General features: G+C 44.5%; 2 protein-coding genes across 3 annotated transcripts; both read left to right on the top strand.

Annotated features, from left to right (window-relative positions):
• Nucleotides 1–35723: 35723 nt before the first annotated feature.
• LOC142777205 (uncharacterized) lies at nt 35724–42057 on the top strand. Of its 2 annotated transcripts, XM_075881527.1 has the most exons (5): nt 35724–35794; nt 36003–36070; nt 37048–37129; nt 39455–39637; nt 41056–42057. In XM_075881527.1, the coding sequence occupies exons 1-5, from the start codon at nt 35777–35779 to the stop codon at nt 41074–41076; spliced, it is 372 nt and encodes a 123-aa protein (XP_075737642.1). In that variant the 5' UTR covers nt 35724–35776; the 3' UTR covers nt 41077–42057. The 2 variants fall into 2 exon arrangements, with proteins under 2 accessions (XP_075737642.1, XP_075737641.1); XM_075881526.1 differs by having other exon boundaries at nt 39455–42057.
• Nucleotides 42058–56029: 13972 nt separating this feature from the next.
• On the top strand, nt 56030–59613 carry LOC142777204 (uncharacterized). Its single transcript, XM_075881525.1, has one exon. The coding sequence runs from the start codon at nt 57276–57278 to the stop codon at nt 59073–59075; it is 1800 nt and encodes a 599-aa protein (XP_075737640.1). The 5' UTR covers nt 56030–57275; the 3' UTR covers nt 59076–59613.
• The last annotated feature ends 12476 nt before the right edge of the window (nt 59614–72089 follow it).

Genomic DNA, 72089 nt, shown 5'->3' with positions numbered 1-72089 from the left:
GCTTGTATACGGTGGAGAGCAAGCTGATCGGCCTGTCGTTCTTAAAGTCTTTGTCGTCTCCTGTCTTATGTATTAAGATGATGTTAGCATTCTTCCAAGATTCTGGCACCCTTCCCGTCAGGAGACACTTCGTAAACAGGTTGGCTAGTTTTTTAACACAATCTTTTCTCCGTCTTTTAGCATATCTGATGTTTTCTGATCCTCAACAGCAGCTTTGTCTCTATGCATTCTCTCCAAGGCTTTTTTTACTTCTTCTATTATTACTGGTGGCATGCCATGTGGGCATGCTAGTTCTTAAATTAAGGTCGCGGTATAGTCCCGGCTGCCATACAGATCTCTGTAAAACTTTTCTGCTATTTTAAATATCCTATTCATATTGGTAGTTACTTTGCGTTCTTTGTCCCGTTGTGCATACATCTGGTTTTCTCCTATCCCAAGTTTCCTCTTCATTGCTTTGACGCTTCCTCCATTCTTCAGAGCGTGTTCGATTTTCTCCATGTTATACCTTGTTACATCGGATATCTTACGCCTAATAATCAACTTCGAAAGTTCTGCCAATTCTCTTTTGTGTGTTGTAATTGAGGCTTTCATGCTTTGACGCTTTTTAATGAGATTATTCATCTCCTAGGACAGCTTGCCAGTGTCCTGTCTAAGTTCCGTACCTCCAAATTCCAGTGCACACTCCATAATGATACTCATCAGATTATAATTCATTGCGTCAACGCTAAGGCTGGTTTCCTCGATAAGAGCCGAGTACTTGTTCTGAAGCGAGAATCTGAATTCCTATACTTTCCCTCTCAGTTCTACCTCCTTTTCTGGCTTCTTGTGTATCAGTTTCAGTCGTTCCTTCTTCATGTGTACGCGAATTCGAGACCGTACCATCATTTTATGGTCACTGCATTGTACCTTGCCAAGCACTTTCACATTCAGCACGCTACCTTGGTGTGCACTCAGTATAAAGTATATTTTGTCTCGCTTTCGGCATTAGGGCTCTTACATTTACACTTACAGTTCCCTCGTTTTTGGTAGAAGGTATTCAAGATCTACAAATTGCTGCATTCTGCAAATTCTACTAATAGCTCCTCTCTGGCATTTCTAGTACCAATGCCCTAATATTCTACTGCCTGGTCTACAGCCTGCTTCTTCCATACCTTGGCATTGAAGTCGCCCATCATAAGTTAAACCCTATCAATTGATCAATAATAACTATGATTTTACTGTTCATAACATCTCAATCCAAGAATAACTTCAGTTAACTTTCATCATTAATTGAGCTGGCGCCTACGGTGTATACGTTACACACACAATCAGTTGATGCCGACTACGTTCCTGTTAAAGAACAAAGAGAATGTCTTGCGGACGGACTTGTATTTCATGGTGGATTTTCAGACAGCCAGGCCAAACAATCTTTCATTTGTTGTTGTAGCACTCAGGTACAACATTAGGCGTCTCAGCGATGAAAAAGAGTGTTCTGCTTCAGCTGTGCTCACCGGCAGATTTGCTGCAGTCTTTAGAGGATGGTGCACGTTTGGGAAGAATACATCTTGGCAATCAGCAAGCGTTTGCATCGCAGTTATTTTCAACTTTTCTCGCTTCTCTCGCTTCCATTTCGCAGCGATACTGCTAACTCCCCTTGCAATGCTGAAGTTGAGATAATGTTCGTGTATACACGCCATTACACTTTTCGGCAGTTGGAAGAGTGGCAGATTCAGGAATGTGATGTGGCAAGAGCGAAGAAAGCATCTTCAAGGTGTGCCGATGCCTTTGGAAGCGCTCGTTGAAGTGGTCTAATAAATAGTCCAGAAAAGGGGCCAGAAATACTGAAGTCCTAAAGTTATCTTCCACGCCAGCCACTGGCACGTTACTTCGGTGAAGCTGCCTGCCTGTTACAAGCGGCATCATATTTTCGGCAGTTGTGAAGTGTGCACTGGGAGCAGCGTCACTTTTCGGAAAATAATCATCCAGCGTTATAACGTACGTCGTTTCGGCGCGACCATCGAGTCTCATAGAAGGACTCTGATTGACCCACGACACGAACTGCCAAGCAATACGTGTGTACACATACGTTTCACACATTATGTACAACGTTGTGGCAGCTAGCGAGGCTTCTTGCAGTCGATGCGTTCCCAACAAAAAGTAGTTCGACGTTATTACCATAAATTATTCAGGTATTCTTCCGTTATTACGGCGATACGTAATTGAAGATGTTATGTTCTGATTATGTTCCTTACAAACAAAAACGCCGTTGAACGTCTGTTATTATGTGGCTATATAGCTTAGTTTTTCACGTGAAGTCACATACAGCCTCTTTACTGTGGGTACGTCACAATGGCAGCCACCTGGACTTTCCGTGTCAGTGCTGGTCAGCACACCAAAGGGTCCTTCGGTACCCACGTTCTTTTGTGCTCACCCCGCTTTTTTTCTGTTCACCAGTCGCGCCAAAGGGAAACACAAAAAAACGCGAGGGTGCACCGGCATTTATCATATGTCACGCGAGCGACCATGAAACGCGCAGAGTTATACGTTTTGCTGGCCGAACATCTTGCATAGCTTCCACAGCATTGCACCTGATGTATAAAATGGAGTATAGGCAGCGTATTTCAAGGGGGTGACTTCGCATTGCTAGGAAGCAACGAGCTCAGCAATGTTCAAGCAGTTGCATTTCCGATGGAGGCGGAAATGTTGTAGGCCCGTGTACTCAGATTTGGGTGCACGTTAAAGAACCCCAGGTGGTCTAAATTTCCGGAGCCCTCCACTACGGCGTCTCTCATAATCATATAGTGGTTTTGGGACGTTAAACCCCACAAATCCATCAATCAATCAATGTTCGAGCAGTGACCCAGAACGCGAGAAACGAGCACTTTAGCGACGATACATGTCGGTTTGTAAAGTTCCGCCTTAAACACTAGCACTCGTTTCTCGCCTGGCGGAAAGATTCGCGGGTATACATTTGCCACGCTTCCCATCGGGTACCGGTAAGGTCGCGCTTGCCCAGTATTTTACTCTGCACGCGAGACGTCTCACGTTTGTGATTGCGCCCGTACGGAAGGCTGGTAGTTTCTGGCGCGTTTTGATGAAATACCACAAACGTGAATGAACGCGAAGGAATTGATGACAGTAGTGAAATTCCAGCGACTTGCATCAGAATGCCCGAAACAGACAACCAACAGGAATGGACGGTGCACAGTAGATCGTGAGTAAACTCGTGTTACATGCGCTGGCAGTTCTCGGCGAAGTTCTCGCGTTCTGAGAAATGGATTATGGTGCACTAAGCTCTCCGCAACTCCAGATTTTATTCCTTCATCACTGTTGAACCGATTACTGAAGATTTTTTGTGGCGCGAAGCTGCTTCTGTTCACGCTGGTGTAAGTGCTGGAAACATGATGGACGTATCAAGCGGGGTGAAATATTCTATACAGTTTTGAATCTGTTTAGGTAAAGAGAAAAGTCGGCTGCACGCTTGCAAACAACCGTAGTATCCTTAACGCAACGCTCTCGTTTCGGGGAACCGAGTGAAGAGAGCTACGAAAAAAAAAGATCAAGAACGTACCACGTTTTTTTTTTTTTTGCGCGTATTCAAGTGTTTTAGCGCATATGCGCAGCGACCAAGTCTTATGTGACTAGGTACAGTCCGGTCGCACGTGCACTTTTGATTGAGACCAAGTGAACATTTCTCATCAATGATTACCTTGCCCTCACAGATTGCACAATAAAACCTCTACGATAGGAGTACTTCATTGCTATCAATAGTCACAGGGCAACTGAAAGTCTGCCCAAAAAATAACGTGTGCAAAATGGTGTTGCCAACATACAGCATATCTTACAAAAAATTACTTATTGCGTATCGCAAGCATGCCTAGATGCACGCAGTAAAGTAAAAAAAATGTTTCAAAGCTGCCACTGCATCAGGGCGGCTTGGCATGTATATAGATTAATATAAAGACCACTTCTAGAGGCATGCACTCACAGAAATCGACAGTAAGAAATTCAATCAGCAATTTAAGCAAAACCAAAATTTAACTGTAAATGTACAAAAACATGCTGCGTATACCTCTCATTCTTAGGTGTAAGCCGAACCCCCCTTGACCTGTCAAACGCACTTCACCACGATGAGGCCTACGCCATCTGCGCTTAACAAAGATTAACGATTAACTATGTCTTCTTCGATTGGGTGGGTAATCGCGATAATGAGTTTTCGAAGACTAGTCAATTCATTGGTGCGGCGAGAGGCCGCGTCTCCAAATGGTCACTATACCTGTCGTTTACTGTGTTAAGAGTACGTCTTACAGTACTGCCCCGCCACCGTGGTCTAGTGGCTGAGGTACTCGGCTGCTAACCCGCAAGTCTCGATATCGAATGCCGGCCGCAGTGGCTACAATTTGGATGAAGCCGAAAATCCTGTAGGCCCGCGTGCTCGGATTTGGGCGCACTATAAGAACCCCAGGTGCTTGAAATTCCCGGAGCCCTCCACAACGGTGTATCTCATAATTATATGGTGGTTTTGGGATGTTAAACCACGCATATCAATCAATTAGGTGCACGTTAAACAACCCCAGGTGGTCTAAATTTCTGGATCCTTCCACTACGGCATCTCTCATAATAGTATGGTGGATTTGGGATGTTAAACCCCACCTAGCAATCAGTCATTCTTACAGTACCTTTACTTAATCTTTTCACAACCATACGCATGGGAAAAAGGGGGAATCTCATGACTTGATATACATGTGCACCATCTGTTTATTCTACCACCAACAGTGACGTCACAGAGAAAAGCTGATGCTTGTGACCTCCCCCTCGTGTAGTCTGTGTGAATTCCCCCCCCCCCCCCGAAAAAAAATTTCTGGCTACGCGCCTGGTTCAGGTGACGTAATTTCGAGTTTGTGTACGGCTGACTAGATAGCCAGCCATACTTAAACTTTAGAGGCTTTTACACATTGTTGTACATTGTTGCATATAAGTATGAAGCAAACGAAGACCACTGCACGTGTTTGCTGCTCCGAGAAGCTAGAAGGAAGACAACGACGCTGAGAGATCGAACCTGTTTGCGTCTTGGCCTTACGGAATTTAATCGGTGATAGTCGCGATAGTCTATGCACGATGAATTTATTTATTTTATTTATTTTTTATTTACAATATTGCTGACCCCAGTTAAGGGGTCGTAGCAGGGTGGAAAGAAACGTGTGCTACATTTCACAATAAAACAGACAAAACGAACGCATAATATACATAAAAAAAACAGATTGAACTGATTGCCAATTCACAGTGGCGCGTGAATAAGATCTTGCGAAGGGCACAAAAAAGAAAAGAAGAAACCGATACACGCATTGCAACAACACACACTGCAAAAAGAAACGTAACCGGGGATGGTGCACCGGGCCTGTGCTCTACCCACAAAATATTTCCCACGCAACGACAAAAATTACCATTTCAAGAGATGCCCTCCTCGCAAAACAAAAATCAAGTCTATAGGTTTCTGGGCTCATGTATTAATTGAACAACCTTCACCTCGATGAGGTGTCGACTGGTCTCACACGTCATGTCTACCAATAGGTAATCAACTGCAAAGAAATTCAACACATGAGGTGTGTATCTAAACTGGGAGTTCGGAGTGCCAACGCACTGCTGCTACGATTCTGCACGAAGACAGAATCAGACCGCACTGAATTTCCGTACCTAACCTCAACCGCACTTAACCTCAATAATTTCGGTCAAGTAAAGCTTGAAAAGTATTGTGATAGAAACGGGAAACTAAACAAAGTGTTGAGTGAGCAAGTACACGAGAAAAACACACAACAGCGTTGGTGGTATTCTAGGGCGAGCGTATTCCGATATATGTTGTGAGACTCGATACTGATCGCGAGCGCGGGGCTTGACGCACAGACCTGTGAAAGCTCTGTCCGTATATACGTGCATGGATTCCTCCGGTACAGTTTATTCTAGTGGAAGGGAAGCCCTGATATTGCTGACTCCGAAACGAATCACCCACGCACACTCACTTAATAATGTAGATACGGTGTTTTGATTCCTTCTCAAACTCACACGATTATGCGCCAATGAATTTGTTGTATCCAAACAGAAGCGTGTTCTTGATTTTAAAACCCGTCGGAATGTGCCTGATGGCCACGAATGGAATCCATCCTCGGGGTTAGCAGTGCGACAGACCTTTCACTCCTCTGACAGTGCTACACGACCCAGTGCGTGATTGTGCAGACGCGAAAGTTAAACTTTTATTGTTTTACCCGAAACATTACCAATTCATAGCTTGAGACAAGCAAAAAGCGGTCGCAAACCGCGGAACAGCGCACGACGCGAGCGTAGGCGCGCGGCAGTGCATCGAAGAGACCATGGTGTGACGTCATCTGCCAGGCGGCGTCACTCCAACTTCTCGGGCTAATAGAGCACGCCTGCGTTTAAAGAAAAGTGTTTGACGATTTAGAGTGCATGGTACTCTACTATGGGAGAGCTGAAAGCCGCCCCGTGGACCAGTATGTTGGTTATCTGTGTTTAGAAAAAGTGATTAGCCATTAGGAGTACTTGGTAATCTATTGTGGGAGAGCATGTAGCCGTCCCGTCGGCATCTGTCGCTACAAGCAAGGCGAAGAGCAGATATGTTGCTAAAGAACGGGGCGCCAGCGAATGTACAAAAATGCGGCCATCAAACATGCGCCCACCACATGCAAAGTTGTATGCGCTTTCTTTCAATAAGTAATGTATCTCAATTAAAAATTTATTGACTGTCAGCCGGTTTTGATATGCTAACCTGATCCTTTATCCGGGTAACTGCCATTTTGTGCTGTGATTTTTCGTAGTTGCCTGTAATGACTATAGTTTATCAGCCTCGTTGAGCGGGTGTCAGCTGCGCCACTGGGTGTATCCGGCTTTCCTTTTAGATCGGGCGGCGACTCACGCCACCTAGCCATAAAGCTAAGTAACATCACTATGTGTTGAAAAATCTAGTTTTACTCGCGCCTTGATGGTAGGCACCAGCCAGATAGCCTTCTCTTGGTTATATCTACCCGTTTAATGTCTATTTCGCCTTCACCATCTGCAAAAAACAATGCAGACCATCGAGTCTTTCACTTTCTATAATTTTTGTGGATAACGTTGATTTCACCAGCCAAGTGCGGGTTCCTGCCGGTGTGCTATGAAGGTAGAGTCACACACGCGTCCGCCAGACCTCACGAAGCCCGTGGCAGCTGCCTCCAGGAAGCGCTACGGCGCCGCGAGTGACTCTGACAGCGGCGATGGCATGAACTATTATGTCAGCAGTGAAGAGTCTGGTAGAGGGTAAATGTTGAAAAACAATTATTTTAAATGGTAAATGTTGAAAAACGCAGACAAGCGAGCATGTCTGGGAAGATAAACGGACGAGAAGGCTGCAGCGATCATGTTGGGGTAAGCTTCAATTTTGTTCCCAGAGCAGTTAAAGATAATACAATGTGAGTCTATGGAAACGACCAAAAAAGTGGCCTTTTTTTGAGACGAGAACGTGTACTGCAGCAAAACTAAGCAGGTTATATTAATGGTCAGTGCACCGTATGTAGTCCTGGCTCTCTGCTTTCGATTAAGGCATTCTCAAGGTGCCGCAGTTGGCATAACAGTGTTCCGTAAGGCGTTTTTTTTTTTCAACATGGTCCTTCAAATGCTTGTGGGATATTGATAAGCACCTGCTTATCGCAGTCATGGTCGAGTGCCTTAATCGCACACTTGCGGGACGCAACATCAGCACGCCGTCATAGGTTCAATGCCGGGCTTCCAAGTATTTTTTTTTATTAGCCGGTGAAGTTCATTTCACAGCATCCCATAGTAGATGAGCCCACCGAAACTAACCACACAAGTTTTCGTTTCTGTTTTGATTTCTTGCTGTTATTATAAGGAGCCTTTTGTTTTCCTTGATTTTTATTCTTTTTTAATGCATTTTTAAATGCTACACGCCTATCACAGTCTGAAGATGTACATTTGTAATTATTACTTTATTCTTTAAACACCTTAGGGAAAACAATGCTCGATCAAGTTACGGGAACAAAGCTCTTTCGTTTTTTAGTGCGCGTACTTTATTGTAAACTTAGTGCCCGTTTTTATGACTTTGTTATGCTCTTTTCAGGTCCCGCTACGATTCACCCATGTAAAGAACACGAACGAAGAATAGAGAAGCAAGGCATAGCTTATGGCGAAATTTTACGTTCTGCCGTTACTTTATAAATGTGAAGCGTTCTTTTGCGTAGCGCCTATCTATCTATCTATCTATCTATCTATCTATCTATCTATCTATCTATCTATCTATCTATCTATCTATCTATCTATCTATCTATCTATCTATCTATCTATCTATCTATCTATCTATCTATCTATTTATCTATCTATCTATCTATTTATCTATCTATCTATCTATCTATCTATCTATCTATCTCTCTCTCTCTCTCTCTCTCATCCTCTCTCTCTCTCTAGCTAGCTAGCTAGCTCGCCGTCCACGTGCGCTAGCCGCGGTGGTGTAGCGGCCAAGGTACTCGGCTACTTACCCGCAGGTCACGGGATCGAATCCCGGCTGAGGCAGCTGCTTATCCGATGAAAGCGGAAATTTTGTATGCCCGTGAGCTCAGATTTAGGTGCACGTTGAAGAACCACAGGTGGTCGAAATTTCCGCAGCCCTCAACTACGGCGTCTCTCATAATCATACAGTGGTTTTTAGACGTTAAACCCCACATATCAATGAAGCTAGCCGCCTATGTGTGTATATATCGGCGTCCCATACTAATTTTTGTGTACTAAGTAAGGAAAGCTGAGTAAACCCTTAGTTTCGTAAAGAACTTGTTGTTAGGCTAATGGCCGGGTGTAACATTTCAAAACAAAATTCGAGCGCGAACACACACGCACACACACACACGCACACACACACACACATACACAAACACACATACACAAACACACACACACACACAAACACACACATAGGCATCGAACACGCACAGGGCTCACTTCCAATTTATTTATTCATAGCTTGAAGGCTTGAATATATACATAAGACACATGTACGCACTAACACCATAGAATGCCAACACCATACATTATCAATACATACAGTTTATCAATTTCAGCGCTTAAAACCGATAGACTGGAATTCGTTTGGTAACAATGATAGCGAAGGGGTGCTGACACAGTGAAGTTTTTTTTAATGAAAAAGGCTTGTAACACTTCGTGTGCAGTTTTACTTGCGCTTCTGCCGGTTATATTTGTCTCAGAAAATCGTTCATCCCAACCACATGACATGACAGGCTCAGCCAGGTGCGCATACTTGCCATCTCGCTTTCTTTATTTTTGGCACGTTCCCTTAACCAGTCAATAATACATCGTTCGGTTCGGCCAATGTTCACTTTTCCGAAGGATAAGGGTATGGATTACACGACCCCCGTGGAACATTTCACAAAGGCCCTCTAATGCTTCTTCTCGAAGCTGCACTTTTTTGCTTTCGCACACACGTTAGCACTGTCTTCCGATTTGTTAGGGTGCGAAAACACTATCAGTACACAGTGCCTGGCCGCGACTTTCTTGAGGTCGTGCGAGAACTTGTTAATATATGGCACAACTTGTGGCCGAATCCTCAAGGGCTGGGTAGGAGTCATCGCTTCCCTTGTTCCACGTTTGAACTTCTAAAGAAGTGATTCAGCAACGGCCGTAATCACCGATCGAGTGAGTCCAGCAGCCTCTAATGGGCTCACCTGATTAAGGAAACTAACTTTCACGCTGTGTGTTTTCGTATTTTATCTCAATCCCGTGTTATTGCGATATGAACTATATGTACACTATTGATAGGTTCTCGCAGTCGACGTCGCCATCGCCATCATGTTCCGTAAAACGTCCCCATCGAAATCATTCGCCTGTGTACCGTACCATCTAAGCGCGGGTAAAAGGGCGTGAACGGCGGGGACGAACACGGCTGATCAAACGTGTCAGCCCATCTCCATCGATCACACATCTGCAGTAAAGCATTCTTCGTCCGATCCAACAGAGGAAGGTAAAATATAGTCACCATTGTCTGCTCCCTCGTCTGTACCATTCGAGTGTTCGTGGAGAGGGTGCAAACCCAATAGCACGAAGTGCGTCGCCGCTGCTGGATACCATGAGCATGGTTCTAGCAAGCTTTCCGAAGTCTATTGCTTAACAAGATTCAACAGAACCATGGCTTGTAAAACAGCTATCGTTTTCAGAGGATATCCAAACCACCTTCATATATCAATGGAAGGTGAGAGGCTTGAAGTCCCGGATATCGAATTTCCGGCAGTTCGTGTTTATACACCGCTTCCTGATAATGATGAACTGTGAGCCGAACTCATCGACTATACGAATATCAGGATACGTGTCTTTCGTCTCAACCACGAATGGAAGGAGCAGCAAAGGACCTTGCTTATTTCGCCCATCCTATACCACTGGATCACGAGAACCAGTATGTGGCATGGGCAGTGCTCTGAAGAAAAAGAAGCTGTCTTTTACACTTATTGGCGTATATGTATATCCCCTACAAGTCAATTTGATTGTAAAAGAGTAACAGACATTAGCCAACTATTCCGGGCCCTTGCATTATAGCAGGTGATTTCAATGCACATCATCCAATATGGAGAGCTTGAGGATAAACTCGAAGTGCCGCTCACTGATGTCATTTGCGTCAGAACACAACCGGCGCCTCCTGAGTGATTGTAGCCCGACATATTTGTGAGGGACAATGTATAGCAGCTGCCTCGACCTGACACTTGCGTCGTGTTGCCTAAGTTAAGAAGTGTGGTGGTTTACTGATACCTAAACCTATGTTAGCGATCACATTCTGACTCATGCAAGCATTGATGGCCGAGAGACTTCGTCCTCGCCGGTCTATCGGTATATTGACTGGACGCTTTCTGAGGATCAAGTGGAGGACATCTTCAGAAATTATTGCTCGTGTAGGTTAGAAAAAGTAATTGCAGATGCAATGCAAAATTGTATGCGCCACTTCACACATGCATGCACTCACCGAAGCGCACGGAGCTTGAGATCGAATTAGAAAGGCTTCGGGCGTTACGTAGACGTGCTGAGAGAAGATACAGGCGTTCCAAGTTGATTTTTATCTGAGAGTAGCAAGGCGCACGCAGAAAAAGATACAGCACAGAATAGACAAGCTGCAGGATCAAAGATGGAAAAGCGTCTGCGAGTCATTAGACCCACGCAAGCAGCTGTGTCATGTATTGAGAACTCTACAGGGTCTTCGCTTTTGCGCCCTGCAATGTCATCCCTTCAAGGCTCTCGCAATTTGTCGAAACCACCATGAAATTGACGTTGCAGAGGATTTTTGCACGAACATCACCGGTGGGACAGTCCTATTCTCCCATATGCGTTTATGGAATGTCCCCGGTCTATGAGATGTAAGTATGGAAGCTCCATTTTCTACGGAAAAGCTAGAAGCTGCCATGACACTGTATAGGCATTATTTTTCACCAGGGCCCGATATAATACCCTATATGGCTTTGTGTCACCTAGGCCAAGCAGCTAGACATAAACTGCTAAATTTATTTCATCACTCATGGGATGATGGCGTCGTACCCCTAAAATGAAAACGCCGCCATCTTGTGCCACTTTTAAGAGCAGAAAAATCTCCTGTTGTGACGACATCATACCAGCATGTAGCTCTCGCCATCTGCGTTGGAAAACACATAGAGTGCATGATTCTCACGCACCTGGAATGGTTCAATAAACGGCACAACATTTACTCCGACTCCATGGTGGGACTTAGACGAGGTAGTTCATCGATTGACAACGTCATCGATTAGCTTTCAACAGGAGAGCAGCAGAAATTCAGGAAACGACTAGCACTTAGACTCTTTCTTGATGTGAAAGGTTCATATGACAACGTTTTCCATCAAGCTATATCTGACACACTACTGTTAATTGAACTTGGAGGACGAATGTTTCGATGGATACGAAGCTACCTGACACGAAGATCCCTTTTTCTATATACTGAAGATGGCCCGAACTCAGACCACTACACGTGCCAAGGCGTCTCGCAAGGTGGTGTTTTAAGCCCGGTTATTTTCAACCTTACCTTGCTTGTAGTGGCAAAAGCTCTCCCGGAAACAGTCTCTGTTTCGATATGCGCTGATGACATATGTGTCTGGGCATAAGTTATATCTAAAAACGGGACTCTTTCCACCCCTATCCTTGCTGCTGGACTGCTGTTCGTGTTGAAGGCGTCTGCGCCACTGCTTATTTAACATTTTCTCGTCTATCCACTTTTTTCCAATACCCTTTGCCGCAGGCACTGCGCCATGCTCGCTACCGCATTCTTCCTCTTCTAACCACTACCATCACCACCAGTGATATGCCTATACAGGTTCGAGCAAGAATCTTCCAGAATTTTTTTATAAAACGGTGCACAGATAAATGCTTTCAAGTGTAATACATTACTTAAACTAGCACATTTTTTACGCAAAATGCAGAATAAAGGTGTTAAGCTTGTAAAACTCTCCGCGAATGCTTTAACTTTTAAAGGGATATGATCGTGGCAATGCATTAACATCCTTCCATACGCGCGATCACTCGGTCGAGAGGGGTGATGGCACCGCAACAGTGAGCAGGCCTCAAAATATTTCAAATTCTAGGGGCACGGCATTGCCTGACCGCTACAAAAAGCTCGCTTTGCCGGGCCGCCTTTGGTGTGAATAAGGCTACTACGCAAGCGCGTGGCCTGCCTTTCTCTTTTCTGCGTTCCCTCTTTCTATCGCCTCGCAACGCCGACGCAAACAGCATCTGCTAGAGAGTTTCTTGATGGGAAACACCGGTTGCTCGTGCTGCACAACCATTTACTGACCACTTCGTATATATAAGGCACCAGATCTTGACCTCCTGGGTAGTGCCGGTGAGAGATTTTTCCTATGCGTTGTTGAACAATAACAAAAATTTGCATTGTGCGCGTTAACTAAAATGGGACTGCGGGTCTATGTGTCCAATCGGACTATTTTGTCTGCTATTGCCCATTAGCAGTGATTGGCGTGTTTCAGCCCGAAATACCGGTCAATCATTGCGTGCTTTGCGCCTCCCAAGGTTTCCCTTTCGCGCAACGCCACAATGAGCGCCAGCGTTAACACCACCGCCAGTGTAACAGTTAGCGCCCGCTGCAGCTGCTTCTTATCCAGACATAGCAGGAGATGGTTTAAACTTTACAAAGCAGCTTGGATATATGGCATGATTCGTATAACAATAATAGTTATTGGAATACGTTCCACAACCGCTTTATGATTAAATCTCAGAGACGCCGTAGTGAACAGCTCCGGAAATGGATGGCGTTCTGATACACCGTCACACGGAATCTCGTGAACTGCGTTTAGTTTCTCCATTAGCCAGTAGTGGAAAACAACCGTATTTATCTTTCTTTGCAATGTGAGTGAGCTTTTAAGAAACCGATGCAATGGTAAACAGGATATCCCGCCTCTTGAAAGCCACTGATTTGTTTCGGGAAACTACTCATTGATATGTTGGGTTTAACGTCCCAAACAGCATATGATTATGAGAGACGCGGTAGTGGAGGACTATGGAAATGTTGACAACCTGGGGTTCTTTAACGTGCCCCCAAATCTGACCGCATGGGCCTACAGCATTTTCGCCTTCATCGAAAATGCAGCTGCCGCAGCCGGGTTTTGATTCGGTGACCTGTGGGTCAGAAACCGAGTGTCTTAGCCACTAGACCACCACGGTGGGGCAGCCGGAAACACTGCTCAGCTCAAGTGCACTAGTCTTCTTTTCCTTATGCCATGCATATACTAGTGCGCTGACACGATATTAAACACCGGTTTCGGTGAAAACGGATTACGCAAGTACAAGCTGCCCGTAAACGTTCTCCATGGCAAGCAAATACCAATAAACTGCAAAATAATGAGGCACCTCACGGGTGCATTGTAGTCCCGTCCCAATCTTTAAACACGTTCACAATGTATTCATTTATGTTACGCTCAAAGCCCGGAGACAACTAGAACAGTAGCGAGCACTCACGTCCTGCCAGAAGTATATGACGGTACGAAGGCAAGTGAAAAGGGTCAGTAGAGAGGCAGCCTAGACATATGCCAGTTTTGTACTGATAGCAGTCGGGTCGAATGATTACTGGGCAGTTTAGCTGGCCGCTCTTAGCACGTGGAACTATCGCATACATGACTTTCCTCCCGCTTAAATTGTGGGAAGCTACAGTTACAGAAAATTAATATGGCGTGTAGCGATGGGGTGCTCGTCGGTTGCGTACCGGATGTCTTCGTACTGGTGGTGCTGCCTTGAAGGCTGCGGGAGCTGCCATAAGAGTCTCCGCAGTGGCATCCAAGAATTTCCAAAAGGTGCCCTTGTTCTTCTCAACCTTGGAGAAGTCGGCGTTGCCTAAGAGAAGCTGATCTGAGTGACGATGTCACCCGGCCAGGCTCCGTGGCATGTGTCCCTTGACGACACGGAACAGGTCCTTTCCGCCATACCACAATATTTGGAAGCAGTCGAGGTGGTCTGCTGTAATTCCGAATAAGAACGCATTTGCCTACAGCAAATTGTCAAGCTTTGGAAGTACATTGGATGGACTGATTAAATTGCTAGTGGCGCACTAATTATTCTAATTCTGGCTCGAGAATTTCCAGTTTGTAACGAAGACGGCGACCGAACGTAAAGATAGCCGGCGCTTCTTACATCCTAGCATGATGTGCATTCCAAAGCAAGCAAGGAGCTGTCCAGGCTGGCCTGCAGGGTTCCAGTATTTAAATGTTTTTCATGGCCGTCTTTATGCACTGAACCCAACGTTTGTCTATGCCATTATCAACTTTGGTGATAAGTCGCTGGTACGACGTGAAGCACTCCCATCTCTCGAACAAACGTCTGGAATTTGGCATACTTAAACTGTGGGTCATTGTCAGACACTATTGTTTTTGGTAAGCGAAGTGGCTGAACATTTCGCGAAAGCAACCAGTGGTTTCCATGCTAGTTGTGTGTTTTATAACGCACACCTCTAGTCATTTAGAATGCGCATCAACCACAACTAAAAACATGTGATGCCATAAAGGCCCAGCAAGATCGATTCGTTCTCGCTTTCAAGGGGATGTTGTCCACGACCATGGGTACGGAGGAGCACTATAAGGGGCACGCGCTGCTCCTGGCAAGGTTTGCATTCTTTGACATGAGACTCAAGATCCGCGTCAATTGAAGGCCACAAAACATAGCGGTGGGCCAACCCTTTGGATCGCACAATACCTGGATTACCGTCGGCAAGTTCTTGGAACACAAGAGGCAATAGCTTTGCAGGCACCAGCTACGCGAATTCCCACAAGAGGCAAACCTTCGTGTGTGGTCACCTGTGTCGCCTTGAGCTCCGTATCGTCCGTAAATTTAGGCCACCCCGTACTTGGGAGCTCGAGTACTCTGCAAAGAAGTTGGCCAGATGAGGTTTCACGTGCCATATTATTGTGCGTCACCAGCATTGATTGAAAGCGTAACTAGTAGAATGCTTTTTCTGCATCATTAGTGAACTCGTGACGAATGGGCAAGCGCGACAAGCAGTCAGCCTATACATTTTTTTTGTCGGCTGAAATTTCATGGACTACGTGTAGGCAGACAACGTCACTGCACAACGTTGAAGCCTCGCTGGTGCCAAGGTTGCTATGCCAGACTTCAGGCCCAAAATAGCCTGCAGTGGTTTATGGTTCGTTTTGCATGAACGTGAGCCCGTAAATGTAGTAGTGAAACTCCATAACACCGAAAATGATTGCTAACGCTTTCTTCTCAATCTATATATACTTCTGCTCAGCTTCAGACAGAGTTTGCGTTCAGTCTTAATGTAGTGAAAGGCCGTTAGACATTCGATGGTCCACGCCCAAGAACTTGGTCATCATGCAGAAGTTTAAATTGGGGATGTGCCAGCGTAGCCAGTTGGGGTAGAAATTTTCTGTGGTGGTTTATGGCTCCGAGCAAAGAACGAAGTTGTGGCTTGTTCTCTGGTGCTGGCGCGACTACGATGGCATCAATCTTGTTGGTCGGGGGATGCATGCCATATGTACTCATCTTGTGCCCCAAGTAGGTTCATTTATTCTATAAAAGTACATTTCTCAGCTTTTGGTTGAACTCCTGGGCTTCCCAAACGGGTTAGAACTGCTTCCATGTTCTGTAGATGGTCTGTCTAGTCCTTCCGGCCATCGTCTAAATAGCAAGCGACACCTTTAAGATCTTTGAACATGGTGTCCATTAATCGCTGCAACGTGCCATATAGGCGCTGAAGACACGCCCCAAGGTTTACTGAGAACAGTCCTTCGTCGTGTTGATGGCCAGAATACGACGCCCTGGTTCCGCTACCTGAAAGATGACTGGCCTCAATTTTATAAAATTCTTTTCCTCCTTTAAGTGCAGTAAAAAGAATAGTGATCGGTGTTTAGCATAGGGTTCACAGCAGTCTTGTGATTGCCACAGGATACAGGAAAAAACATGTGTTACAACGCTCATACAGTGTTCATAGCGAGCGTATGGTTTAAGAATAGACCGTGATCTGTCCTTCCGACGGTCCGTGAATTTGTCCCTCTATAATTCTACCCATCCGCGCATCTATCAGTTCATCTGTACACCTGTCCGTGCGTGAATCCGTCCGTCTGTCCGCCCGTCCATGCATCTTCTCATCCGAGTATATGTTCGTCTTTCCGTGCGTGCGTGCTTACGTACGTCCGTCCTTTATACTAGTCGGCTACATTAACGTGCACATTATGGACTTCAGAACCTATATCTCGCTTATCATCAACATTCTCTTCGTGGATCGGCTGCATATTTCGTGTTACTTTTTTACGCCTGTGCGGATACTTTACAGAGACCACGTCCACACGCCAACAATATATCCACGCAGTGCACTGGTGTTCTATGCAAGTACGAAAACATTCTGCAGTTATTGACTGATAGATGCAGGCAAATATCCACTAAAAACTTTCCGAAACACATCTGTCACATTGCAGCAAAGGGGAAAATGCTTGATGCCCATGTGCTCAGATTTAGTTGCACGTTAAAAATCCCCGGGTGGTGAAAATTTCCGAAGCCCTCTACGCCATCTCTGATAATCCTATGGTGGTTTCGGGACGGTAAACCCAAACAATTATTATTATTATTGCAGTGCAGCAAAAGCGTGCAACGCAAGATAAGCTATGATCAATAGTTTGCGCACATGCAATTTTGCTGAAACTGGATAAGAGTGCATTATTAAGAGCTCGGAGTTGTTTCAAACATGCGTTCATGCATAACTAAACATTTACAACAATATGTACTGAACGGAATATAGGTGGCCAGTAACTCTAAACATACATCATTTACACCTTGCTGATAATGAGCAAGAGATGGGGGAAGTTATTCCTACAATGTATTCGAATCACAATACTATTTTCATTGCTAATTTACAAAATACTATTGCATAAATCGGATAAGCATGGTGACTTTACATCAATATTACTTTTATAAACTAGTGAAATGACTTTTACATTGCTCTCACAAAACTGCGTGATTTGCTCTACTTTATGCGCACTTTATTCACTCTTCAGTCAAAAGCTAGTCAAGCTTAGCCCCAGCCTATAGCCTAGCCTAGTTCGATTCATGCTTCGGCGATGCGGCATGCCACGCGCGTAACATTGGCTGTTTCAAAAACTCCCCTACAACAAGTAAAGTGGAGCAGTGTCGTCATAATTCTTCTTTATTTGGGAATCATCTAAGAACCGAATATGCGCCCGGCAGGGAATCCACGAGCCTGGTTGTTAACTTGGTTCATGCTTTTGCTGATGATTAAAAAATGTCTGATTGCTTTGTAAAAGATGTGCCTTAGAAACACCCGCTTCTTGCACCAATCACATGTTTCGACACCTAGCAGCTTCTGCCGCATTTGATTTAGTGCTTTAGGACGACATTATAGCCTTTTTTTTTGCAGAGCAGTCTGAAGCAATGGCATAAATCTGTGATAAAACACGTGCTGGCCACTCAGAAGGAATGTAAAATTCTCACTTATATTTTCATATTCAATTTTTCCGTCATTCTCAATAATAATAATAATAATAATAATAATAATAATAATAATAATAATAATAATAATAATAATAATAATAATAATAATAATAATAATAATAATAATAATAATAATAATAATAATAATAATATATTATTATTATTATTATTATTATTATTATTATTATTATTATTATTATTATTATTATTATTATTATTATTATTATTATTATTATTATTATTATTAACCGCGGTTTCGCGCCCCACAAGCTACGATATGGTTATGAGAGACGCCATAGGACCTCGGAATTTCGACCATCTGCTCTCGTTTAGCTTGCACTGACACGGCCCTCTACTATTTCACCTCCATGGAAATTCGATCGCAACAGCCGGAATCGAAACCACGATCTACGATGGTCAGTTGCCGAGCACCTTGCCCACTTCTTCATTTTTCGTCCAAAGACAACGCTGATTTTTCGCCTCCCATCAAATGCACCGTCTACGACACAAGAATTTCTGTGAAACGAGCTCTCTCACGCTATCGCGTTAAAATGTGATTGAATTAGCCTAATTTGATTACTGTAAAAACATTACAGCCAAGTGTGTAAAGAAAACATAAACCGGAAACAGATGTGTAAATCTAAGCTTCAAGTCTGAAAATTGTTTTGCATTTCTCAGTTTTACAATGTGATGGAGCTGTGTTAACGTCTCAAGACAATGGCTCGTTATTTTATTTTTTTGCTCATTCCCACAACCAACGCCTCCTATAATCTTCTTGCCTCCCGGGTGAGCGCGAAACGCCCGTCATCTATGGCGCGCCACCTACGTAGGGTCAAGGGTTTTTGTACTTGGCCTTTGAGATCAGCAACTTTGGCGTTTGTTAATTTCAGAGGCTATGCCTTGTATTGAAGGGGTTGCCTGCTGAATGAGCACAAAACGCCTGTCATCTATGGCAGTGTCACGTACGTAGGGTTAAATATAATTATTTTTAATTGCGTTTGCTTTTTTACACATTTTACGTTATTTTGTTGCATATAAGCTCCAAAATTGTAAAAACCTATTTGAGGACAACCCTATACGTAGCTGGCACCACCACCGCAGTTCCGACAACGGCCGATTTTCAAGTGACCGCCGATATTCCGGCAGGCAAGAGAAATCTAGGAAGCTGTGCCACAAGATACGATGTTCATAATGGCTCTTGCGTCAAAAAGCCACGCTGCGCACATACATAGTCGTCTTTTTTTTTGGCTTGGCGCAGCTTCGGAGTCATCTGCTTGAGTGGTCCTGATACAGAAGCGTGGAAGAGGCTGAGTGAGAGTCGTTAACTGTTGCTTGACCTTTCAGGCAAAGAAAGTGCAGGACTTTTCTTAGAGACTCAGTGACGACTGTAGTAAGGTCGTCTCATTGTGATCCGCAAAAAGAAAAATCGACGAGAACTCAATATGTAAGTTTCGCTCAATTAAAATTTACGCATTCCTTTTTGCCCAAAATAATTTTTAAAATCTTCCTGTTGCACAAAACAAGAAATTATTCTCTTTTCTAGGATTAATTTTGTTAAGCCACCCTTTTGAAGGCCAATCCCACAGGCTGGAAGTGGGCCATAAGTTTAGGACGTACATCTGCATATAATTTTGCGCTGCTAGCACTAGAACCGCGAGGCTAGAACCAACAGCAAAACTAACGCATACCGTGCTACATAGCCCTATTCGAAAGTTCTATAGGTTCCCTCTCTGGCTGCCGCAAGTTGTTTTCGTCCGCTTGAAATCCTTTCCATTTGTATCGTATTTTCTAGACTTCAGTCACAATTTAACAGTATAAAATAATGCCCTTTATACCTTGCTTTGCTTAATCTCTAATTTCCTTTTAATCACGTTGTGTCCAACAACACAGCTTGCCGCATGACCTCAGGCACTTGAGTGTGCAAAATCTGTGGCCGTGCTATGCACCCCACGAATGAGCTTCGCGACCGACGTCTTTTATTCTACCTTCTACTCATAGTTCGCTTTGCTACGCGCTATCACGGCGTGAAAATTATGGAGAGGCTCAAGGTACGTGCACACTGGCGAGTAGCATGGCATGGTGGCATCCCGCCTGTCAGCGCCTCCACTCGGCAAGCAGCATTCGCATTGGTGGCGCCGCGAGTGTAGCGAAACAAGAGTGGTCGTGTCTATGGGTGCCCTTCACGAACTTGACCAGGGGAGCTATTCTCGCGGTGTCCCATTCGTGCACATGCTCGATTCACCGAAGCGCTTTTAATTTAGCAAAAAAAAAAGGTGTGTTGAGACGTCATGGCAGACAGAAGGTTAGGTGGGTTGATGAGACTAAGAAGTTTGTGTGTATAAATTGGCAGCAGCAAGCACCGGACCGAATTCACTGGCGGAATATGAGAGAGGCCTTTGTTCTGCAGTGGACGTAGTCAGGCTGATGATGATGATGATGATGGTGGTGGTGGTAGTGGTGGTGGTGGTAGTGGTGGGGGTGATGATGATGATGATGATGGCGCGCTTGACCTTGGGCGTGTTCCAATACTCGCCCTAGACGACTAAATAGACAGCTAAATGAACGGTAGTCACCTTAAGTCTTATTCCAATTTTATGTAGCCGGTAAAATAGACAGCTTCGCGAAGACAGAGTCGGAGACAGATACGATGCAGGCTACTTTGCCCACCAAACAAGATGGCGGCTCAGTGAACTGCTCAGATACTCGAAACACGCCGGAATGGTCGTCAGCACACATGTAGACCAAACACTAAATTTGAATAACATTAAATTTTTCCTATATTTTAAGACGAAATAAGTTGAAAACGTCTGAGTTACTTTTGTTTATTTCAACTTTCTCTTCTCGACGCGAGGTTGACTCTTGTCGCGTACAAGCCGTCCAGACGTGTTCCATTTTTTGAACAACAAGGCTGTCTACGATGCGGTCTAAGTATTCAAACGCAGCTCATGTCGGCGCACCGAACCCACCTGCACAATCCCAGCATAAAAGGTAAGTTTATGAAATGTGGAGTAACAGGACTCCTAAAATACTTGAAAGTGTGAACGTCCGTGTGAACGTGTTTGGATGTTTGAAGAAAGAAGCAGCAAATGCGTAACGGTCTTTCAGGAGCGCCATGTGGGCAGCTGCCGAGAGATAACGTGATTGGAGTCCATGCACAACCTCGGGAATGTTCGTCTAAAAGCGGATATCTGAGGGCAGCATTCGTTGTGGCGAAACGCAATCTGTCTTTTCTAATTTGTGTCGAGAGTTGTGAAAGCTGCGTAGCGTCGAATAGACGTTGCAGAAGAAAGACCTGAAACAGGCGGTGCGCTGTCGCCAATCAGGGGAAACCAAATTGGATATGCCCACTAGTGGCGTAGCCGAGAGGGGCGGAGGGTTCACCCCCCTCACCAAATTTTCCCTTCAACACCCCCCTCCCCCCTGCCACTTACCCAACTTATTTTTTTTTCTCACTTCGCGGTGACATGATTTAAAACGAAGCGTTGCTACTATCACAATATCATTCCTGGGCGCTCTAACAATGATTTATGTCTCCATCTCTTTTCGCGGTGACATGATTTAAAACGAAGCGCTGCTACTATCACACTATCACTCCTGGGTGCTCTAACAATTATTTATGTCTGCATACGGAAAAACGTGTCGCGGTATATTTCAAGGCTTTGGCACTCTGTGAGATTTTGGGCAGGAATCTCGGCCGCGAGTGTTTTAAGTTGGCTCGGCACCGGTGTTAATCCTTACCAGTGTTAATCCTTGAGCGGTGGTCATACTTTTACCCACCGAAACAGATCTCTCCGTAGTCGAGCAGTACGAAAATTTTCAACAGGCAGAGATTCTTTTTATTAGAAAAAGCCATACACAGTTTCAAGATCTGATAGGCCGCGTTATAGCATATCACAGGGTGACTCTTCGTACGTGTGCTAAGATATAAAGGCCAAAGAATTATATTTCTATTGAACCTTCGCATGTTCTGGTAACATCTAACCCCCCCTCCCCCCCACACACACACATGCGCGCGACAGAATTTTCGGTTCATGCACATAACTGGGCTTGTATGCGAGTCTACAATATATTTACATATATCTTTACTGTGCCTTAACGTTAAGCACTCCGAAGTGTTGTCTAGTGATGAAGGTGCAACGCAGGCAAACGTGCAGGCTAATCACAGTCTTAGAAAGTCCTACTAAAATACTCATCTTGTAATTTAGGCTCATAAACAAAAAGATGGTGGTCATAAACCTAAAGCAGCGTAATGAAAAATTCAGTGGGGGCAGCTGTAGTGAGCATGAGCTTTATTGTTCAGTACGCTGGCAAACAGCGCAAGAATAAGGAACATAAAGCTGAAAAATATAATGACATATTATATCTATTGATTCATTTCGTCTGTTCGTTTCTTTGCATTGACATGACTAAAAGGGCACACCGAGCAGTTGCTGAAACTAGTGAAATGACGCAGGAAAAGAAATGCACAGAATGGAGAAACGTGCGTGGGCGTGTTATCACGTAAATTTACGAGCAATATACATAGTAACCATAATCTTTCGCAAGAAATGAAACTTTGTGCAAGCAATGTATCATGAAGCGAACCAACATATTACCTAGCGGAATGCTGTTGATTGTCCCGCCACGGTGGTATAGTGGCTAAGGTACTCGGCTGCTGACCCGCAGGTCACGGGATCGAATCCCGGCTGTGGCGGCTGCATTTCCGATTGAGGCGGAAATGTTGTAGGCCCGTGTACTCCGATTTGGTTGCACGTAAGATATGCGCAGGTGGTTGAAATTTCCGGAGCCCTCCACTAAGGCGTCTCTCATAATCATATTGTGGTTTTGGGACGTTAAACCCCACAGATCAATCAATCGATGCTGTCGATCATCTTTTTTTTTTTTTGAAAGAACACGAAGATTACGTTAGGCATTACATATTATATTGTGCCTCATATGTTACCCAAAATTTTCGAAAATTGCCATATAGAAATTCGGGTCGCTGCGTTGCCGTTCACACCTTTCGTATACGCTAATGACGTCTGCAAGTGAAAGGCGCCACTGAAAAGCAAGGAGTAGGCAACAGGAGAGAACAGAATCACTCTGCCATGTTGTCAAAGTGTTTCCAGAAACATGTCTTATACAGTTGAACTTGCTTCCTTACAGCTGTACAAAAAGTAGCGCATACTGATGTTACCAAAACCGTCTTTTTTACTACCCGCCAGGGTGGTCCAATTTCTAATCTGACCCATTGGTACCGGAATGGAATCCTTGTCGTATTTTCGATGTAGGCGAAAATGATTGAGGTCCGTGCACTTCGATTTAGGTGCATGTTAAAGCACCAAAGCAGTAAAACTTCTGGATCGCCCAACTACGGCGTCTCTCGTAATCATATCGTGGTTTTGGAATGTTAAACACTATCAATTGATCATTAACAACCATGTTTTCACTCTTGTTCAGAAAATCCCAACCCAAGGATAACTTCAGTTAACTTTCTTCCTTGATTTTGTGCAGGCGCCTATGGTTGATACTACACACACATTCAGCTGAAACCGTCTGCGCTCCCGGTAAAGAACAGAAAGAATGTCTTCCGGGATACCTGTATTTCACGGTAGATGTTCAGAGAGCGATGTCATGCAACATTTTATTTGTCGTTGTAACTCTCAGGTACAACTTTAGGCGTCTCAGCGCTGAAAAAGAGCAATCTGGTTCACCTTTGCTCACTGGCAGAGTTGCAAGAATGTTTAGAAGGTGGTGCACGTTTGGGAAGAATACCTCTGGCAATTACCAACCGCTTGCATCACAGACATGCTCAGCGTTTCTCGCTTTTATCGCTTCCATTTCGCAGCCAATACTGCTAACTCCCCTGGCAATGCTGAAGTTGCGATAATGTTTGAGTACACGTCAGCAAACTTCTCGGCAGTGGGAAGAGTGGCAGATTCGGGAATATTATGTGGCAGAAGGAAGGGATGGATCTTCAAGGTGTGCCAATGCCTTTTAAAGCGCTCATTGAAATGGTCTATTAAATAGTCCGGAAAAGGCCAGCAATACTGAACGCCTAAAGTGATCTTCAATGCTAGCCACTGGCACGTTACTTCGATGAAGCTGCCTACCTTTGACAAGCGGAATCCTCATTTCGCCAGTTGTCTAGTGTGTACTGGGAGCAGCGTCACCTTTAAGGAAATGATCATCAAGCGTTATACCGTACGGGCGTTTAGGCGCGACCATCGAGTCTCATAGAAGGGCGCTGATCAACCGAGGACACGAACTACCCAGCAATACGTGTAGCCAGCCTTTTTCAAGGGGGTGCCTTCACATTGCTAGGAAGCAACGCGCTCAGCTAAGTTCGGGCAGTGACCCTGATTGCGAGAAACTAGAACTTTAGCAACAATACATGTCGGCTGGTGAAGTTCCTCCCTTAACACTAGAACTCGTTTCTCGCCTGGTGGAAAAAATTTGCTGGCATACATTTTTTCCGCTTCCCTTCAGGTGCCGGTAATGTCGCGCTCTCTCAGTATCTTACTCTGTGCGTGAGACGTGTCACGCTTGTGATTGCCCTTACGTAGAAGATTGGTAGTTTCTGTCGCGTTGTGATGAAATACCACAAACGTGATTGAACGCGAAGGAGATGATGACAGTAGTGAAATTCCAGCGACTTGCCTCAGAATGCCCGAAACAGACAACCACCAGGAATGAACGGTGCACAGTAGAGCGTAAGTAAACTCGTGTTACATTCGCTGGAAGTTTTCGTTGGCGTTCACGCGTTCTGATAAGTTGATTATTGTGTACTATGCTCTGAAGATGACTGGAGTTCATTGCTATATCACTAGGGAACCAAGAGAGAGAGAGAGATGTAGACTTTATTATTCCAGGCAGATTGCGGGGATGGGCTCCCATATAGGGGCCGACGGAGAGACCATGTCTCCCGGCAGCTTCCTTGACATCTGGATCGCCCAAAGTTGTTTGTCCAAGCTCGAACTGAGCAGTGCAGTCCACCAACGCACCCGAAGGTCTTCATTGGAGGCCGCGACCCCAGAATTTCTGGCTAATGCTGGACATTCCCATAGGATAGGGTCAAGAGTGGCTCTGGTGGTACAGTACCGGCATAGGTTAGAACTATAGACGTCGGGATATATGTGGCGCAGAACGACAGGGTTCGTGTATGTGCGTGTTTGTAGCTGCCGCCACTGAACGGACTGGGCCCGATTTAGCTTGGAGTGAGGCGGAGGGTACTCCCGGCTTTGCAGTCGATTGTGTTGAATTATGTCATTAAATTTAGTGAGCCGATCGTCCCATTCCCACACCGGCCCAGAAAGTTCCGTTTGGGTGACCGCTTCGTCTGACGTGACTCGGAACGTAAGACCTCAAGCCACGTTGTGCGCCACTTCATGCGGACTGTCCTCCGCGTTACCTAGTGGTGTGTGGGCAGGGAACCACAAGATGTGCACGTATTTGTCCGGCTCGTGAATTTTGCCTGTACTAAGAATTCGAAATGCCTCGGGGGAGATTTTGCCAATGGCGTAGTTTCGAATGGCTGTCTGCGAGTCGCTGATTACGCATGAGGCGTTAGTGTGGGCTATGGCCATCGCGATAGCCACTTCCTCTGCCGTTTCTACGTTCCGTGTGATGATTGACCCACTCCTTTTGGATTGTTGTGTGTGGTCTACGACAGCATCCACGAAGCGGTGACGTTCCTGGTTGCGTGCTGCGTCGACAAAGATTGGCTCAGGGTTGCGCCCAAACATTTTTGACATGGCTCTGGCTCTACTGACACGTCTGCCCTTGTTGTGTTCAGGGTGCATGTTTCTTGGTATGAGTGGTACTGTGAGCTTAGCACGGATAGTGCGTGGTATGTCGGGTTTGTCTCCGTGTTGAGTGTGGTAAGAAATACCGAGATTACATAGAATCTGGCGGCCTGGCTTAGTCTTGGCTAATCACGCAAATTGGGCAATTTGTTGCGCCTCAATCAGTTCCGCAAGGGTATTGTGTAAACCAAGTTGAAGGAGGAGTTCGGTGCTGGTGTTTTGAGGCAAACCTAGCGCTTGTTTGTAAATTTTCCTGATTAGCCTGTTGAACCAATGACTCGAAATTTTGTGTGGTACAAGGCTGCTCCTGTGGCCTTGAGTGCTGCAAACATGAATGCACGTATGCTGCGCTGTGAAATACTCTTCACATTTTTGAATCTGTTGGCGTAAAGGGAATGTCGGCTGAACGCTTGTAAACAACAGACGACATTTTGCCGCAACGCTATCATTTCAGGGACCCGAATGTCCAAAGCTACAAAAACAAAACAAGGAGATTCCTTGTTTTTTGCGCGTATATAAGTGTTTGAGCGCATGTATACCCAGAAAACAAGCTGGTTTAGGTGAGTAGGTATAATCTGGTCACACGGGCCCTTTCGATTGAGACCAAGTGAACATTTCACATGAGTGATCACTTAGCCCTCGCAGATTGCACGATGAAACCTCTCCGATTGGAGTACTTCATTGCTATCAAAAGTCACAGTGAAACCGAAAGCCTGGCCGAAAACTGGCGTGTGCAAAATTGTGTTGCCAACGTGCAGCATATATTGCAAAAAAACTTATTGTGCATATCGAAAGTATGCGTGGATTCGTGCAGGGAAGAAAAAATGTTGACTAGAAGCTACCACTGCATCAGGGCTACTTGACTTATAGAGATTAAATTAAAAATAACTTCAATAGGCATGCAGTCACAGACATCAACAGTAGGAAATTCATTCAGCAAAGTAAGCAAAACCGAAATTTAATTTTAAATGTACAAATACATGCTGCGTATACCTCTCATTCCTCGTTGTGAGCGGAACTGTCCTTGACCTGTGAAATGCACTTCGCCCCGACGACGACTACACAATCTACACTTAATAGAGATTAACGACTAACGATGTCTTCTCCGATCAGGTAGGTCATTGCAATAATGAGTTTTCGAAGACTATATTTATAATCCATTCAATGGTGCAATGAGAGATTGTGGTTATGAGAGGGAAAAGAAGAGAAAAGTGAGCCCCGTAACTGTCTGCATCCGCGTGCGACACCTCAACAGTAGCTCACAAGGGATGGGGGTAAGGATGGATTGAAGGGATAGTATTGACAGCATAGAAAGAGAGAAATGCACAAGGACAGCAAGCGACGACATAAGGGAGATAGGAAAGATGAAACACGGCCACAGGAGTCCGAGTATGGGGCACCACTTGCGAGAGCTCTTGTCGGTGACAGAAGATGGCGTAGGGCTAATCCAGTCGACCAGAGCTGCGCTGTCGTCGTCATAGAGGACTGGCAGCAGGAGGTGGCGTAGGACCAACTCAGTCGGCCAGAGCTGCACTGCCGTCGGAAAACGCAAGGGAACAATCGGTCGGCACGGAATTCAGTGAGCGAGTCTCGCAATGAGAGGTAATTGCTCCAAACGGTCACTGTACTTGTCGTTTACAGTATTTTACAGTACTTCTTACAATACTGCCCCGCCACGGTGGTGTAGTGGCTAAGGAACTCGGCTGCTGACCCGCAGGTCACGGGATCGAATGCCGACTGTGGCGGCAGCATTTTTGATGGAGCCGAAAATACTGTAAACCCGTGTGCTCAGATTTAGGTGCACGTTAAAGAACCCCAGTTGGTCGAAATTTCAGCAGCCCTCCATGACGGCGTCTCTCATAATCAAATGGTGGTTTCGAAACGGTAAACCCCAAATATCGATCAATCATTCTTACAGTACTTTTACTTACTCTCTTCCCAACCATATAGATGGAGAGAGGGGGAATCTCATGAATTCGATATACATGTACACCATCTGTTTTAACTACCACTCATAGTGACGTCACAGAGCAAAGCGGATGCATGTGCCCCCCTCCCCTCCGGAAAAAATTTGTGGCTACACCCCTGATGGGTCACAGTTTATGTGATAGTAATATTTCTATGAAGTGGTACCATGGCCAGATAACCACAACTAAGGCTTCTGGCATGATCGATAAACTGCAGCGCTGTAGTTGTACCCAACAACCCAACAACAGCGCAGAAATGCATTGTAGAGACTTTTTTTTTACAGTCAAGTCGCTAGAGAACGCTGCATTCACGCGCCGTTTAATGTTCCTCATGTTCCGGAGGATGCCAAGAGAATTTTGCGATGTGCTTGAAACAGGAAGATGCACCCACTCTGAAATTATTCTGATGATTGGAGTGTACGACAACAATAAGCAGAACTCCGGAAAGTTGCACTCGCCAATCTTATTACAATGCATTAGCAACCGAGCTGGACCGAATGCTTTCATACGTCGTTTCAGGCATACGTATAAACAGTTACAATCCCGCTGTCATGACCGGACAAACTAAACTTCGAGAACGTGCATGACGTACGTGCACGAGGAAACACGACGTGGCAACTGGTAGGTGTTATGTGACGTGGCGCACAAACGGCGCGAAGAGCAATGCACACTTCGCCTCTTCAGCCAGTTGCCACCAGGCGGCGACTATGATAAATCTCGCGAACAATATACTGCTTTTGCTCCAAGGCGCTGAATTTACAATGACGACGCCGTTCCAAGAAGAATCCAGGGCGCATAAGACTAGCCATGATCGTACGACTTCACAAGTGCACGTCTGAGGGAAGAAAACAATCTATACAGTGCTGTTCCGGATGAAAATTCAACAGTGCAAATGAAAACATTGGTTCCAATTCTTAATGTTACACCTCAAGCGTCGTCGAAAGACGATAGTCTTGCGTCTGGAGAAAGGGAACAAAACGTTTATTTGATGTTCAGCGCAAGAAACTTGGTGAATGGTATACATTCACCGATACAGAAAATCGGTGCATTCATACATAAAAGTATGGGTTGGCAAAGAGTCAAGCAGGGATGCATAGAGCATTTATGGTTAAGAAGGAAAGTAGCTGGGCAGATGACACTCCTTGGTTTGGTGTACTTGTGGACGGTAGCAAAGGCCAGAGAGGAAAACCAGGCAATGGTGGAGTGCATATCAAAGGACGTTGAAAAATTAGGAGGAAAGTGCGAGATAATTTTACTAGGACATATGAATGCGCACACAGAAGATATAGATGAATATACTGACTCAACAGGCAAATTGATCATGGCTATGTGTGAAAGACATGATTTGATCATTTGCAACAGTACTGTAAATTTTGAAGGGCAAATAACATGGGAGGTAAGAAGCCTACAGTCGACGATAGATTACCCACTGATGTGACATAGGATGTATGATAGGCTCAGGGGAACGCACATAGATGAATGTGGCTCCAGAAGTCTGGGTTGGGATTACAAACGTATCAAGCTAAATTTTGCAAGAGCAGTGAATGTGTGAAGGAGAAAAGATTAGCAACTACAGGAAAAATTTTATTCAGAAAAGCGAATACAAATAGCTACAAAACGAATTGAGAAAGTTATCACTGAGGATCATAAAACATTGTGGACATACACGAATCTAATTAGACTGTTTGAGCTAGAGCTTGCTAAGGCACGTGACAAGTCACCCCGGAAAAGAAGACACAAACCCAAGAGTTGGTGAGATGAGGAAGTTAAGAGAGCCATATAGGAAAACGTCCGGAAGCCTTTAGGGAACACGGACATGCTAAGCAGCGGGGGGAACCGACAGATGATGTTGAAAGAAAATGGGACATCTTTCTAAGCTGTAGAAGGGAAACATCGCTTCTGATCAATGAAAAGATTAGAAGAAAAGGGGCTCAGTGGCTAGCAGAAGTACATAAAAAGGATAAAATGGCAGGTGCGAAATTTTGGAACCATTTAAACTCCCTAAGAAATGAGGCGAGCCTAGAACAGAGGTTTATAGCTATAGCTCGAGGTGCTAGGCTAGAAGAGGGCGAACCTATTGAACATATAAGAACAAAGGTGACAGAAAATTTCAACAAAGAAGTGCCTTATACACAACAAGAGACAAGGATGGATCAAGTGGCGCAATGGCTCCTCTTTTACAACAAAAGTGGGAAAGGGCTGAGAAGAGGGTTCCGAGTAGTACATAAACAGGCCCAGATGGCATTCCAATTATGCTGATAAAGACATTGGGTCCGAAGTCTAAACAGACTTTGAGAGAGACAGTGAGCGTAACAATAATCGATGGTGAAGTCTCCGATGGATCGAAACTTAGCAGGATGAGCATGATCTATAAAGTAAAGGGGGAGAAAGCTGACATAAACAACTGCGGTCCTATAACAGTGACATCAGTGGTCTACAGGCTGGCAAAGCAGAATATAAAGAAAAGACTGTAGGTATGAATAGAGGATGAGGTGGTGCTGGGGAAATTGCAAAATGGATTTCGAAAACACAGGAGGTTGGAAGACATTCTGTTCTTACTGATGCAGTGCATCGAAATAGCAGAAAAGGAACATAGGCCCCTGTGGCTAGCCTTTTTGGATATCAAGGGCGCGTATGATATAACGTGTTTCAAGAGGACTTGTGAGGAATACTGGACACACTAGGTGTGAGAAATGGAGTCACTAATCTTTTAAACGATATCTATAAAAGTAACAAGGTAGTTATAAAGTGGGAAAAACAGGTATCCAAGCCCACGGAGGCAAAACGGGTGCTTATGCAGGGGTGTCCTCTGTCAACATTGTTATTCATGATGTACCTACAAAGATTAGAGGCCAAATAGGAGGGAAGTGGACCTGGATTCAACTTCTCTTTCGTCAAACAAGGAAAACTCATTGAACAGGCACTACCAGCATTGATGTACGCAGATGATTTAGTGCTAAAGGCCGACAACAAGGAAGATTTGCAAAGATTGATGGACATTGCGGTAATGACGGAGATAGGTTAGATTTCAGATTCAGTAAGAAAAAATCAGCAGTCGTAATTTTTAATGATAATGAAGGTAGTGAGCTTAGGATACAGGAGCTCACGCTAGAGATAACAGATAAATGCAAATATATGGGCGTATGGATGAGCAATGGGACCGAGTACCTGAGGGAACACGAAATATATGTAACGACTAAAGGTAACAGGAATGCAGCAGTGATGAAAAATCGGGCACAGTGGAATCACAATAGGTATGATTATGTGAGAGAAATATGAAAAGGGGTCATGATTTCGGGTTTGACGTTAGGCAATGCGGTCTTGTGCATAAGATCAGAAGTTCAAGGAAGATTAGAAATTAAGCAACGTGGATTAGGTAGGCTTGCTTTAGGAGCTCACGGGAATACACAAAATCAGGGAGTACAAGGTGGTATGGGATGGACATCATTTGAGGGCAGGGAAGCTAGCAGCAAGATAAAATTTGAGAAGCGATTGAGAGAAATGGAGGAGGAGCGTTGGACTAGGGAGGTTTTCAGCTACTTGTACATGAAGAATGTCGATACAAAATGGAGGAAGCCAACCAGAAAATTGACGGGTAAATACTTAAAAAACAGCAGGGGGCCAAACCAAAAAGAACTGTCAGTTCAGAATAAGGTGAAGGAAACGGAGACTGACATGTGGAGTATTGGCATAATTAAGAAGCCCGCACTAGAGATCTATCAAACTTTTAAGCAGGAAATCGCCAAGGAAAGGATCTATGATAATACTCGGGGTATTTCTCTACTGTTTGAGGCCAGGACAGAAGTTTTGCGCACCAAGACATATCGGATCAATTACGAAGAGGTAGACACGGTATTCAGTGCAAGCGGAGAGGAGGAGGAAACTGCCGAACTCTTGATAATGTTCTGTAAAGGGCTTCACCCTATAGTTCAGGATGATGGCGCAGAGTTTTTCAAAGCACTGGGGTTTAGAGACAGGGAGGGCAAAATAGACTTGGCAGCGTCTCCTGCGCCACGCAGCAGTCAGCCCCATACAGAAGTGGCTCATGCGCCGCACGGAAGTGACGTCACTTTGAAAAATGATTACCTAAAGATGGTTAAATGTGTAAATTATTCATGTGTAATGCATTAAACCTACAAAAATTTTACTAAGCAGGTTTTGAACGAGTCAATCAGCCTAGGTTTGTTAACTAAACACATATTACAAGTACTTAAAACACATGGAGCGCCATGGGCGCTACGGCTGCGAAAGGTAAACATTGCGAAATGGTAGCTGCCTGCGGTGTGTGTAGGTGGTGAAAACTGCGATTGAATCGTGGCCATAGCCTCGGCCGCCCCCAAGGAGGACCGGAGGCCCTGTGTCGTCGCTGCTTCATGTGATTGCTCGATGCCCAGTTGAACCTGGTGGTTGGAGCTAGCGCGGCCGTCCACCGCGCCGCAGCTTCATCTGAGAGCGTGCGCCATAATATTTCTCAGTATGAAGTGCGGATTATTGTTGTTGGACGTACTGCATTTTATAGATTGCAATGCCAAGCGGGGTGCTGTCAAAAGTGAAAGTGTTCTTGCTGTCGAGTTTTGCTTGTCGCGAAGGGCAAGGTCGACGATGAAATAAATGCTTTCGCACAGTTCACGTGTGACTGACCGGACGCACATGCATGAAACCCCAGTGCGTCGGCGAAGTGTTCATACTATTGATGGAAACAACCTTATTGTAGTGTTCTTACGATGTCTGTGATCTCCGGAGGCCAGAAATATTTCATTGCCGGCTGTTTTGTCAAGTGCGAACACGTACGGCCATTCTCATCCGTTGCTACGTAAATGCTCCCGTGCTATCACAGGCCGTGCATGTTATTCAGCCAGGCAGAAAAGCTGTTTTGTAGTTAGATAGGCTAACGCCGTGGGCACTTACTCTTGGGCATCGTTTATCAAGTGCTGATTGCCTAGAACATTGCGGTGGCAAGTCAGTATTTTGAAGCGACCTGCCGGTTACCTTGTCAGGTGATGGTACACTGAGCGACATAAAAAAAGTTGCCCGAGACTACGTTGCAGTGCACCTTTTTGTCACCAAAGCTTTGATAAACCGTGGAAATCAACATTCCTGACACATATGCCGAAGAAACCAATGCAGCCAGCTGCATCTGAGTTTTTCGTGTCTCTTTGCGTCACGCCGATTGAGAGCACTAATTCACAAAACACTTTATCATAATAATTATAGTCAATTCTGCGAGAGTCACCAAAGATCCAATATTAAAGGGTCTGTAGACGAGACCACCAGCATCTGCAAGTCGGGTTGATGAGGAGGCACAAATGTTAAAACAATACATGCCTGAACAAAAAAAGAAGAGAACGTAACGATGACTGCAATGGGAATTGAACAACCGACCTCACCAGCTTCTGTTGTGCTGCTTTGATCAACTACGCCACAAATGCCAATTGATTTCGAGTAGCAAACAAGCCGGTTTTGTATTGTCACGCTGGACCTAACTAACATTTTTTTGTTTACTTTTACGTTTGGAAGTAACTTTGAGGAATTTTATCGTAACGTCTAGACGTACCGCTGGACACTCCCGACCACGGAGGAAGGAAAGGTAAGGAGAGGGCATGCCCAGTCAGCGCAGGGCGTAAAAAATGTGGCAGAAATTACGTCACGCGCGGCCATATTCACTAGGCACAATGGCGGCATTTTGTTATTATTGATGTAGTGCGGTGCGGCATCATTCAGGCGGTCCAGCGGTGGTGTGCACGTTTACATGGGCCTCGAACCTAATCGTGGCGTACTGCAGGTGTTCGACAGCATCCATTCTTTGTGCCGCATTGTTAGCTACGCGATTTTCCCCCGGTGGTGGTTGTAACCAGGTGTTTGAACTAGAAACCACGGAACGAGCGCGCGTATACGTACTCCGAATTTGCAGCGTCCGTCAAAATTATGCTGAAAAGCCATCATAGAAGATAACGACTGTGCTCAAGAATTCGTTCAATGAATGCTTTGCAGGTTAGTGACAGTTATGCGGTGTTGCTTCTTATGACAACGGACGATGCATTTGCGGTCTACAGGCCCTTATTAAGACTGTAATCTAATCTTGCTTTTCATGTTCCTGTACAGTTACCGGTTGACGGTTGGCACTGAGCTCTGTTCCAGATAAGGAAGACAGAAACAAGTGCCTTCTCTTTATTTTTTTCTAATGACTAGCCACTTATCCCGGAGACATCTTCCTTCGCATTTGGCTGGCTTTCCCTGCCGTCCTTGGTGGCTGTGTCGACGCGTGAAGCTTTCCGCAGACTTTTTCTCACGCATTACTTCGGCTAACTTTCCCACCTTTCGCCCTAACGCGATCCTGGTCTCTGTTCTCCGTAGCTACTAGTGCGCGTGAATTACACTAGAGACGTGTTCACACGCACTTTCGGGAGGTCTTCGCTACTTTCGTCCTAATGAAATCATGGCCTTTGGGATATCCGTAGGAACCAGTGCGCGTAGGACAAAAGAGGGGCGAAAACAAAGAGGCCGGCGCAAACTCAACGGGCTGCCACTCACACAAGCTCCACCGACGCCGACTTTACTGGCATAATTACGAACCTTCGGGTTTATTGCAGGGAAGACATTTTTTCTTTTTTATTGTTTTGTCTAGCCCACAGCCTGACCGAAAATTTCATAAAACCTAAAGAGTAGCGCAAAAGGGGAAAAAAGTGATCTGAAAGAAGCTGTACAAATTTCGGTGCCTGGTTCGTCGCACGGCAATGTCCGAAATATAATCTTTATTTTCACAAAAAACACATCAAATAAAAAAAAGCTTAACGTGAAACTTGCCGTGTTCATTGTTAACGCCGGCAGTGCAAGAGTACAACAGCCATACGCAGAGATCTCGTGAACCGTATCACGGCAAGACAGCGTGTTGAAATCCGTTCCGTTGGTTTCGGATAGCACAGATGCACGCGGCGCGCAGGCCACCTGCTTTTTGAGACAGAGAGGTAGTCGCGCCTTCTGCTTCGCATTCACATGTAAACAAGAGAGGAGAATTTGCCTAGTAAATATGGCCGACTTCTGGCTTCATCGCGGCTTCGCTAGGAGTGACGTCAGGGCCTCTCCTTACCTCTCCTTCATCTGTGCTCCCGACAGTTCAAACGAAGCGCCTAACCAGAAATTGCACCGCGTCACTTCCGTGCAGCACAGTAGCCGTTTTTGTGGAGGGGTGGGGGTGGCTCGTGCGCCACGCGGCGCAGCAGCCTCTGCCAAAAGGTAAATCTAGTTGATGGTTCGCTAAGTGCTACGGCTAGGTGGCGTTAGCCGCCGCCCGATCTACACAGAACAGCTACATTAATTCATTCATCCACGTGCAAACAAACAAAACTAAGTTGTGAGGCGTGCCTCGCATCCAACCGCAACTCAGCTCGTCGGCATACCGTTTTTTTTTTTGTTGTTGTTGCTTGACTGAGAACACCACACGGACCATTGAAAACCTAACAGAAACGGCGGTAGGCAGAGCGTCTTTTGCCTACCAAGACAGCGTCACCGCATTTTCGTGACGTAAGTCTGGTGGAATTTGTCTATAGCGCGAGAGAATGACGACACAGAGACAAAAAGAATACGAAGCACCTTCCTGTGTATTTTTCTTGTCTCTATGTCGTCGTTCTGTTCTTGCGCTATAACTGTCGTCATGTCATACCAACTAGCCTAAGCTGCCACACATCTAGGTAAGATACCGCTGATTCAAAAAACGCCAATTATTCATGTTCACAACGGTAGTCAAAATGTTTGTTAGCTCAACGAACAAGAAACAGCAAAAGAAACAAAAACACATCCAAACTGCCCAAGAGATTTAAAACTTCGAGTTTCAGTAGCCAATCTCTAAGGTCAAGCTTTTAGACTTAGGAAACGTCACTCACAAATAAGCATACACATGTTACGTGCGCGTTTTGAACGTCGACCGGTGGTGGTGCGTCGAGCGCTACTGGGCAGCAAAAAAGCGGGAACTCGCGCAAAGCAGACGACTACTGCAACAGCAGACTATCAAGAAGGCCAGACATGAGTCCTCAGTGCAAGGTAACCGTAATTATTAGCTGCACTATTATAGCTAACGTAGAACTCGTAATATATTTTAGTTGGACAGCAGCGCGCGTTGAGGAGCATAGTCGTGACATCTCAGAATCAAGCGTAATTCCTTGGCGCGTAAACGCCGAGCAAGTAGTCTTCGGCTTTCGCGCCCGCGATTGTGTAATTGCTCTGATACAATGTTGTTGTGGTCTTACAGCGTAGAAGCGGCGCAACTACATACGGCGGCGACCAGAGCAAGCTAATAACGAAGAACTCACGAGAAAGGTAAGCTGAAAAAAAAAAGTCTGTCAACACACAGCTTGCTGCAATGTGTGTAACTGTGCCGTTGACTATAAGGTCCTAATAGCTTGTTAAGCACTATGTAACGAAATACTTCTCCGTTGATTGCCTAGGAAAGATGTTGATGAGCATCATTTTATGGAATATACTCTACGACTCGTGTCATTGACTGTTGTAAATTAATTACTTACATGCAATGAACATATTGTTTGAATACTGTACATCGAATGTAAATACGTAGAGGTGAATAAGGAATGTCAGGTATGATGTACAATATATGTCATGAAGCAGAGATTTTACGTACATAGGAGCAAAACTAGAATATTCTTGTGTTGTATGGCACCCTTTTACTAAATCCAACATTCAGAAACTTGAAGCGGTACAAAATAGGCTGTTAGGTTCGCTTATTCTGAGTTCAAACTTACGGACCCACCGACTGAACTCATAAATGCTAACAACATTGAAACACTTTCAGTACGACGAAAAAAAATGCCTTAGCTTTCTATATCTGCTAGTTAATAACAAGTTAGCCCTTTACCCGTGTGCATAAGTATCTCCTCTGTACACTAGGCATACACATCATCATCACGCCCATTCTTTAACCCCGTATTTTGCCAAAACCAAGCATTCGCATTAAAATTTTTCTTTTTTCCGCGTACTGTGTCAGAGTGGAACTGCCTAACTTATCCCAGCCAACTTTCGGTTGTTTAGAACTAAATTAGGCACTGTTAATTTTTATTATGTTGCTATTTTATGTAACATTTTGCCTTGTTAACTTTTATGCATTCTGTTAGCACGAGTTTTGATTCGATTTCTCGTGATATATTCTTATGTTATCACATGTGTTTTTGTATATTTATCTTACCTCTTGTACCTGTCTTGCTTGGACCAGTTCGTGGTCTGCAGTATTCACTAAATAAATAAATAAATTTGCATTCACATTCACCCTGGTGTCCTTGCAGATCACGTCATAGAGCCTTGATGCAGTGCCTTGATGAACTCGTGTCTGAATTGCCGATAGATAGAAGTATCTACAAGACCAAGGTAACGCATTTTTATTTATTTCTGAAACATATATATATATATATATATATATATATATATATATATATATATATATATATATATATATATATAACAGTCTTCCAGTGCACTCGGAAGCTAGTGTTCGCCTCTATTTGTTATCACTCTTTATTTCAAGTTCTTATGAATACATGAAAATACACAGCACTGGTTAGAGTCATAGCCACTGGCTAGTCGGAGCTTTATTCAAATATTGATTTCAAGAAACGGGTTGTTTAAACGAAGGAGATGTAAGAAGTACACTCCAATCATAACGAGAAAAAAAAACATGGAGCGAAACTTTAAATCAAATTATATTTATGATGGGGTAATATCAGTACCGTGCAACATGGCACATATATGCAATGAACATATCGTTTGAACACTGTAAATCTAATGTACATACGTATAGGTGCATAAGGAATGTCAGGTACGATGTACAATCAATATGTCGTGAAGCTGAGATTGTGGCGAAAGTGCTTGCTAGTTTAACTGTTCATTTTTTTGCTGAAATGATCTTTTTAATACAGAAGAAAAAACTTTTGTTTTATTTTATTTAGAGCCGCATATCATTTCAGATCTCGACACCTGCAAATTGTAGTAATCGTTTTCCATGAACATCGTTTAGAAGATTGAAATCGTGCAGTGCAGCACGTCTGGTAAAGCGGGAGGAAGATGAAAAATTGATGTATGAAAGGGCAGCTTGCAATGAATGACATTGTGGGTGATAAGTGCAGTGTCATCTTTTAGGGTTTTAAATGATCAAACGGTACTATTTCCATTTTATGCAACAATAGCGCTCTGGGTTGATCATATCTAACACTGTTTATTATTCAAAGTTCTCACTTTTGTAGAATATGTATGGGTTCGAGATATGTTTTTAAAATCTTCCCCCGTAAATCTATGCAATATGATACGTGACAATGAAAAAAAAACAAAATATAGCATTCAGTGAATATTACTTTGAAAGTAAATTCTAGCATTTTATAGCGTACTGCTTCCAAATCCTAGTTTAGCACATACAGAGGTAATATTGTTTTGCCAGATCAAATGGCCATCAAAAATTACTCACAGATATTTAAAATCTTTTGTTTGTTCATGTGTGCATTAATTCATTGCAGTGCAAAGGGAGGGGCTTACTACTTCCAGGAGTAACTACATACAGCTTGTATAAAGTATGTAAGAGTAGCTCATTTTCGGCGCCCTATCACTGTTGGTCGGATGAAAAGCTACGAGTATGTCGGTCTTTCATGGATTGCCTCATAGCAAATGCCTTTTGCAGAGCAAGTTTTGCCGCCTTTAGAGTAATAAGTGCGGCAAATGGAGTATTGCTTCGCTGATATTGTTCCCAGGTGGTTCCACTTTTAGGTAGACTGAGTTCTTAGCAACTTTTTCTATGATGGCAACCTGCTCTCTATTAGGATTACACAAAATATTGTTATATAAATTATCATTATCCTTGCATGAAATATCGCTATAGAGTATCAAATCGTCACAATCACTACCTCATTTAATTTGCAACAATGATCGACATTTCGAAGCAAGGCTATCACTGCATTACGACCTCCCATTTAACTACGTTAAAAGTTATTACTACAGTGCGCTGTGTTTCTAACAACGTAGACCATGATGAGTAGAATAAACAAATGAGAAAAATGCCAGAATTACTGAACGATCGAGTTAATATGATGAATTAACCTCTGGTCTTGCACCCCTCACCTGAGTCATGAGGAGATAGTGCTTGCTTGGGTATAAATCTATTTAAAATATATTTAAACAAATGCACTAATCTTAACCAAGGTGGTCAGCAACCCTTTAGATTGCAGACACAACAGTCTTTTTTTTCCCTCTTCAGTACAGTCATAATGTGGTGGCTATTCTGTGTCGATATAACTAACAGATACACGAAATTAGTTCAACCTGCTGGCAAGGTTCCCCGAAACTTATTTGCTATATATATATATATATATATATATATATATATATATATATATATATATATATATATATATATATATAACATACAAGACTTCTTGCTAAAATAGATAACTCGACAAATATTGTTTTCTATTGTTGCCTCAATTGTGTTTTGCACTGAAGCAAACATCCAAGAAGTCCATATACAGTCAATAAGTTTACTCGCTTGCATTTATGTTACTCGTGCGTACACCAAAGGCACCGTGTACGACAGCCCTAATTATCGGCTTTTAAACCTTTTCCACATGAACAATCGAACATCACTCTGTCCTGTAAAACTCCATGTGTTTACGATATTGAAACCATGAAATATGCCATTCTTCTCTGCAGTTATCCCAGCTCAAGAGAATCATAGCGAACTTCTATTATCTGGAGGACACCGTTCAAGCCATCTGCAAGCAGAGAGACATTCCCTTGACCCTGGACTACCAGATCTTGTCCAATCGAAGCTGCCTGTCAGAGGGGAACTGCCAGTGTCGCATAGCTCTTGCGAAAAAGGCAGCCGCTTTGAAAGTAATACCTCTCTTTCTTGACTCCTTTTTGATTTGTTTGGACTGTTTGGACAAATTCCACCGACAGTAACGCTAAGGAAGGTATAGGAGATGTTACTTGTTTGTTTTAACTCTGTTGTAGTAATTATGACATAATTGTGTGAAGTAACTAGAATGGACAAAAACCCAACTTGCCGCACGCGAGGACCAAACCTTTGCTTAACACGTAGAGCTTAATCATTTGCTTAACACGTAGAGCATTGGTGGAGCACTGGACGCTTTACAGAGGTTGTAGACTCGCTCTCTAGCGGCGGCAACTGTATTTTTCATCCACTTTTACGGCTCTCTGTGTTGTACTTACTACAGGCCGGATTTTTCGGCGCTAAAAAGGTATGTTTTAGGCGCCAAACACAGGCAGGTAAAACACCGTTTCAGGCCCTCAAAATCATAAATATAGGCAGACTAAACTTCTACAAAAACCTAAATATCCCAAAACAATGAGGTTGGTGTTTGTATCTACGGTAAGAAGCAAAAAAATATCGTTTGAGATAGCAGAAAGATGCCAACGATTGAATGTAGCATGCGTTTCCCGCGCGATTTCCAGTATGTGGTTTTTTTGTTTTATTGTCTAGCATTGTGCATAAAGATTCCACCAATCAGTTAACACTCTCCTGGGTCTCTTTTGTTTTGTCGTAGCTTGAAAGGGCAGCACAAAAGCAAATAACTAGACCACTGATACCCCAGAAGAGAGGGATGCTAGGTCTAATCGCATAGGACCAATTTCTCCCCTATCAGAGAACGCCTTAAAGAGCCCCTCATTAGGTTTGGGCATTTCAAGCTGACAAGCGTAATTGTGAACTGGGCACTCCAGATCATTGCTGTCAATATCTGAAAAATAACATGTCGCTGAAAATGCTCAATTTCTAATGAATGCCACTTGCCCTTCTCGTGGGTGTGCGCCCAAAGATTTAGGGAGTGACGTACAGCAAAGAATAGACCTGTTTTACCTCGCGCTATTACGTTGACAAGGGTGGACTGGTGTCGCATACCGAACGCTCTATATCAGAACTTCGTTAAATGCTAGCTATATCTAGAAAAACAGACGAAAAATGTCTCGTCTCCTGATTATATCCTGCATGTTAAACGGTACCTCGATAAGAGCGTTGCACGTGACGTTACTTGGCTTGTATAATTTATGTGTTCTGTTGTGTAGCATGAATGAGGAGTACTTTGGTTTGGGCTAGCTGCTTCATATCATTTCAAAAGGGAAGAGCAAAGACAAAGAGAAAAGAAAGATGGCGCTCTTTCTCTCTGTCTTTCTTTCTCTGTGTTTTTACGCCGCCCTTTTAAAGTCAGTGTAATGAATGAAAGCTGAGAAAAATAGTAAAACACGCAAACGAAATCTCACCCTGTTATTATTTTTATTTTTGTTTTAAATAGCCTCAAGATGCTATTCCCTAATCGGCCCTCGTTTTGCGTCTGCCTCGCTGGACCAGTCGCTATGGGGTGCTCCGCTGCTGACCCGAAAACCGCGGGTTCGACTGCGGCCGCCGTGGTCACATCAAGATGGAGGCGGAAAAGTAGATGCCTGTGTACTGCGCGATGTCAGCGCACGTTAAAAAACACCAGATGGTCAAAATTTGCGGAGACCTCCACTATACGGCATCCCTTATATTCATATCGTGGTTTTTTACGTAAAACCAAATATACTACCACTGTTGCTACTACTACTACTACTACTACTAGTACTACTACTACTACTACTACTACTACTACTACTACTACTACTACTACTACTACTACTACTACCATCACTACTAGTACTACCCCTTTTGCTTGCGTTCGTCTTCTTGTTGTTCCTGAATCGTGCCTTCGCCAACCCTCACAGCGCTTAGCTTGTGCTTGTTGCGCTGTCTCTGACCACAATTTCAGCGGAGCGCCGTCGTGTATCAGGGTCACGTCAATGATCAATGCCAGCCTCTTCAAAAGTATGTGCACTGACTGATCTATTCCACGCAAATGGATAATACTCAACAGAGAACACCAATAGGACACAACAACAATGGTGTATGTGCACGAGTAGGCTGGGGCACGTCATGCTCGCCTGACCTTGCTTGCGCATGTTGTTCTTTGTGCCTATGTGTCATGGGATCCTCTAGCCCTGATACCGAATAGACCAGGGAAGGAATTAGGCTCGCGATGTCTACATGTGGCGAGAAGCAAAGGATTGAAGTTGGCCTCTTCGCATCATGGTTTTGTGGCTCGTAGCAAACCAATTTGAAAAATCACCGTTGTGGAACGCTTTTCATTGGGCATGCAAGAAGTTCTAGTGTCCGACTAAAACTTTTTATGTCAGCTAAAGAGGCACGTCTACAGAGTAAATTACAAACAAAACTAAAGCCGCATGCACATCACATTTTTACCCGAAGGCACTGCATCAGATGGGTTACAATGTCAAGGAAAACACTCCTTCTGTGACGCAACACAATTTGTTCTCTTTATAAGCCATTTCATTTCGTCAGGATCTTAACCAAAACAAATTATTATAAAATTACATATGATACGATATTCAAAAATCTTAACTACCATTGGGCAAAAAGCACTTTTTAAGTACACTCATTTTCTAATCGAATTTTACCGTAAAATACTTGACATAGGAGCTTTAACTGCAGTTTAATTCGACGTGATGATAGTAATTCCCATCCTAGTTCATTTTTCATATTGTTGCAGCTGTCATTTTTGAGTATTGGCTTAGGACAGACTTTGAAGCTCTGTTCTGTATTTTTTTGTTTGTCACTTAGACATATGGCAAGGGATCTGATACCGAACAAGCGTATTTAAGCATATGGTGAATGTATGCTAAATACATTGTTGATTGTAAACAAGTTGGTGCCTGTCTCAGGCTTCACTGTGTAAAGTATATTGATTTGGTGGCCTTCACCACCACTGAATCAACTTGAGCATTCCATGAGTGGCCCTTTATGGTTTTTCATTCATTCTCCTCGTACCCGTGGCTGGACAGAAAAACCTGCTACTCCTTTCCCGCCGCAACACCCAGGATTGAAAGGTGGTTCTTCAGTTTCTTCAGGACAACGGAGAGCTGTCGGTAGAAGGCTGTCGCCGCGTCCTCGCCCATAGACATCACTTTTATTTTCTTACCCTGTCTTTAATTCTCTCTCCTCCTTCCCTTGCAGACGCTGAGACGTGCTTCCGCTTAGGGCTGCAGAAATAGTCTTTTACACTATTCATGCTCCTCCTCTCATCGCTCGCAGCATGTGAGCTTTGTGTTCTTTGAACCTTATAGTGTTTGGAAATAGCAATGTTGCCTTTTTTATATTATTAAAGGTTTCATACCATGCTCGATAACAAAATCTGGGCTTATATAGCGCTCATATAGGGGCTCATTTAGAAATTTTAAAAGCACCTATATCCATTTAGGCACAAACACCCAAAACAGGCATTTATAGGCCCTATAAAACATTACAAAAGCCCGTCTTAATCTTGAATTTATGCTCATATATCAAAATGGCATAATAGGAGCACAACAAACAAAATAGGCATTTGCCTAGTATCCGGTCTCTAGTAATCAATATGCCAAACAGTTAAAACATACATGCAATGTGACCTATGCCTTTCTTGGCATTACTGTCTGTTGGTCTCATGAGGCAAGAATTATGAAGCGTGACAGTACTGTCATACCGGCTAAAATAGAACAACACCGACTATATTGTTCAATCAATTCACTATGTTTCTCATCTTTATTTATTTATTTATTTATTTATTTATTTATTTATTTATTTATTTATTTATTACAAGTACCTACATCACCCATTGGGCATTGTTGTAGGGGAGTTACCGTAGAAAATAAAATACAAAACAGCAAAATTCAAGGCTAATAAATCGTGCCTTACAGTATACAGGAGAAATCAACACTTGTAGTACAGCATTAGAACACAAGTACAGAACACAGGATTATACAACAAAAGCAGTAATTATACTTATAAAAATCAACAACCAAGAGAAGTACAAAGCCAACGTCAAGTATGTGGGCTATTTCAGCAGCTCAAAATGCTGTTTCAATGACTGTTAGAAATTTAGAATCAGAGAATATTGGTATTTTAGCGCATTCCAGTCACTAATTGAATTTGGAAAAAAAGAGTATTTAAGGACATTCAATCGACAGGTATATTCTCTAATTTTATGTAAGTGATCTTTCCGTTCGGACATATAACTAGGCATCTTTAAATACGGCTCTTTATTTAGCCCAGTCTTACCGTGATATATAATATGGAGAAATTTAAGTCTTTGAACTTTCCGTCGTCCACAAAGGGGTTCCCTTTCCAAGGCCTGAAGAATTCCAGAAGACCTTATTCTAAAATCGTAGTTTCCTGTAACAAACCTGGCAGCCCTTTTTTGCACCCTCTCCAACTTTTCTTTTAGTACATTCGTGAAAGGGTCCCAAGAAACACAAGCATACTCTAAAATTGGGCGCACATTTGTAATATACAGGGTTTCATTGAGTGTTTGTGGCGCGTCGCTGAAATTTCTTTGAAAAAAATGAATTAAGCGCGAAGCCTTGGCTGTGATTAGATCTACGTGACTGGTCCAATCTAGTGTTGCCGTGAATGTTACGCCGAGATACTTAACTTGATCTACCTTTTGTACTGCGCAGGAATTTAAGTAAGAGGACCTGAATACAACCTTTTTTTTGTTATTAAATTGCACATGAAAACATTTAGTTAGGTTCAAACACATTTGCCACTGAGCACACCAAGACACAATCTTATCGAGGTCAGACTGAAGTACTGTGGTGTCATCAAAACACTTGACTGGGCAATACAAAACACAACCATCAGCATAAAGCCTCACTGTTGATTTCAAACCCAGTGGAAAATTATTGATAAAAATCAAAAACAGAAGCGGCCCCAGGACCGACCCCTGTGGCACCCCGGACAGTACATCAGCTGTTGATAAAGACACACCATTTATCACAACACATTGCTTGCGGCCGCTGAGATAATCCTTAATCCAGTCTATAAGGGTTTTAGGAATACCAAGAAACGACAACTTATGAAGCAAAAGACTGTGGGGGACGACATGAAGAGCTTTTTTGATGTCCAAAAAAAACAGCCTCCAATTGAATGCCCTGGTCGAATGATGAAGCGATGTCATGTACGAATTCGGTTAGCTGTGTAACACACGAGAGGCCTGCGCGAAAGCCATGTTGAGACGGAGTGAAAAAATTATTATCTTGAAGGTGTTTTATAAGGCAAGAATAGATTATGTGTTCCAGTGTCTTGCAACAATCTGTGGGGTCAGGAGCAGTGCCAGGACCTTTTTTCTATGGGAGGAGGCGGGGCACCCACAAAAAGTCCGTTTATTGCATGGGGCAGTGACACAGGGAAGCTATGCGTAGTGTTCTGTTTGTTTTTTAAAGAGGGGGGAGGCAAACATAGGAGAACTACCTCCCCCACTCCTGTTAAAGGGGATGCCGAAAGTGTGATAAAAAAGGCAATGATTCTCTCAGGCAATCACAATCCAAGCTCAGATATCAAAGTAACTAAAAAAAACCTGATACAGCACTTATTCTGCCTCAATGCAGCGAACGAGTTTTATACAACAGTACAACTTGGTTGCTTCTTGTGAAGCTTTTTATAATCTTCGATTTTTTCGCACAATTTCAATATAGGTTACGAAAGTGCTCCGTAGTAACGACATCGCATGTCACTGCATTGAGTTGCAGAAAAATGACGTAAGTTAGAACACATCTTTCTTTGGAAATTAATTGTGCAGTTAGTGCAAGTCAGCCTCTTTTTTTTTTTTGCACGTGTGTCTATCGTGCATGAAGTTGTCGAGCAATGGTGGTAATGATAGGTTACGGTGTTCTCCTATATGTGGGGCGTTGAGTTTGCCTATAAGCAATATTGGAAGAATATAAAAACTCTTTTGACAATTACGCTTTTTTTCAAATAAACATGCCTGAGAAATTCTGCAATGTCATAAGGGATTGATTACATGCATGTTGTTAATAACCTGCCACAAAACAGCCATGAAACTGGCGTATACCTGTGAAAAACGAGGCAAACAACGCGATCAATACTAAGCATAAGATATTCATATTTGACTCGCATGAAGTTCTTTGTTTCAGGAGAAAAATTGTGTGCAGACACTATATCATTGGGAAGCAAGTTCCGCTCTTGGTTGAACGAATGAAAACTGAAGAAAACTAATGAGACGTGGGCAGGAACTTATATTCTTGGAATTCTTAAGTCTAACTTAGAGTGGTAATGAGGTTGCTTTTATTGTATGTTCTTACCGGTTCCTGTGTTACTGCTGCAGATGTCATGTGAAAGCTCTAACCTGACTATTTTTCTGCACGCGTATCGTAACCTAGTCAGAACCTTTTCAGAGTTCATTGGTACGAGCTGGGTTGGTTTTGTCTGGTTTACCCAGGAACACGATTACGCTCAGCCGACTGCTGGCAAAAGCTATGACACCAAGGTCCCGTACATCAATTCCCCGCCAGACATTCTCAGCAGCCTCGAACGGGAGACGGGAGAGCGGGAACGAAAAGTGAGTGGGGGGAGGGGGATTCCTCATCAAGGGGGGAGCATTTTGGAATCCCGTTCTGTACGTGGGTTGTGACACAACGCTAGCCTTGTGCGAATACATTCTCACATCCGAATAACAAAGTTCACCCACTTTAACTTAAAAAAAAATTTTAATTAGAACAAGTCGATGCAAATGTCCTCCTTTTTAGTTTAGAGAAAGTGAAAGCTGCTTTGAATATTAGCAGGAGCTTACTTACAGTAGACTGCAAGCGATAACTTGCAACATACAATACGTTTTTAACGTTACTATACATATAGCATATAAGCTGAATTAACAAGCTTTTAAACTTAAGAAATTATTGATCGATGTGATCTTGTCCTGTTTATTTAACCTTGTAGTGGGGCTTCTCGGCAGGGCAATTTTTTTTTAATAGGTGGATTTACGGTAGAGCAACCCTCCGCTGCAGTGAAGTCATTTTTATAGGGTCTGTACATGCACAGTAATATACACCTCTTTGTTTATGTTGAAAACTTCAAAATTACCAATAATATAAACTCAGACAAGAGGGAATTCGAATACTGCAATATTTGTGCAAAATTTGAAAGTGCTCAAATATTTGCTCCAGCCTGCACAACATTTTTCAGCAACAACGCATGAATGCTACCACGGTGAAACCACTTGCACACTGGTCGCTATCAAATGCGCGGCCGCAGCTCTATGCATCGTATTCCCAGTGCGTCAGCATTATTCCTTATATTGTGGTTTGGTCCCCGCCCACTGCAAGTCAAGTTTTCGTCCACTCTTCTTGTTCACATTTACATTGCAATCACTTCTAATAATATCCCTATACTTTCCTCGTCATTATTGTCTGTTGGATATCATTGACATTGTGTCTAAAGAACAAAACGAGGCCTTAAATGTACAGGTTTTTCCAGCATTATTCATGGCCACACCTGGCAAGGAAGCACCATTGTTCCTGACAAGTGTTCGGTCGACGATGCACGCACAGTTTGTTCTGCTCAAAGCACTGGTGATAATGATAATGCACTGGTGATAACGAGCAAAGTCATATGGTTTTGTTTCATATTTCATGGGCTTTCTCTGAAGGCTAGAAAAAAAATCTTCCCGTGGCATGTATTTCACCACAAAATATTTGATTGTTCATTCTGGACTACCCTCTACAATGTAACCAACAATGCTTAGCAATAAAAATAATTGCAAAAATATTTTATGATTGATCTTAGTTAACTAATAAAGCTTTATAAATGATATCCTAATAATTGCCACATAGGAGCGAACCAAATGTCATCAGTTTCATGAATTTCAGTTGATCATTAGCAGCTGCTGTTATTTCAATACTTCACGTACGCGTGAATGTGGGTACAGTAGGCGAGAGTAGAACACGATTTTTCATAGTGGGAAATAAAAAGGTTGCCAAATTCTCGGCGCCATTCAATGCTTTTGAGATTATTTGAGATCATCAAAAACCGGAAATCAAAGAGCAGGCACTACTGGCCGTGTGATAGATTAACCGAATTACTCTCAAATGTGAGGAAGGAAGTGTACATTTTGGGGCTCAATATTTGGTTAGACGTCATACGTATCGCATACCGCTTTCTTTTTGTACGAGCGACAAGAGAGGAAAGACTGGGATGTTAGCCATTCCTTGTTTTGCGCCAGCGTGTGCATAGGCCAGGCGGGAAGCTCGAAGAAAGGGCTCCAAGAAATGTCCACATCAGTGGTATAGTCTGCCTGCTCGACTGCGGAACAAGTGTGCGGTTTCTCGCCAGTTTTTAACAGTACCCAGCAATGAAGTAAATGCGTGAGGAAACTGATGAAAGCATATCAAAGTACACAATATGTGATAAAGAAATGACTGAATTACATAAACTGCAAAGAAAACACATGGTCCTGATAATAGACCTTCCATAGCATTATCACGAAAAGACGCTGATCATATTTTTAGATAAATGTAATTTACAATGTACCATGCAGCGCGTTAAAGTTTTATGGTTTTTGCGGTGCATCGGCATGTGTTGGTTAATAATTATGTGATTGTCTCATGTGCAGTGTGTTCGTCTGTACTATGTGCATCCTGGTAACGCATGTGCGTCTTTATTTTCCTTTCGAACCGTGTTGCTTTGTTAAAAATACTGACGTCCAAGCTTGCGTGTTGAATCATGTTGTGTGCGCGCTTCCTTCAAGGCTGGGTTCGTCATTCTTTCAAATGATATACCAAACGGATATCGCTATGAATCTTGTGAAACATACGTAAGCACGGTACCAAAAAAAAAGGAATGCTGCACATTTGTGGAAGCAATATACATACATTCAACCTACGTACCGCGGTGGCACGGTGTTCTGATGGGTGTTCAATCACAGCCACGGTAATCTCTATTTGACGAATGCTAAACGGGTGCTCCAAACTTCCCTGGATAATAATGTACTGTACATGACTTGAGATAAGCACACCCTCACCCAAATTTCTTTTCTCATTTTTAGTATGCATGCCCAATAACAAAACATTTACGAAACGTTTACCAATTCTCATCTAGTAATCTCATATGTCATTTTCTGTAGTTGTTTCGGCTTGCCAAGCTTTCTAGCTTGAACTGTCAACTTACAGGGTGTGCACTGCGTTTTATGACCTTCGTTGGACGTGGTACAGTCTCGCGGCTCCCAGCCAGGCTGATTAAGGGCCATCCAACATACACTTTCTTGCTTCTGGATTATCGGCACAACCTAGTGGGAATTATATAATGAGCACGCTCAGCTTGCCTTCCAATTGTACATCAAGAAAAATGGGAGCTGACTGGGTCAGTGATACCTATATATATCACTCTGAGTACGAATGCATGCGTGCACATTGTCATTATTCTATTTTTACGTAGTCTTGCTACGCATTTGCAAGCAAAGTTTTGTGGTTGTGACATTTATACGCACTCTGTTAGGCGAGAACAATGAAGCAGATATTGAAGTGCTTCCACATTAATTAGCGCTCATCTTCCCCTTTGAACTGTAAATGTGCCTTCACTCATTTTCACAGTCGTATTGATTATTATTCCAATACCGACCTTCCCCTTATATATTGTGCAAAAGGGAGTATGCAGACTCGACCGTCTGCGAGAATTTGTTGGTATATAGTCCTTGCCAAACACCGTCGTTGGCGCTGTGTTCGCTTAACTACAATAAACAGGAAAGTAGCTTAGAATTAACGTTCATCTTGAGTCCAACACTGCCTTCCTACATTATTAGGAGTACTGAACAAGTTTTTCTGATCCAGTGATTTAACTGTAACCATGGCAGACGGATCGATTGCAACGCGTTTGCAAAAGGGCAGGTTAAAGAAAGGACCGACAATTTACTGGTGATAGAATGAACTGCCAAAAAAAGCCAGGTTTACTAAAAAAACTTTATTCGTGGATTAGTGGCGTGCCCTGAAGAAACAATGCGGCGACGGCGAGCCGATGAGTTAGCGTCAGTGGCGGCGCACCGAGGTCTGGGCGCACACCTTTACAAACAACACAGCGAAGGTAGGATTTAGTGCGAAAGCGGGAAGAGAGTCACCCAGGGTGAGCATCTCTGAATGACAGAATGCACTTTACGCGTGAGTAATGGTAATGTTGCATAGGTGTTGTGCACCAATTCAGTAGAGAAGAGTGTAGATAATAAGAGTAAATCATATTCAAGGCATTTTATCCGCCGACATTTGGCTCAGGCCGCACACATCTAAGCGCCACAACGGCGCCACTGCGTGTATTTGTTTACGTGCCGCCGACCACCTATCCACACTTTCGCAGGAGCGGTGCTGCCACCTATAGCTCTATCTCGCCCCGAATAGGCATGCGCTTAAGCAGCGATAGGGGGGGGGGGGGGCAGAGGGAGCAGTTGCCTTTCCCTATAGTCATTAGAGAGGGATGGCGGGTTCAGCAATAAACTTTCGTCCACGCTGAAGGAGAACCCTCCACACGTTTGTAAAAGAAGGACATATTTAACTTCAGCTTCGCGTTTCCACGCGAATGTTTTTTATGCTGCACTCTGTGAGACGACCAAGGCCTATTGAAAATTGGTGACTATGGTGATTCTGAAAGGGACAGCACTCGGGAAATATTTAATGGATGAATAATATATATTTACAAGCTTTGACGTGTCAAAAATGAAGCACACTCATTTGGGATTACTTTAAACCATCCAGTGTTCTTTCACATGCACCCAAATTGAAGCTCAGGCGTGATATTCTTGCATATCGCCCCCGTCGATATGCATGCGACCGCCGTGGTCGGTAATACAACCCAGGTTACCCACGTCCTCGACCTTAGCAGCCCTACGCCTTACCGACCTCAGCTGGTGTGGGGTCGCAAATCATTGCTACTATTGCAGTGATTGTATTATTTCCGCAAAGCATCGCTAAATCAATCATTTGCTTATAAATATTGAGTTTTTTTTTGCTGTATGACAGGAAGTAACTCACAGGTGAGACAGAGGCCCAAAATAATGGGCCGAATATAAATGTCACATGTCACATACGTGATAACTCAAAAACCTTCTCTTTACCGGCTGGGTTATTCCCATGCAGATTACAATTGATATTTACGATGCTTTGGCAAGATGAAGTCACTGACAAACAATTGCTAAAGCAGGCTCAACCGGATTGTAAGCAACAAAGGCATTTTTCTCACTTCTACTTAGTGACAATCTGGCTCTCTCATAAATTGAAGAAATAAAAATCAAACACTAAGCCTTTCCCTCTTATCGGCTGTTCTAAATTTGAGACGCATGCTCAGCTATTTGAAAAAAAACAGCTTTACTATAAGAGACGCCCCATGTGAAAGTATGCCATAGGCAGGTACAACCCTGAACATCAGGAGATTATTCTGAGATGGGTTGAGGCGGCAGGGGAGGCCTACTGCCAGTCTCAAATTCTCCTCGCCTGACGCTGGACATCTGAAACTTGTCATAGACTCGAGTCAAAGACCTCACATCGTCATAGGTGACTTCAGTGCACATCACCATCTTTGGGGCAGTAGTGTCATAAGTAATCGGGTGTAACAATGTGGTTATTGTTTCGCAAAACGTGCAGGTTCGACTGAGGAGGTCCAGGAAGCCACCTCAGGACACTTCCCGAAAGATGAGTCCATTTTAGGCAAGCATTTAATAACAATACTCGAAAGAACTTTACCCCGAAATATAAAAAGACCTATCTCTCGGATAAAGTTACATAAATATACAGCAGGTGTATAATAACAGCTAAACAAAAGTCCTAAGTACTCAGTTTCTACACAGATTGCGTCGCGGTGCGTCAAAGGAGTGGCCTCTCACCCACATCGTTGTGTAGAAGCATAGGCGCGAAGCACGGCCTCGATGCTATTGTTGTCGTAGTAGGCATCGTTGTTGGGAAGCCACATGAGTCGTGAGAGAAGCAGCCTTCCTTGGCTGCTGGCGGACACTGCACCAGCTGACGCTGCATTTCACGCATTAGCCTCGAGGTAGAGTCCCAGCCGGACAGCCTCGCCTGAGCTCGAGCCCGAAGATCGACAGCTCAGACCTGTCCACAGGCACAGGCACGTCGGCACAGGCTGGTAGTCTTAAAGTCCTTCAGTTCCCCGGACGATGGAGGTGGCAGCCTTGGCTCGGGTACGAAAGCCGACCGCTCTCATGCGTCGCTCGCCTTCCTGAGGCCACCGCTCACTCTTCCTCTTCTTTTTCCCTGTCACGCATGTGCTTCGAATAAAGCTGCGTCTGCGTCGAGTTAGTGCTTCAGTTGTTTCTTGTTACTCATTACCATCCGTGCCAGCTTCTTCTTGCCGACTTCGAACTTGATTCATGGCGCGCACTTCAAAATTTGCTCCCCCGGTTTCAAGTCCTGCGCACTCCACCCGTTTTAAATTCTGTGCACTTCATCTCATCAGGGAAGACAACTTCTAGACTTCACAAGCAACAATGGTTTTCATATTCTTAACGAAGGGTCACCGACATATCTTCGAGGCTCATGGTACAGTGGCTGTCTCGACTTAGCTATCGCTTCTCAATACCTTTCAACATCCACCACCTGGTGCGCAGACGTGGAAACTTATGGTAGTGATCACCTTCTTTCTTACGTACATCTACGATGGTACACCGGCGTTGGAAGCATTCGAAGGTGATGCACACATTGGGGGCTTTTCAAGGAGAGCTAGAAAAGTCTTGTAGCTCTATATTTTCCCCAACAGATTGAAGAAAGAATCGCCACAGCAATACAGACCACTACACAAGTTGTCTAAACATCCAATTCCAGGAAGCCGGTTGATGTGGTATACGAAGAACTACGGCCAGTTCGTTTTCCAGCTGAACGCAGACACAGGCGAACAAAATTAATCACAGACTTGAGAACCTCTCGTAATGTGCAAAAAAAAATTTAGAGGTACTTGAAAAAGCTTGGCAGTCAAACTGGAAGTCGTTCTGCACCACCGTGGACCAACAAAAACCACTGTCTAAGATAACGCAGGTTGTAAGAGCTCTACCATCTTCTCCTCAGCAACTACGTCGCTTCCGTGCATTGGCCATAATAAAAATATGCAGCAAGAAACAAATCGCAGAAGAATTCTGCATGCACCTCTCTGGCTCTGTAACAACGAGAAGAGAAAGTTGGCATAAATTCTTATCAGGCACAAATTCATACACAGATGAGGCAAGGGTCTGGAACATGGTTGGTAAAGTGGCAGGATGACAAGCACATTCACTTTCTCTAGTGAACACACAAGAGGATAGTTTGGAAGATCAGGCTAACACTCTCGGAGTGCACTTCGCACAGGTCTAAAGCTCATCACACTAGTGTAGTGAACCGTTCCGAATATACAAAACCAGAACATACAAATATCGATTAGAACGCAAACCCACAAAACATGAGGAGTACAATGAACCTTTCTGTTTGGCTGAACTAGAAGCCTCACTTACCTGCTGCAATAAACCTACCCTAGGCCCGGAATGTGTGGCATATGAAATGTTAAAACACCTGCCCACTGAAACCCAGAAAGCTCTTCTCTTCCTGTATAATGCGATATGGTCTTCCAGCAAGCTACCCTCAGCCTGGAAGGAAGCTATCATTATCCCAATTCTAAAACAAGGCAAGGACCCATCCACAGTTTCCAGCTGCAGGCTGTACCGTTAACCAGCTGTCTTTGCACGGTCTTTGAGAAAATAATAAATAGGCGCCTGATGCACTACCTTGAAACTAATGGCCTACTTGACCCATACCAGTGTATGTTTTGAGTGGCTCGGTCCACCACTGACCACCCTGTCTGTATCGAGGCGCAAGTTTCTACGCTTTTGTTCATAAGCAATTTTTTCTTTCTGTGTTCCGTGATGTGGAAAAAGCATATGACACTGCATGGCGCTTTCACATATTGCGAGACCTGTCACATTTAGGTGTACAGGGTAGAATGCTGAAAACCATCGAAAGCTACCTGTTCAACCGGACAATCCGTGTCCGAGTTGGCACTGTCCTGTCTTGAACATTTGTCCAAGAAACAGGAGTGCCACAAGGAGGTGTATTGAGCTGCACACTTTTCATAGTTATAATGAATTCCTTGCACTTGTCACTCCAACGTAATATTTTTTACTGCATATATGTCGACGATGTACAGATTGGTTTCAAATCGTGCAACATCTGAATCAGCCAACACCAGGTTCAACTAGGATTGAACAAGGTATCTGAATGGCAGATGAGAATGGTTTTATACTCAACAGGCAAAAGAGCACTTGCATCTTGTTCTGCGGGAAGAGGGGTCTCCATCCTGACCCCGACATTGACCTACATGGTCAACCTCTGTCAGTGAAGACCGGGCACAAGTTTCTTGGACTAATATTAGACACTAAACTAACCTTCACCCACACATCAAGTATTTAAAAGACAGGTGCTTAAAAACAATGAATATTTGGAAAGTGTTGTCATGCACTACAAGGGGTAGTGATAGGAAATGTCTGATGAATTTATATAAAAGTGTTGTACGGACATGTATAGATTACGGTGCTACAGTAAAAGTTCGTTAATTCAGATTTCACGGTACTGGAAAAACTGTCCGAATTAACCGAATGCCGAATTAAAGAATGAACAGGGAAAACAACATTTAAAATCAAGATGCAGAAGCATACCTTTATTTATTGAAGTATTTTGTAATTGTCGTCTGCGTTTTCGCGCAGATTCCGCCTGACATCACAATTTTTCTTAACTGTTTCAAATAGCCAACAGCACGCAAGCTGTCGGGAGTGTTCAGGCAAGCGTCCTCTAATATAACAGCGCCTCCGAGACTTCCCGTGAGGTGTGATGAGGTCGCGGCTATATCTTCTCTCATGATTCTTCGTCGGAATCGTGGTCTTCATGGGCGCCCGTGACATCAATAATAATCTCTTGATCGGTCAGGAGACCACTCGTGGCGACACCATGATCAATCGCGATGTAGTCCTGAAAGGTCACATCTGTGGAAAGGACAGCATCGAAAGTCAGGCAGCCATCGTCGGTGGACTCTGCTGACACCTCCTCGATGCCATCGTCAATAACTGCTGCATGCTCGGGCCTCACAAAACCGCTGTGCCGAAAACGGTTGTCGATGACTTGCGGCGGAATGTTTTTCCACACGTGGGCGATGATATGCACTGCGCCGTGTAAGTCCACTTGATACAACTTTCCAGCTTCTGAGCATAGGATCATTCGCTTTAGCAGGTGCTTGTGGTACTTAGACTTCACGTAGTGAATGATACCCTGGTCCATCGGCTGAAGAGCAGACGTAGTGTTGGGCGGAAAAAAAAACTACTTTGATGCTCTTCAGTTCCACTGTACAGTTATGGGCACTGCAGTTGTCAACAGCCATAATTATCTTGCGGTCCTTCGAGGTGAAGTGCCGGTCCAACTGCTGCAGCCAGCCGCGAAAAATATCCGATGTCATCCATGCCTTCCTGTTCGCTGTGTACTCGACAGGAAGGCTTTTGACATTCTTAAAACAACGTGGCTTAAGCGCCTTCCGGATGACAAGTAGTGGCAAGCGCTTCGTGCCAGTCATATTGGCGGCAAGAAGCACAGTTATCCTTTGCTTGCATTTCTTGCCACCAATGCACGCGTCCCCTTTGAAAGTCACCGTCTAGTCAGGCAGAGCTCTGAAAAATAGAGCAGTTTCATCTGCATTGAACACGTCACGTGGTTTATATGCGGCGATGTGCTCCAGCAGCTTCACATTTCTACACTCGGTGGTCAGGCTTTCGTCAACACTGGCCTTTTTGCCGCACACACTCCTGAAGACAAGTTCGTGTCTCTCTCCAAACCTCGCAAACCACCCTTCTGACGCTTTGAACGATTCAATGTTCATAATTGCAGCGTACTTCTCACCTTGCGCCACGATGAGAGGTCTGCTCAAAGGCAGATGCGCGTTGCGACACTCAGTAATCCACCGCAGCAAAGCTTCTTCGAGCTGGGGATGAGCTGCGGTTCGCAATCGCTTTCTAGAGGCCTGAAACTTATCGCTTTCGAAGGCTTGTCGAATCTGTTGTTCATTTTTCACGTACGTTCCCAACATGCTCCGCTTCACGTTGTACTTGGTCATAACCTGCTGTCGCGATTCGCCGTTCTCCAGTGCTTCCAAAATTTCCACTTTAGTCGCCAAGTTCTTCGCGTCATAGTTCTGCTGCTTTTTCGGTGTTGCAATCTTTGTAGCGCACGATGGTGGTGGCATGCGAATACGGTCACAATGGAAGAAAAAGAGAACTTCACAAGAAGAGATGGTTTTGACATGACAACACAAGGGAAAATGGCATCGGAGGCGCAGAGTGTAGAAAAAAGAAGACGCTGACGTTCGGTGACGCTGCGATCGCCCCCACTAGTTGATGATGATGGCGATGCCACTCAGGTTTCGGTTTCACTCCAGTGGTGCCAGCGCTGCTTTATCACTCTTTTGTGTAGCAGCAGCCGTCAGCATTCGTCCGAATTAAGCGGTGCTGAGTCGCATTCCGACGAAATAACGAAGGGTTGGTCCCATAGATGAACATGCACTTTTGCCGGGACCAATAGAGCCATCCGAATTTCCGAATTAACGGGTGTCGAATTAACGAGCTTTTACTGTATTGCTACGCCGTTACAACACGGCACTCTCCGTTTCGCACTCGGCATCGCGTCCGGCTTGCTGAAAGACTCACTCGAATTTCAAGCGTGAATGGCTGCTCGAATTGTCTGCTTGTTTGAAGATGACGAGAACGAATATTGGCGCCTCAGAACGTGCTCCACATGCTGTTACTTGCAAGCTTCAAATCGCATCTGATAGCCTGCATCGCTCCCTGCTCAGATATACTCCTTTTTCGATTTTCGGCTTTTTTTTCTATATATTTTTTTGCCCCAAAATTATGTTGTGTTTGAAAAACCATAAACCTTTTAGTTAAGATCCTGTCGCCCGGTTCTTGGCCGATCCTGCTTTGTGGTTGTGCGCCAGAGTATCAAGGATCATCATCATCGCTGTTGTTTATTTCGCCTGCGCGTCGGTACAAGAAGAGGAGCCGCACTGTATGTCCCTTCGAGGTGCTCTGAAAGAAGCTTACGTTGAGCCAGTCTACTTTCGCGTTTTCACCGAGCCAGTGGCTTGCACGGGCACGCGTTTTGTGGCGTCTGCCTCTTCTTTATCGGTGGATGCAGCCAGTGCCGCGCTTGTGAACCAGGAGGACGCATCTCTCGTCACACTCTGCCTCTGATGCCCCCGTCTTTGGCCGATGACACCGACGGCCAGCGGCGGCGTTGCCATGTCAGCCACCCTGAAGCGAAAGCAGCCGCAGAAGCAGCCGCAGAAGCAGCCGCTGGAAATGAAGAAGCCGACTTACAGCCGTTGCCTGAAGGCCTACTTTAGGCGACACTCCCTGGACATGCGAGCCCGTTGGACCGATGCCGACTCGCCCACTTCCATGTGACAGTTTTGCTGGCTGGTTCGAAGCATCGGCGTGTGGAATAGTTTCCTCGAGAACATCGGTCTGGAGCTGCGCGAGAACCGCCCGGGGCGCCTTTTCCTCTGCACGTTCGCGCTTTGCTTGCCGAGCTTCTCGCAATCCACCGTTGTATCTACTTCGTGCACTTCGGCTACGCGGGCAAGCTGTTCAGCATGAAGATGAGCGTGATCCAGCACCTGACGCCCAACTCTTCCATCGAGCAATTCCACGTTGACGGCCAGGCGATGGACAGCGACGAGATGTATACCTTTATCAGGGCGATGTGGCGGGCCAAGCTGCTCAGCGTGCAAGTGTGCAACATGCCGTTGCGCCGCTGTGACGTGCACTCAATCTCCATCTATGTCCAGGTCACCTCAACTCTCCGCGAGCTGGCCCTAGTCGACACTAGATTCAAGGTGGCCGACACCATCCTGCTCTTCAAGGCACTCGAAAAGAGCAAGAGCATCGAGTATCTACGGCTCGAAGTCAACACGATTGGCATACGGGGTGCCAAGCAGTTCGCAGCCCGGCTGCGACGGAACACCACTCTCAGGTTGGTCAACCAACAGCAGGTCGAGCTGCAGGCGAACGGAGCTGTGGCCATAGCGGCCGCGCTAGCTGAAAACACCACGCTCGTTTCCCTTCGTATCGCCAGCAACTCCATCGGGCCCGTGGGCGCCCGGGCTCTCGCCGAAACTCTCAAAACGAACTCGTTACTCTCGGTGCTCAACCTGCGAGACAACGCCATCGGCACCAGTGGCGCTGGGGCCTTTGCGACCACCTTGAAGGTGAACTCGAAACTTGAAGAGCTCCACGTTTGCGGGAAAGTGATATCCGAGGAAGGCATCGTTGCTATCGCGGAGGCAGTCATGGACTACAAGGCGCTCAAGGTGCTGTCGCTGCTCGCCAACAAATTTGGCGAGGAAGGTGTGGCCGCGTTGGGCAGGCTCATCGCCTGCAACAGGACACTGGTGAGGTTGAACGCGACCCTCCAGTCCAGCTACGGCGCTCCGCGGAAGCACCTCGACGCATTCGCCGAAGCCCTCGCGGCCAACACTGCCATCCGCGGTGTTCAGCTGTTCGTCTGGGGCACGCCCGCCATGAAGCAGCTGTCGCACATGCTGCGGCTCACTCAGACTCTGCAGTGTCTCTACGTGTGCACGTGTGGGCCCCAGATCGAGCTGTTGTGTGCCGGCCTAGCTCAGAACAAATCGATCCAGGACGTCGAGATCAACTGCTACCTCAACCTGGACAACAGCACGGCGCTGGCTCACCTCTTCGAGACTACCACGACGATCCAGGTGGTGACTATCACCAATAGGGTGAAAGACATCTGTCTCATCTGGCTTTTCAATGGCATCGCCAGGAACAGCAGCACCTTGGGGTTCAGCGTGCAAGGCGGCAGCCTGACGTCGACTGCTTACACGGCCATCGCTGCCGCCTTGGAGAGTAACAACACGCTTGCGTGCATCACGTTGGGACGGGAGGATTCGGCGGAGGATTCGTGCCTGAAGTTAGTGAGTGTTGCTCTGGAGCGGAACTACACACTCCTGATGATGTACATGAACTACTCGGCTACCAGTTTGCCAGCGTTGGAGATCAGGCAGCGACTCTGGCGTAACATGAGCATGATGATGCAGGCCATCGAATTTGCGCTGACCAGGAATGTCAGTAAGGCCTTGGCGGAGGCCTTCGAGATGTACAAGGACACCTCTTTTTTTCTCCGGGAGCTTGCCAAGTCGAACGGCAACCAGAGTAGGCCTGCTGCCTCGGCGCTAATCAAGGAGGGGGAACGGTTTATTGAAGAAAACTACTTCCAAATAACGGGAGTCGTCAAGAGAGGCATCCTGTGCATCAGGAGGACGAGGAAGGAAAGGAATACCACCATGTTCGACAACCTGAATAACTACTGCTTGCGGGAATTGTTTTCCTACTTTCGGATTTCCGACGTGCAGCGTTCAGCTGTGGTATAAGTCTCGGTGTTTTATTTTCTTCGAAAGGAAAGGGGTGGGGTTGTTAAAGTTAACTTAACCCTTTTTGTGTTTTGTTGTCTTGTTCTGCAAATGGACGACTGTTTTCCTTTTTTTGTGGCGCCTTTGTATAAAACATCTTCGAGTATTTACCACTCTATATTACAAGTCAGATCATTACAACTAGGCGTTATATTTACTGAATTTCGCCGTGGTACGAAGCTTTGCATTGTTTGAGTTCGCACGAAAGCTGATAAGCAAAGCTTTGTGCTGGCGATAATATATACATATTGTACAAGTTGGCAATTCAAAAGTCACTGCAGGTACAGAAAGGAAGAGGCATAATATACATCATTGCATGACCTTTCAGCTGTTGCAACTGCGTTCAATATTTTCTAATTTATTCATACTTTTTGTAAAACTTTTCGTGTTTTTCGACGAACATTCTTAGGCTGGTGGATCAGTGTATGTTCAATTTAAGCCATTCTCCATTGATTAATCATTGCACAAACAGAAACCCAGTTGCAATGCCGAAATAGACTTGAAATACAAATAACATTTACATAGTTGTCTTGAGGAAATCAAGACAACATTCTAAATGTTCTTTGTATTTCAAGTATATTTAGACATTGCAACTGTGTTTGTGTTCACTGCTTATTCATTCTTATTGACATTATTTATATAGATGTTGAGAGTGCTAAACTTTTTGGAAGCTGCCATCTTCTAGTAAACTTGTATCTAGTCAAGAGTCCCTCGAAACCATTCATTATTTCTTGCGAAATTAACTTTTACAATATTCTGTTCCTCAAAGTGTATAAACTGCAGGTTGAGGTTACTACAGTGTTCTAACGATTTACCAAGTGTGCCTGCTACTCTGAATCTGTTTGTCAGATTTTCTAGAAATTGATGAAATGTTAGCTCACTTTTCGCCAGCAAAACAACTGTTATCCTTGCTCAGTTTTCTTTTTGATAATATTTATGAAATGTTGCTACTATTTATAGGATACTGTATTGTTTATTTATTAAGAATTAAGTTGTATCTGCTTCAAGCCACTCCCTCTTCTCTGCTCTCTACTGCTATGCATGTACAATGAGTATGACAATTTAGTTTGAATTGTGTAAAGTAGAGAAAGATTCATCTGCAGCAGTGAAAAAGATTCTGTGTTTGAAACAAAGCAGTGTGCATATACCATGTGCACAGTCCATGGGATATCTCTGTGAGGTAACAGAAGCAAAATTGGCAAGCAAAATTTCTTACATTTCTTAGCAAATGTTGCAATGAGCCCAATTGGTTCCTGCTTGAGGGTCAGCAATGAATGCATATCAAATGGGCATTCGCGTGTGAAATTCACAATGGAATGATAGGTGAATAGAAGACTTGTGCGAAAAAGGAATTTTAGACTTGAAGCGAATAGTGATTTTGGTTTACTAATTTCGAATTGAATTTGGCTTATTAAACTTTTATCACTTTTCACGTTTTTAAAAGATGTTCACAGCTTTCACCCCATAATTCGAGGTGATCCGTAGCATGACCTCTGTACCGTGGTCGTGGCCACGGTCACGACATCTCCGCCATGATTTTATTATCAAGACATTCTGCCATCCACTTTCACTGCACATATTTCATGCCACTGCCATGATTATTTTATCGCTCTGTTTTTACACGTGTTAGCGCGAGGAATTTCAAGACCTCTTTACAGCCACAGATCATATCATTGTTCATGTCTCTAGCCTACTGAAATGGCGCTCTTTGGCCATCAATTGGCCCTTGTGCCATAACTTACCGCTCATCATCATCATCATCAGGAATTATGAAGCGTGTCAGTGCTGTCATACCGGCTAGAATATAACAACACCGACTATATTCTTCAATCAATTCATTGTGATTCTGATCTGTGGGGACAGGAACAGTGCCAGGACTTTTTTTCGTAGGGAAGGGGGGGGCACCAATAAAAAGTGAGTTTCTTCCATGGCGCAGCAAGGCAGGGAACTTATGCGTAGTGTTCTGTTTGTTTCTTAAAGAAAAGAGGGGGGAGAAAAACACAGGGGGGGCTACCTCCCTGACCCCTGGCACCACGCCTGTTAGAGGGGATTCCGGAAGTGTGGTCAAAAAGGCAATGATCCTCTCGGGCCATCACATACCTAGCTCAAATTTCAAAGTAGCTAAAAAATTTCATACAACACTTACTTTGTGACAATGCAGCGAACGACTTTCCTACAACAGTGCTTTCTTTTATGTTATTAAGCGCATAAAAATGGAAACACAGGGACTACGTTAGACAGTTCAAAGTAATTGATTGATGTGTGGGGTTTAACGTCCCAAAACCACCATATGATTATGAGAGACGCCGTAGTGGAGGGCTCCGGAAATTTCGACCACCTGGGGTTCTTTAACGTGCACCCAAATCTGAGTACACGGGCCTACAACAGTTCCGCCTCCATCGGAAATGCAGCCGCCGCAGCCGGGATTTGAACCCGCGACCTGCAGTTCAAAGTAATCATCTGAATATGCTAGTGTGAGTAATTGTTGGAAAAATCTCAGCTTTCCTTTTTTCTAAACTGAACCCATGTTTTTTAGAGAATGTTAGGTTGTGATCCAGACTTAAAATTTGTAGAGGAGCTAAAACACCTTCGTGGGCTAGTTGGTTTGCATCCCTGAATTGCGAGTAAATGCGACAGGCAATGTTCTTCAGTGTCCTGCTCTGTCACGGTTGCAGAAGAGGTTCTGTGTAGGAATTGGGGAGGGGTGAGACCTCGCGAGAGAAAAATTACATTAATCCAGTCTTGGAACTCAAATCATTTTGCACACAGCACATGGCAGCATGTGTTTTTCAGTTGAAACAACAACGTAGATTTATTAAAACATAAAATAAAATTTGCAGGCGATACCACGAGGAGAAAATGTACAAGCTAGTCGCTTCTTGTGAAGCTTTTCTAACTTTTCGACTTTTTGCGCAACATCACTATAGGTTACAAAAATGCCCCACTGTAACGACTTCGTATGTCACTGCATTCAGTTGTGGAAAATTGACGTAAGTTAGAACACATCTTTCATTGGAAATAAATTGTGCAGTTAGTGCAACTCAGCCTTTTTTTCTTTTTGCACGTGTGTGTAACGCGCATGAAGTTGTCGAGCAATGGTGCTAATGACAGGTTACGGTGTTCTCCTATATGCGGGGCCTTGAGTTTGCCTATAAGCAATATTGGAAGAATATAAAAACTCTTTTGAAGATCACGCTTTCTTTTCAATAAATATGCCTGCAAAATTGTGCAATGTCATAGGGATAGATTACGTGCCGGTTGTTGTAACTAACCTTTCACAAAACAGCAATAGAACTGGCATATATGTGTGAAAAATGAGGAAAACAATACGATCAATACTAAGCATAAAACATTTATATTGGACTGACATAAAGTTCTCTGTTTTAGGAGAAAAATTTGATGCAGACAATATCTCAATGGGAAGCAAGGTCCACTCTTTGTTGAACGAATGAAAACAAAAGAAAACTAATGAGACAAGGTAGGAACTTATCTTCTTGGAATTCTTAAGTCTAACTTAGAGTAAAATGAGGTTGCTTTTATTGTATGTTCTTACCAGTTCCTGTGTTACTGCTGCAATTGTCTTGTAAAAGTCTAACCTGACTATATTTCTGCACGCGTATCGTAACCTAGTATGAACCCTTTCAGAGGTCATGGGTACGAGCTGGGTTGGGTTTGTCTGGTTTACCCAGGAACGCGACTACGCTCAGCCGACGGCTGGAAAAAGCTACATCCCCATGGTCCCGTATGTCGAGTCCCCGCCAGACATTCCCAGCAGCCTCGAACGGAAGACGGGAGAGCGGGAACGATATATGAGTGGGCGGGGGGGGGGAATCCTTATCATGCGAGGAGCATTTTCCATCCCGTTCTTTACGTGGGTTTGGACACAATGCTAGCCTTGTGCGAATACATTCTCACATCAGTATAACATAGTTGACCTATTTTACCTGAACAAAAAAATTTCATTAGAACAAGTCGATGCAAATGTCCTCTTTTTCAGTTTAGAGGAAGTGAAAGCAACTTTGAATAATAGCAGGAGCTTACTTACAGTAGACTGCAAGCGACAACTTGCAACATACGTTACGTTTTTAACGTTACTATACTTGTAGCATATAAGCTAAATTAACAAGCTTTTAAACTTAAGACATTATTGATCGATGGGATCTTGTCCTGTTTATTTAACCTTGTAGTGGGACTTTTCGGTAGGGCAATTTTTTTCAATAGGGGGATTTACGGTAGAGCAACCCTTCACTGCAGTGAAATTATTTTTGCAGGGTCTGTACATGCACAGTAATATACACCTCTTTATTTATGTTGAAAACTTCGAAATTACAAATAATATAAATTTAGATAAGAGGCAATTTGAATACTGCAATGTTTGTGCAAATATTCGAAGTGCTCAAATATTCGCTCCAGCCTGCACCACATTTTTCAGCAACAACACATGAATGCTACCATGGTGAAACGACTTGCACACCGGTCGTTATTAAATGGGCGGCTGCAGCTCTATGCATCGTATTCCCAGTGCGTCAGCATTATTCATTATATTGTGGCTTGGTCCCCGCCCACTGCAAGTCATGTTTTTGTCCACTCTTCTTTTTTTAAATTTACATTGCAATCACTTCTAATAATATCCGTATACTTTCCTCGTCATTATTGTCTGTTGGATATCAATGACGTTCTGTCTCAAGAAGAAAACGAGCCCTTAAATGTATAGTTTTTTTCAGCATTATCCATGGCCACTCATGGCAAGGAAGCACCATTGTTCCTGACAAGTGTTTGGTCGACGATGCTCGCACAACTTGTACTGCTCAAAGCACTGGTGATAATGATAATGCACTGGTGATAACGAGCAAAGTCATATGGTTTTGTTTCATATTTCATTTTACTGAATGCTAGAAAAAAAATCATCCCGTGGCATGTATTTCACCACAAAAAATTTGATTGGTCATTTTGGAATACGCTCTACAACGTAACCAATTATCCTTAGCAATAACAAATAATTGCAAAAATGTTTCATTATTGATCTTAGTCAACTAACAAATCTTTATAAACGATATCCTAATAAGTGCCACATAGGAGCAAACCAAATGCCATCAATTTCATGAATTTTGGTTAATCATTAGCAGCTGCTGTTATTTCAATACTTCAGGTACTTGTGAATGAGGGTTCTGTAGGCGAGCTGTATAACACGATTTCTCATAGCATAAAATGAAAAAGTTGCCAAACTCTCGGCACCATGCATCGCTTTTGGGATTTCGTGGGATCATCAAAAACCGGAAATCAAAGAGCAGGATCTACTGGCCGTGTGATAGATTAACCGAATAACTCGCAAATGTGAGGAAGGAAGGGTTTATTTAAGGGCTCAATATTTGGTTAGATGTCATACGTATCGCATACCGCTTCCTTGTTGTACGAGCGAGAAGAGAGGAAAGACTGGGATGTTAGCCATTCCTTGTTTTGCGGTAGGGTGTGCATAGGCCAGGTGGGAAGCTGAAAAAAAGGGAAATGTCCACATCAGCGGGAGAGTCTGCCTGGTCGACTGCGGATCGAGTGTGTGGTTTCTTGCCAGTTTTTAAAAGTAGCCAACAATGAAGTAAATGCGTGAGGGAACTGATGGAAGCATATCAAATGCCACAATATGTGATAAGGAACTGACTGAATTATATAAACTGCAAAGAAAAAACATGGTCCTGATAAAAAACCTTCAATAGCATTATCATGAAAAGGCGCTGATAAACTTTTAGAGAAATGTAATTTAGAATGTACCATGCTGCCCGTTAAATCTTTATGGTTTTTACGGTGCATAGGCATGTGTTGGTTATTAATATGTGATTGTCTCATGTACAGTGTTTTCATCTGTACTAGGTGAATCCTGGTAGCGCTTTATTTCCTTTAGTCTTCATTTCCTTTCGAACCATGTTGCTTTGTTAAAATCACTGACGTCCAAGCTTGCGTGTTGAATCCTGTTGTGTGCGCGCTTCCTTCAAGGTTGGGTTCGTCATTCTTTCAAATGATATACCAGCAGGATATCGCTATGAATCTTGTGAAACATACGTAAACAGGGTACCAAAAAAAAGGAATGCTGCACATTTGTGGAAGCAATAAACATAAATTCAACATACGTACTGCGGTAACACAGTGTTCTGATGGGTGTTCGATCACAGCCACGGTAATCTCTATTTGACGAATGCTAAACAGGTGCTCAAATCTTCCCTGGAAGTTAATAATGTATTGTACATGACTCTAGCTAAGCACACCATTCCCAAGTTTCTTTTCTTATTTTTAGTATGCATGCTCAAAAACAAAACATTTACGAAACGTTTACCAATTCTCATCTAGTAATCTCATGTCATTCTCTGCAGTTGTTTCAGCTTGCCAAGATTTTTAGCTCGAACTGTCAACTTACAGGGTGTGCACTGCCTTTTATGACCTTCGTTACACGTGGTACAGTGTCGCGGCTCCCAGCCAGGCTGAATAAGGGCCATCCAACACACACTGTCTTGGTTCTGGATTATGGGCAAAACCTATTGAGAATTATATTATGAGCACGCTCAGCTTGCCTTCCGATCGTACATCAAAAAAAAATGGGTGCTGACTGGGTCAGTGATACTTATATATACCACTCTGAGTACGAATGCATGCGTGCACATTGTCATTAATCTGTTTTTATTTTTGCAAGCAAGGTTTTGAGGTTGTGACGCTTATCTGCTCTTTGTTAGGCAAGAACAATGAAGCAGATAAAAAAGTGCTTTCACACTAACTAGCGCTCATCTTTCCCTTTGAACTGTAAATGTTCCTTCACTAATTTTCACAATCGTATTGATTATTATTCAAATACCGACTTTACACATACATATTGTGCAAAAGAGAGTATGGAGACCCGACCATCAGCCAGAATTTGTTGGTATATACTCCTCGCCAAACACCGCCGTTGGCGCTGTGTTCGCCTGACTACAACCTGTGTTTGCTTAACTACAATAAGAAGGAACGTACTTTAGAATTAATGTTCACTTTGAGTCCAGCACTGCCTGCCTACTATATTAGGAGTACTGAACAAGTTTTTCTGATCTAGTTATTTAACTGTAACCATGGCAGACGGATCGATTCCAACGCGTTTGCAAGAGGGCAGGTTAAAGAAAGGACCGACAATTTACTGGTGATAGAATGAACTGCCAAATAAAGCCAGGTTTACTAAAAAACTTTATTCGTGGATTTAAGGCGCGCCCCTAAAAAACAATGCGGCGACGGCGAGCCGACGAGTTAGCGTCAGTGGCGGCGCACCGACGTTTGGGCGCACACCTCTACAAACACAGCGAAGGGGGGATTTAGTGCGACAGCGGGAAGAGAGTCACCCAGGGTGAGCATCTCTATAGAGAAGAGCGTAGATATTAACAGTAAACCATATTCATTTTATTCACCAACATTTGTCTCAGGCCGCACACAACTAAGCGCCACCACGGTGCCACAGCGTGTATTTGTTTACGTGCCGCCGACCACCTATCCGCACTTTCGCTCGAACGGTGCGGCCACCTATAGCTCGATCTCACCCCTAATAGGCATGCACACAAGCAGGGATGGGGGGGGGGGGCAGAGCGAGGGGTTGACTGTTCCTTTAGTCATTACAGAGGGATGGCGGGTGCTGCGAAAAACTTTCGTCAACGCTCGAGGACAACCCTGCTCACGTTTGTGAACGAAGGACATATTTAACTGCTGCTTCGCGTTTCCACGTGAATGTTTTTTATGCTGGACTCTGTCAAACGACCACGGCCTACCGAAAATTTGCGACTATGGTCATTCTGAAAGGGACAGCACTCAAGAAATATTTAATGGATTAATAATATATATTTACAATCTTTGATGTGTCCAAAACGAAGCTCACTCATTTGGGAATACTTTCAAACATCCGGTGTTGTTTCACATTCACCCAAATTTGAGCCCATGCATCATATTCTTGCATATCGCCCCCGTCGATATGCATGCGACCGCCGAGGCCTGTAATCGAACCCAGGTTTCCCACGTCCTTAAGCTTAACAGCCCGACGCCTTACCAACCTCAGCTGGTATGCGGTTGCAAATCATTGCAACTATTGCAGTCATTGTAATATTTTCGCAAAACATCACTAAATCGTCCATGTGCTTATGAATGTAAAGTTGTTGTTTCTGTACGAGAGGTATCAACTTAGAGGCTAGACAGCGGCCCGAAATAATGGGCCTAATACAAAAGTCACATGTCACATAAGTGCTAACTCAAAAACCTTCTCTTCAGTACCGGCTGGGTTATTCCTATGCAGATTTACGATGCTTTCATGAGATGGAGTCACTGACAAAAAATTTCTAAAGCAAGTTCAACCGGATTGTAAGCAACAAAGGCATTTTTCTCATTTTTACTTAATGACGATCTGGCTCTCTCATAACTTGAAAAAAAAACACAAATTTTTTCTCTCTGATCGGCTGTTCTAAATTTGAGACGCATGCTCAGCTGTTGGAAACATATCAGCCTTACTATACGAGACGCCCCTTGTGAAAGTCTGCCATAGACAGGTACAACCCCGAACATCAGGAGATTATTCTGAGGTGGGTTGAGGTCACTAGGGAGGCCTACTGCCAGTCTCGCCTTCTTCTTGCCTGACGCTGCACATCTAAAACTTGTCATCGACTCGAGTCAAGGACCTCACATCATCGTATATGATTTCAGTGCAAACACTATCTTTGGGGCAGTAGTGTCATAAGGAATCGGGCGTCATATTGTGGTTATTGTTTCGCAAAACGTGCAGGTTCAACTTAGGAGGCCCGGGACGCCACCTCAGGACACTTTTGAAAGATGAGCCCATTTTAGGCAAGCATTTATTAACAATACTCGAAAGCTCTTTACCCCGAAATATAACAAGACCTATCTCTCGAATAAAGTTACATAGAAATGCAGCAGGTGTATAATAGTCGCTAAACACAGGTCCTAAGTACTCAGTTTCTACACAGATTGTGTCGCGGTGCGTCAAAGAAGTGGCCTCTCACCCACATCGTTGTTTAGAAGCCTAGGGGCGAAGCACGGCGTCAATGCTATTGTTGTCGTAGTTGGCATCGTTGTTGGGCAGCCACACGAGTTGTAAGAGAAGCAGCCTTGCTTGGCTGCTGGCGGACACTGCACCAGCTGACGGTGCATTTCACGCATTAGCCTCGAGGTAGAGTCCCAGCTGGACATCCTCGCCTGAGCTCGAGCTCAAAGATCAACAGCTCAGACCTGTCCACAAGCGCAGGCACGTCGGCACAGGCTGGTAGTCCTAATGTCCTTCAGGTCGCCGGACGATGAAGGTGGCAGCCTTGGCTCGGGTCCGAAAGCCAACCGCTCTCATGCGTCGCTCGCCTTCCTCTGGCCACTTGCCCCGCCGCAGTGGTCTAGTGGCTAAAGTACTCGGCTGCTGACCCTCAGGTCACGGGATCGAATCCCGGCTGTGGCAGCTGCATTACCGATGGAGGCGGAAATGTTGTAGGCCCATGTGCTCAGATTTGCGTGCACGTTAAAGAACCCCAGGTGGTCGAAATTTCCGGAGCCCTCCACTACGACGTCTCTAATAATCATACGGTGGTTTTCGGACGTTAAACACCACAAATCAATCAATTCCTTCGGCCACTGCTCCAACTCCTCTTCTTTTTCCTTGTCTCGCACGTACTTCGAATAAAGCTGCGTCTGCTTCAAGTTGGTGCTCCAGTCGTTTCTTGTTATTCATGAATATCCGTGCCAGCTTCTTCTTGCCGACTTCAAACTTAGTTCATGGCACGCACTTCAAATTTCGCTCCCCCCATTTCAAGTTCTGCGCACTCCACCCGTTTTAAATTCTGTGCACTCCATCTAATCGGGGAAGACAACTTCTAGACTTTACAAGCAACAACGGTTTTCATACTCTTAACGAAGGGTCACCGACATATCTCCGTGGCTCAGGGTACAGTGGCTATCTCGACTTAGCTATCGCTTCTCAATACCTTTCAACATCCGCCACCTGGTGCGCAGACGTGGAAACTTATGGTAGTGATCACCTTCTTTCTTACGTACATCCACGATGGTACACCGGCGTTGGAAGCATTCGAAGGTGATGCACACATTGGGGGCTTTTCAAGGAGAGCTAGAAAAGTCTTGTAGCTCTATATTTTCCCCAACAGATTGAAGAAAGAATCGCCACAGCAATACAGACCACTAGACAAGTTGTCTAAACATCCAATGCCAGGAAGCTGGTTGATGTGGTATACGAAGAGTTCCGGGCAGTTCGTTGTCCAGCTGAACGCAGACACAGGCGAACAAAATTAATCGCAGACCTGAGGACCTCTCGTAATGTGCAAAAGAAAATTTAGAGGTACTTGAAAAAGCTTGGCAGTCAAACTGGAAGTCATTCTGCACCACCGTGTACCAACAAAAACCGCTGTCTAAGATATGGCACATTGCAAGAGCTCTACTATCTTCTCCTCAGTAACTGCGTCGCTTCCGTGCATTGGCCATAATAAAAATATGCAGCGAGAAACAGATCGCAGAAGAACTCTGCATTCACCTTACTGGCTCTGCAACAACGGATTTGCTCACTGCTTCCCTACAGCAGACTTCCGTCTCGGTCATCCTTCCACACTGCAGGAGCTTTCTGCGGCTATGTCCACTTCGCAGCGTTCCAGTGCACCTGGGCCCAATGGAATCACCTATGTCTTTCCTGGCTTTACTGTCTGTTGGTCTCATGAGCGAAGAATTATGAAGCCCCCCAGGGGCGTTTGTGAAACCAGGCATTTGGTGCATAACGTAACCTCGAACCCAAGCTAACAGGGGAATTTCGACTACCTACCACGCCTTGCAGTGCGTGGCTTTGCCGTGCCCGGGTAAAACTGGATCCTGGGTGTTGAGCCAATGACGGATTATTGGACCTTTTAGGCCGCCCTGCCAGAGGCTATACACCCTTTTGGCCCTGGGTACACGTTAACGGCACCACTGGGCTGACCCACCCAGGGGAAATCGGCAGTCGCGCTAAGGTACTCGGCTGCTGACTCGCAGGTCGCGGGTTCAAATCCCGGCTGCGGCGGCTGCATTTCCGATGGAGGCGTAAATTTTGTAGGCCCGTGTGCTCAGATTTTGGTGCACGTTAAAGAACCCAAGGTGGTCAAAATTTCCGGAGCCCTCCACTACGGCGTCTCTCATAATCATATGGTCGTTTTAGGACGTTAAACCCCAAATATCAATCGAAATCGGCAGTCGCATTTTCCTATCTCTCTCCCTACATCTTCGTCTTGTGGTGTACACGTATCCCGAAGGAGTACGGCCACCAGCATAGGTCCGGTCTTAGTGGGCCGCCGAGCATGCGTTAAAGGTCGCCGTGGCGAGAACACGAAACTGCTCAAAATCGCAACACTTTATTGTGGCAGCACCAAATGCAGTACAGCCCGTTACAAAGGCGCGGCGGGAAAGTAAATAGGCTTATCCACGCCATGGGAATGAAAGTACTTGACAGGGTGCCACGAGCACATCTCCGCGGTAAAGGTTATCCATGGAAACACCAGGATCAAGGCCCGGTTGCTCGAGCGAGGGCAAAGGCGCTCGCGTTGGCTTCGGAGGGAGACGGGTCGGCGTAGCTAGGCCACGCACTAGGACACCGTACCGCCCTTCGGCCATGCGTACGCAGTGGGGCAACAAAAGGTGAGAGTTGGCCTCGGGCGCCAGGTGCCGTCAGCGAAGTCCGACGAGCCCCGAGTGACGGGGGTCGACGGACAGAAAAGATTGCGTGGCTCACCGTCTGCAGTCCCGGAGAATATCTGTGTGCCCGTTCCTGACGCAGCGCGCGAAAAACTCTCGGGAGACTCCGCGCGCAGCGCCACAGTCGATATCCGCTACCGGGTGAGGGGGTTGAACGTGACTCCGCTCCCCCAGCGCGGCAGGCAACAAAGGAGGGGAGACATATCTGTACATGAGAACGGGAGAAAAGGTGGCAAAGCCCACGCAAAGGCAGCATGCTAGCCTCCATTCCCACAGTCTTTATCTCTCACTTTTTATCTGTTCTGTCATCTTCTCTTTTTCGTTTACTTCTAAATTTCCTAGCGGCGAGGGTTAACCCTGTGTAGTTACCTAACGATGGGTAGTTATATTCGGTTATAGCGGCGGTGCATGGCTGGCGTCTCCAAGTGTTTACTATTCAACCTTGTAGCGTCCCCTTGTTGGGCTCGATGGTGGGTGGCCATCATTGCCGCCAAACTTTAAACCATTTGTATGGCCAAGTTTTTTTCCCCTCTCTCTGATGGCCGCCTGAAAAGGTGGCGCACCGAAGAACCGTTCCTCTTTTCATAACCAAAGCAGTCTTTCCCAAGTTGTATGGCGTGCACAGCCAGAAAGAAAACAAAACAGTCCGAGCAATTTCATCTTTTCTTGTCTCAAAAACACTCACCGAAGCAATCGGCCCAGGATATTGTGTAACCAAGTTGGGAAGCGGCGATTTCCTTTTGGACAGTCGCGACAAGCTGTGATATGACAACTTACCTAAACTGCTAGCGTTTGGGAATGTCCCAGTTTCAGTAGGCCTCCACAGATTTTTGAACAAAGTCCGCGGTGTCATCTCTGATGACCACCTTCTTGGCTTGTCAGAGAGTCAATTATTGGAAGGCTGGCAAGAGCAGGATGTAGTGAAGGTTCAAAGAATAGTCAGACAACGAGACAAAAAAGAAACACCAACAAAACATATAATCATCACCTTTGTTACTAGGGATTACCTGACTCAATCAAAACCGGCTACTGCAAGCTTCTGTTCAGGCCCTACATACCAAATCCTCGTAGGTGTTTCAAATGTCAGCGCTTTGGACACGGATCGCAAAGCTGCAGAGGGCACGCGACTTGTTCAATCTGTAGCTTTAATGAACACCAATCGGGCAATTGTACGGCTGCAGCCCACTGTGCGAATTGCGAAGGAGACCATCCCACCTACTCAGGATCGTGCCCATCCTGTAAAAAGACAAAACA

This window comes from Rhipicephalus microplus, chromosome X (genome assembly GCF_043290135.1).
Source record: "Rhipicephalus microplus isolate Deutch F79 chromosome X, USDA_Rmic, whole genome shotgun sequence".
NCBI classification, from domain to species: Eukaryota; Metazoa; Arthropoda; class Arachnida; order Ixodida; family Ixodidae; genus Rhipicephalus; species Rhipicephalus microplus.
The sequence above is the reverse complement of the archived record's forward strand: the minus strand, read 5'-3'. Positions and strand labels throughout refer to the sequence as shown.

Bases quoted from the DNA above. Each gene is read 5' to 3' on its own strand.
- LOC142777205 (XM_075881526.1), top strand. The intron at 36,071-37,047 runs GTAAGCTGAAAA...GTGTCCTTGCAG, and splicing joins ACGAAGAACTCACGAGAAAG to ATCACGTCATAGAGCCTTGA. The intron at 37,130-39,454 runs GTAACGCATTTT...TCTTCTCTGCAG, and splicing joins GAAGTATCTACAAGACCAAG to TTATCCCAGCTCAAGAGAAT.
- LOC142777204 (XM_075881525.1), top strand. From the start codon at position 57,276: ATGAAGATGAGCGTGATCCAGCACCTGACGCCCAACTCTTCCATCGAG.